Raw genomic sequence first — 72,089 nt, 5'->3', positions numbered from 1 at the left:
GATTGTCGTCGCTAACACTGCCCGTGAAAGGGTTTATTTGTCGTTTCTGTTGTTTGAACTACAACCATTGTTTTGTTGTAAGTTTTGTAAATTCAATGTTATTTGATTTTAACGCGTACGCTACATCGGAAAATGCAGCACAAATGTGATATATACGAACATTTTAGGTGAGTTTTTAGCACTTGCTTAGCTAAGTATGAAGGATAAAGGAGAAAACTAGCCTTTCCAAACTTTCAATTTACCGCATCAATAGTTCTGTAGGCTAGCTACGTCCTGAAAATTTAATGAGAGGCTTTGATAAATATACTCCGAAAACTGCGATGTAAGTCTTTACGTGCGCTTGCTGAAGGTGCGAAAGTTAGATGATTTTCGTGCTTTCTTTTGATTAGAAAAGGTTCTCCATGTTTGTTTAATTTTTTTTTTATTAGGATGACATACCTAGTGCGTAGGGGGGGAATTTGAGGAGATGTATCTACGACGGAAGAAAGCACACACAAAAACAAAACAAAACAAAACAAAAAAACACCGAAGTTCGAAGAAACACCAACTACTTCGTCTTTCTCTTTGGGAACGGTAACCTCTCCAATCTGCTTTGTCTATTGAATTGTGCGACTTGTAAAACGTAACCTCTTGTTTTGCTTCAGAAGTTGAAAGAAGAATCTTTCGTTCTAACTACTTCAGCATATAAGAATATTCCTAATGCTCTTTCAACTTTGTTGGACATTTTTAATTAGAAACCACATAGTTGCAGCGGAAAAGCATTTTCTTTATTTCTTTTTTTTCTCTATCCTGGGGTAGCTGCAGTTTATATTCTAGCTTACAACGTATTTGTCGACTGCATAACTATTATCATTTTCGTTCTCTTCCAATATGCATGCCCGCTTTCACAACCAAGCCCAACACTGATGTGGTTCTATTGAGGACACTAAAAATGACTCACTTTAATAAGACATTAAAGTTAGAGGGACTCTTTAAACGCCATTCTATGCGGCCGCATTTTACTTCCATATTTGTCGCAATCATAAAAATTAAAGAAAGAAGCAGTTTTGTGCTTGTCGCGGTCGACAATGTTCAAACCCAACCCAAAAGCCCTTGATGGTAAAAACTTTAGCCATTCACAAATTTTGGTTCTTTCGTAAGCACAATACCCTACCCCGAGACACACAGGCCCTTTTTTGCTTAAAACGTTAGGAAATAAGTCACTTTTTACTTTAATAGGGTGTAAAATAGTGTCAATGTAATTAATTCAATATAAAAACGTTAGGGCGGTGCCAATATTAATCGTTTTCAACCGATTTATTGGCGTCCTTCAAGAAATTAATCAGAATAGTGTGGAGCTTCATATAATTTAGAAGTAATGCACAATTATTCAAGAACGCAATTACTGGGATTGGCGAAAGCTTCACACTGCGGATACATTAGTACGTTTTGATAAAGTAATTTCATTGCATTCGTTGTGTTTTTACATGCATTCAAATGAATTGGGTTGACGCAGAAGTAGAGAGGCCGGAAGCAAATGTATACACATCTTTATTGACATCAAGTTCTCTGCTACTAATTACTGTAAAATTAATGGAAATGTATGGGAAATAAGTTGTTTGCCAACAGGTATTTATTTGATAAAGAAGCCAGCACGTTGCTTTTGCTGATTCCTCATCCCATTACTAAGGGTTGTAGCGACATGAAAAACGAAACTTAACGCTCTTAAAAAGAAATTGTATGAGGAGGCAGCTAAGCAAAAAAGAGCTTATGGAAAAGTATTGTTCATGTTCGTTTGGTAGAGGTAAAAATGATCGCATTTATATACCTTTAAACAATGACATCCTGAAGGAGAAATATCCCCAATAACAAAATTTGTTGCGTTAAGTTTTGTAGCATCATTGTCTTTGACAAGCCCATGGCTCTATGTTGACCAATTGACCTGTGGAAAATCAGCCCTTGATTAAGGCATTAATAAAACCATTCGTAGGTTGATTGAATAAATTTAGTCATAAAAAAGTTATTTTCTGAATTTAAAGTCAACTCACTTGCTGATCGTGCAAACTGAGCAATTTCCTGCGTGCCGTTAGCTTGTAGGGAGTTATATTACGTTAGCTAAGGTACAGTTACTGAAGGCATTTCTCGCCATCGATATTCCTCCGAGAAAGCAGCCTGACAATTGTCCCGCCATTTCGCATTGAGTCATGTTGACAACGATGCGAAACAACGGGGATGAAGTATTATGGTGTGTAGAAAAAGCGTTGCACTGACTTTCTTTTTTTTTTTTACGCAAACAAAATACGCATTGCTGCATTCTAGCATTTGATTAAGGCTGGGTGGCGCACGCGCGTTTTTTGCTGAACAATTTGGAAGGAGAATGCGACTACGATGTACGCCGACTTCAAATAAATTGCAGAAGTGTAGTAAGTTGGGCGAGTTGGTATGATGACATGATGAACAGAACAGAACGTGTGGTAGAAGCTATGTGGGCCAAACTGGACGGTGCCTAAACGATCGCCTTCTCGAGCATGATCGTTCACTAAAATCTACGGTGGGTGGTCACCTTCCCGTTCACTGCAATTCCTGCACGTGTGCTCCGATTCTAAAAGGCACAACAATAATTGGACACTATCGAGACAAGACGACTCGCGAAATCTTGGAAGCACATTGCATCAACAGCCTGGGGGACTGCTGCGTCAGCCACCCATCAGTGACACTACTAAACACTGAAACCTTGTTTTTAGATCGGACTATGGGGCAAAGACATTGCATTTAGATGGTGTTGTGCCGCGTGTCACAAGCACTGCGTGCCCTGCGTGTCTTTCCGAACGTTTTCTTCTTCTTTCTTTTGTGTTTAAATTCAGTTGCGAGTCAGCGCTTGTGTGTCCTGCATGTTCCTTTTCTCTGTCCTTGTCTTTGTGTGCGCTGTTCTGTTCATCATGACTTCAAATAAACCGATCCCTATGCCGCCGCTGCCGCGATGCACGGATCTTTCTGCGCGTGTGACAGCCTCGCTTCTGCTCTCTGTGGCGCGAGGCAGCACGTGCACTGCCGCTTGCCTCCTGTGGACTAAAATTATGGCGGTGTCACGCATACGTGGAACGCTTGATGAGATCGCTCTATTCGCCTCGTTGAAATTCCTCGTTCAGATGTAGATAACTTCCGTCGTCTTTATTGACCGCGCGAGCAAGAAAAATTATTAAAAAAAAACATAACACAAAAAAATTTACCGTTTAGTTTTAAGTCCTTGACATTGCGAGTGGTGAAAAGATTCGCTGGAATGACTTTACCTAGAAATGACTATGACGTCAGTACTGACAACATACTTTCTCTCCACTGACGACATATTGAATGACGTTGTGGCTGAGCGCAAACTCACATCAAGCCTCCGCTGGATTGCTTCTTCACCGCATCACGTTTTCTTCATATCTGAAAATAGGACCTATAAAGGTATTTATATCACACTAAACTCTACTTTATGGCTCATTTACACAGTTGCGTTTGGCTACGATTGCCCTCGACTGACTCCGTTGCAGAGCTAACGTCCAGTTATGACTGTGAATTACCATGCCAAAGAAACGCTGCGTCACTTAGTCGGCTTGGTTACTGTGGTAGCTCGCAGTCGTATCTCAACGTAAGCTCCATCAACATGTTTTTTTTTCTTCAGATAATAAATAAATAATATATGTAATTGTAAGAGGTTCACTCCGTCATCTTAGCCAGGATATGTATTACGAAGGTTCATGTAAGGCTTGTAAAACTAATATTTGTACTAATATTAGCTAAGTGAACAATATTTAAGCAACGAGGCCCTAAATTAAATACAACCAACTAAATACTTACAAAAGTAGTTATACTAAACTAAAAAAAGGTGAGGCAAACACCGGTAATTCATTCAAAGCATATTTTATTTTCCTTCTCATGAGTGCAGCTGAGAAACAAAAATATCAGTGAAAGTGACTTTGTACTTGCGTTCGTATTTTTAAACTACCCGAATTTTATACAAACGAAAACGCCACAGTTTTGGTTCTGAACATTTGAAACCGTATACATCGTTTCAAAATTTTTGAGTTGACGCCATGCCATCGATCACTCTCCCATTCTGTTTGAGTTTCTACTGAAGCAATTCTTGGTGTCTCGATACTATTCACCAAAGTGCTGAGTTCGCATATACGTATAATTATACGTTCCAATTCAAATGCTTGAGGTGATTTTGGCTGTTTGCTCTCTGTGTACACCACAGATGTAAATTGTCTTATTTGGTAGCAAGTCGTCCACAGTCGTTGTAAAAGTGTATCAAACGCCTGGGGTCTCAGGAAACACTGGAACCTCAACCATCGCAATCTATGGAAAGAGCCTAGGGAGTTATTACGAAGCACATGTACTCTTTATACACGAATTTGTGCTTCCGGGGAAAAGAACAATAAAAAAAATCTAGCCAGAATTCTAGCCAAGCAAATCTTCATCCTTATCATGGCAGCGGAAGTAGCATTTTCGACCGAACACTAATTGGTATCTTTAATGTGGACTAAAATGGGGGGAGTGCGGCAAACACTGTCGACTCGTTCGAACGCTTGATGGGGGCGTGTTACGCACAAAATGACCTTGACGCCCCCTTCCGCGTCTACTCTCAAACAGGCTTTCGCTTGGTGACATCGCATTGGTATGCACGGTGAAGTTTGCTCTTGCTTGTTCAGCACTCAGCGCGTATGTTCCAGATTATCATGCTGTAATGTCATAAAGTTTCTTGATACTTCTTGTACAAGTAACGACAACCAATAAAAATGACAAAGCACGTTCCGCTGGAACAAAATGGCGGCATTCAGTTCAAACCTCTGCTGTGCGCCGCCATTTGCTTTCTAAAACCTGCTCCGTCACGAAGTCAGTCCTTCAAAGATTGTTGCTACTTCTAGGAAGCTCTTACCTATGGACTTTAGTAAAATCATGTTCGGTATCTGCCTATCTGTAAAGTTTCACGTTCGAAAACGGGCCGTCACCACAATGATAAAGAAAAAACCCATATACAAACCCGCAACAGCAAAGCTACGCTTTTTTTCACAAGAGCAGCTTCACAATCTTGCGCAAAAATCTGGGATCCTTCACATCACTCCCTCTTCTGGTACACTCTAGCTAAGAGTCATTCACAAGACATTTTCCGTAGATTGCAATGATTGGATCACGGGTTTCTTTTCAAGAAGGCCTATCCGTGGGCCACTTTCCAAAATGAATAATCTGCGCAAAATTATGCCTGCAATATTGTTGAATCACCTCAGCCGACCTCCTTTTACATAGGCTGCCATGCTAAAAAGGCGACAACTCTAAAGTTAATAATTAAACCTAGGCAAGCGGTTCATGTGAACGTTACTGGTTCACTAACGTCGATAACCTAAATTACCTCAAACATTTTCCCGGTGGCATATTTCTCGTCTCACTGGAATGAGCGAAGGAATTTGATGAAGGGCGCCCCTTAAAGCTCACGGTTGTTGTACTAACTGCGTTGAAACCGTGCGGGCAGTGTCCCCAACCAATGTGGCTTTACAATTATTGCACAAAAGTGTTTACTCTTAGAGGAATACTAGTATGATAATCGTTATTATGTATAGTACAAAAGCCAAACGGAGCACCCAGAGCACCCAAAGCAAATTCGTTGCCTCAGAGCGCGATGAAATCATATGATTACAGTAAAGCGGGTATTGCTGAATCATCGTGATTTTAAGGTTTACGTTTGTATTTTGAGGTTGCTAGTAGCCGTATATGTGATAAATGGAAGCGATTGATTACTCTAAATATAATCAGTAGTGCTTTTCTATCTATTTACTATGTTGTTTCATTCTAGAAAGCAATGGAAATACTTGTTTGCCAAAACAGTGGCCACTATATTTTTGAGTGAAGAGTAGCTTGTCACTTTTAGATTGTCGAGAAGCGGCGTTGATTACATGTTACAAGCTTGTTCAAGAGTTATTTTAGCCAACAAGTTGCGAGAGCGAGGTATAACAACAGGAGCTTCTTTCACTTGCTATTTTAGCGCCCAAGTAGTAATACAATACGAAGTCAGACACCACCTCCAGATGCAACGAGTAGGTTCTTGAATCTTTCCACAGTCGGTGTATTCGTTGATAAAAACCTGAAGCGGGGGCCGCAAATACTGCGCCTCCGTATAATTAGCAAGAACATGTAGCTACAAGTGTATCTCTACAAATTTTGTTTTTACACTGCATATACTATGAACGAGGTCGTCCAGTCACACAGCTCTATGCAGTTGCAGGCGAGTTACTATCAATAAAAAGACACAACTCACGAACACGCAAACATAATCAATATGACGCGACCACTTTCTTATTTAGCACAAAAATTGAATACAAAGTCATAGAAAACTATATAATGTTTAACATTTCGGACATTTCGATGGCTCGGCAATTCGTTAAGCGCTTTTCTCGGAAGCTGTCATCAGCCAATTTTTATGGTTACCGGCAAGTTAAGAGTGCCGAGCATCTTATCTAGTTCTCCCGACTTTAGGGCTAGCGTGCTTTGGTCGATGAAGAATGGGCTGCGGGCGTGTTTGAGCAACACGATTGCTGGTCACGCGCTGAAGATCCATCATCGTATGCGCCGTGTTCCCATTCAAAGTGTGGTACCCGAGAAAATAGCCCTGGATACGCTGTTTCACTATGCGTCTGACTGCTGTCAGAACTATGGGTGATTAAACATTGAGAAAAGAATTTCACGCGACAGCACTTTCTATACAGGCTCACACGTTTTTAGTTGACACCCCCCCCCCCCCCCCCCCCCATGACCGCTGTAAAGACAGCAACAACCGGCTCTAAAATATTTTATGCGTGTGAGGTGCGTGCTTGCACTATCTCGGACCGCTGTCAACCCAGAGCTGAAACAAAGTATCCATATTCATCAACTAAAACACTGGTTAATAAAAAAAAAAAGATTGTTGTTCTCACGCCACTCTGAAGGAATTTTTTCCCCTACGTTTGTCACCCTACTTAGTCAAAAAGAACGAACATAAAACAGGCTAAATATCAAGCCTCCTGCTCTTGCTGAGCAATATTATTGCATTATACTAAGTCTTCTCCACAAAGTAAAAACTTATTGCCAGTGTGAAGAACATTATTGCTCTTAATTGCGTTTTAATATTCTTATTGCTTAATGTCACGTTTGGCTTGTTCACAGTTATAACGTCAAAACACGACTAAAAACCACGCACAAAATGTCTATGCACACCAGTACAGGCTACAATCGAAAGTGGTATTTAGTCCACAGCTGCCATCTCAAAGAAGAACATGTGACATCACTGAACAAAACAGATGACATACACAAATATCTAGCTCAGTAATGTACGTTTAAGCATACATCATTGAGTCGAATGAAGGCTGTATTCATGACGACTGAAATACAGCTTTTATTCGTCATTATCGAGGAACCTAGTTTAAACAGTTTCCAATCTGCTCAATAAGGAGGAGGCTGTCGCCTGAACGTATTACGTTGAAGAGTCAGTGACATAACACATGACAGTCATCACATTAAAAGAAGCACGTAACTTATTTTAATTTTATGTAGCTTTATAATTCGGAAGTCACATTTCATCACCAAGCAATATCGGCAGATTATATATAAAGATAACATAGTATAGTTACGCGCCTCTGCAGCAGCTGTTAAGTCGTAACGTCATGACGATTCGACGACCTTCTCACTTTTTCCTACTGTAGTAATGCAGGTTGCACAGTAATATGTGTATAAAACATATTATTAGTTTTAATTTACTGACTTTTGAACAATATGATAAAAACCTATAGTAAAGCCGCAATGTTACACGCACCCATCGGCGTTCTTCTGGAACCGTGTTTTTGTTTTCTTTCAAGCGTACCATCGACTGATAGATTTCAACAGTTCATTGGCATGTTCGTTTTATCCTTATGCTATACACTTGGTATAAAACAATTTCAGGCATTGTAGAATGTAGGTACCTCCTGTAGAAAGAATATATTCGTAAGATTTGGCGCAAAATCGAGAGCGTGCGCGAGTAGAATTAATTAACACTTCAATGTGTCATGAAGGCACGAAGTGTGAGTAGTGATTTCGAATGATTACGTTAATTAATGTCGCCTTCTTGGGAACGTCCAGAAAGGATTTAATAATAAGGATACAAGCAATACGCGGGAGGTTCTTTGAGGCAGTTTTACAACAAATGATTGTTAGGCACCTTCTATTTTCCTCAAGATGTTAGAATCATTTATTTCGAGCGCGGAAACCTGGCATGCCATGCCAGACATTATGCTGCTCATCAGCACATTATGGAATGGAGGTTCTCCCTTATGCAGAAATAAGCGTTAAGAAAATGGACAATTTTGCCTATAATACATAATGACGCAGTCGAACCAACGGTTTGCAATATTTCATTTCCACAATACATGATCGCTGTATTTTACAGAAGCAAACACGCTCTATAAACTTGTTCTAGTGTAAACAGCAATAGAACCATTGATCCTCTAAACGATACCTGAAGTGCCGGACAAGTTGCCGTTTACTCATTTCACTTCTGAGTATGGAAGGGGATGTTGTCCAGGTTGCACTCTTTGCTCTGACACCGTTGTCGGAATCGTGTCCAGATTTCTTACCACTGCATATTCAGTCTCTTTGCAAGATGTATCCCCATTCCCATAGAAAAAGATTAGAAACAACAACCTAAATGTCGTTTTTATAGCCTTTCTACGCATTAGGCCCGCATATTTTGATTTAGAATACAACAATGTAAACTTTAACGTAAACTCTTTTCCGTGGCATCAGCTTTAGTCAAAGCACCGTGATACTTTTTTTATCAATACACGAGTTTGAATTTGCGTCTCGTAGATCACGCGGTTTGAATTTGCATCTTTTATTCTTCCAAAATATTACCTTACGAGGAAACTGATTTGGTTGTCCAATTTGTTTTTTTTTTTCATAAAACGATGGCCCTCGATACTTGTTTCATTGTATCTGTGCTGGGACTTTTTGTACGAAATCTCAAGGAAACTGGAGGTGTATGAAAGTTTTAACGAGGTTACTGACAAACAGCCAAACCAAAGTTTGCAACCATGGACGCAGACCCTCGGTGTTGGTCATCGTTGCAACACTAGGCGCCGTTGGACCACCGCAAGATGTTTTCACGCGAGCTGGAAGGGATAACAAACAGCCCCCACACACATACCTCGCTGAGATCAGCTACCAACACCAATGAAACGCACACGCATCCTTATTTACAAATGCAATGAAGCCGAAGATTCTGTACACAGGGAACAAATCACGACATAAAAGCCATGCGCGCACTGAGTGCCTCCGAAAAAAAAAATCGATTGTCTCTACTTTGAAGTATACAGTGTGTCTAGCTCTCTGCTTCCAACGAGAAATAGAACGAATCTACGCCATTGCCTCCTCCGCGCTAGATACATTTCCGTCGTGCTGGAAGAATCAACCTCAATATCTACACACAACCCGCGAGCACAAAACTCACCTACAACTCGTTTCTCAACCACACTAATTCTTATGGAACGCGGAGTAAAAAAACAAAAGGGAGGAAACCAAAATACATTTCTACGAGTACCTGTACATTGTATTATTGCTGTGCGAATATGTCGATTGCTTGTTTGCAAGACGACGTTCGTGGGGAGCTGTCTAGCGTCAGAGGCTCCGCATCACCCCCCCCCCCCCCCCCCCTCCTCTCTCCCCCTGCCAGGCTCTCGAGGAACTTCTGCTTTGCCAGGCGAGAAGTCGCCTTCCCTACATCTACGGGCACGCATAAAGGATTGCCTCGGATCTGCCTTCAATGGGGTCTCTTGGAAGCGGAACCTCCGACGCGGTAACATCGAGAGGAGTCTCCTAAAGTCAGATGCAGCATCAGTAACACCCAAAAGTCAACACGGCCGACGTGGTCGTCACTGACGACAGAACCAACCCGGGTCGACACTTTCTCCTGGGCTATTTCGGCTACCGACGGCGAGGACTCTACACGGAACGGCTCGTCTTGGATTGCATAGGAAACTACGTGATGTTCGAAGCGTATTTAGAGTGCCTATTGGCGGTTCGCGTTTTTTTTTTTCTTTTCTTTTTCGAGACAGCAATATATTGAGTAATTTGGCGGATCATTGCTACGCGAAGAGAGGTACGGTAGGGAATGGGTACTTATTGAATTTCGAGGTGCGCCAATGCCGAAGAGCTCGAGTGAACTTCTCGTCCATGTGAATTGCTTTTGGAGTAGAAGTGAAGTGAATGCTTCCTTTGCGGCTTTTGTATGGTTCACTAAGTATTGCATAGTGTTATATGTTCAGCTTAAATTGACTAGAAACAAATTGTAATTAACAATTGATATCTTAGACATTGTCCTTAGTGTCCAATTGTACCCGGTTACGTTTATCTTTGCCTGAAATTGACAAAACAAAAACACAAACAAAAGAGAGCGCCAGGAATACGTATACGCGCCTAACCAACGAGGTGTGTGTTAGTTTGGTTTTGTGTACGATGAACTATAGATGGGTATTATTGAAAAATGTCCTATTTCCGCCACAAGTTCGAGCTGTTTATTTTTTTTTCTACAGTCGTAACTTCTTTCTTTTAGTAGAAACTTGGTTTAGACTTAAGGTTATCCACTAAATAAATTTGGAAAGGCACTGGGGTCATAAATTTATTTACTTTTTTTTTTAATTGGTACTGGTGGCTTTATCCTTCGAGGTAACAAAAAAAATTCTTACATGGGAAGCACAAGCTTTAAAAACGTTAAGTCAAATATGTTGCACCTACTTTGCAGGATGCGTATTTTACTCCACGATGCCTGATTGTCATAACAGTGTAGGCGAAGAAACAGAAGTTTATGTTTTACCTGTCAAACAATCACTTGTGCATTTTCTTTAAAGAATAGTACCTCAATTACCAGATCAATCGGGACTTAAATTCGAAATAAATTTAAATGATGACCTCATCATGCACTGACTACTCTTAATTTGGAGACATGTGTCTTCCTGTCACCGCAAGACGTGTTAAAGTTCGGCTCGAGTGCTATCGTCGGCATTCGCGCGCCTCTTCTATGCATAGGTGTCTACAACAATACGTCACGAGGATTATGTCACCGTAGCGTCACTTCGACGCCCGGCTGATTGTAGTTCATGGAAACGTCAAATCTTGTAACATTCAGGGCTTATTGCTGTACGCAAGTATTTGTTGTTTCTTATTTAGACATAAATATTTCTTTGCTGAAGAACAGCGGTGCAGATATAGTTTTTGTATTTTTATGTTATTTCGTAGTATTCTAGAACAAAAAAATGCGGTAGCCTGTCTTTTTTATTTATTCATTTCCTTGCAAGCATATTATAATTTCCTAATCGTTTATTTTTTTATTATTTTTGGTGATTAAAGAGACGTGCCACTATGATTTGCTGTTGTTATTCTTGATGCGATGAAAAGATGGTTTATACTAAAGAGGTTAAAAAAAAATTACGGCCATTTTTTGCGAAGCCACTCTGAATCAGTATTAATGGCTTTGATTTCGGCACCTTTGTCAAATTAGGGAGTCATGCCAAATCTAAAGGCGATTGTAATAATTTTTAGAACTCAAGGAATATGCGAGTGCATCCTTTATTTAATTTAGAGTGTTTCTTGATAAAAAGATTAATTCGATTGTAAATTAATGTTTGAGTGGAATGCCTAGAAAAGAAACCATCGCTCTCTACATAAAAAGGAAGCTAAACGAATGACAAGGCAAATGATATGCTCACATTTAAAATGAGGAGAATTGTGTATCTCTGTTTCTTTTTTCTTTTTTTTTTACGATCTTACAGTTGCCTAGAATATTATTCATGCAATTCCAAACAAATTATCCTTCAGACAAATCAGTTGCTGAGTTCCCAGCATTGTTAAAACGCAGAGAGTCTAGAAACGCAGAATGGAACTACACATATTTTTTTTTTAACTGCGTGTTTTTCATTACATATTCTTCATTATTGTGTGTTCGCAATGTTGACGTTTTGCAACGTTAAAAGGACGGCGTCGAAATTCATTTTCTAATATATCTGCATCATTTACGTCGTGCAATCTAATTTTTAAGGTTTTTTTTTTCTGTTTTTTTTCCAGTACCGCATTTGCAATTGTTCTTTAAAAAGGCCGACCTTTCTTTGGAGTAACGGTAATTATTTCAATAAACTCAGCGTTCGTTTTAAAACACAGTTTTGAAATTGCATATCAACAGTTTATCAACTCGGGCATTTTATAATTCCAAAACATTAAATATATATTCTCTTCGTCAGACTAGATGAACCTGTCATAATGAAGGAATGATTTCTAATCATTTCATTGGAACACCATCGTTGCTCTCGGATCGAAACTACAATTTCGGCCGCGCTTAAGCGAGGCCAGCAGACACACACCACCGTCACACGTCTCTTTCTGTTTTCTTAACCTTGAGCATTTTCCCCAGCGCAGAATCGTCTCATGCTTGAGAATTTCGAAACAATAATTGTTTTATGTAAACCAATTTGTGCGCGAAGGGTGTACCTATCGGGTTGTGAATTAGGGTTCTGAATTATAGTTGTGTGAAATGTGCAACCTCGAGGCTCAAACGCCGCTCCCTAAAGTCGTTGTTTAAATTCTGCGGGGGGAGAGGGGGGGGCGGATAGTTTACGAACGCAGGGCAGTGAGGACAACGGCAACAGGAGCGAGAGAGGAAAAATTATAGATCTGCAGCACCATAAATTCAATTGCCGATGAACCCATTCAGAGATATCGTGGCTCAGAATGCACGGGGTACTGCGAGGCTGCCACCTTTCTGAATGTTACTCATGATAGATCTCACCGTTCTCCTACTTCTACTTTTTTTTTTTAACGCGCTTCAACACGGATACAGAAAAATGAGAGGGTATGAACCTGAACTTGAGGCTCGCGTTCCAATTGCAGTTGTCAGCAAACAGAAATGTAAAGAACCGGCGATCGCTTGTTTGTGCTGTGCCACTCGCGCTCTGTACGTTGTTGCTACTCGTACTTTAAAAGAAAATAAAACTTGCTACCGCTTTTATGATGCTGCACATTAATTATCCGCTAATCACTGTTTTATGAAGTACCAAAACCTGGGAGAACTTCCAAAATCTTCGCAAGTCGGCCTAGCAAGTTGCTTTTATTCGTTCTGTGATTTTTGATTTTCAGGTTTTGTTGAAGCAAGTTGAAAAATCAACTCTCCAAAACCTGTCTAGATTAGAGAGACCGCCCGAAATAAACATCCTGTTAACATGGCCAATAGCCCTCAATTAGTGCGGCAAATGGACGCCGTTTTGCACCCCTCCCCTCCGTCTACCTTGAAGACAAATATTCATACTAGGTTTTTTTTTAATTTTATGTAGAACATAGCGTGCCGCCCCAAGGTGTTTATGATCATGCTACGATACTATGTACATACATTTGTCACTACATGTTCTATACTGTGAAATATTTCAGTGGTGTCGGTCCCGAGCGCCATAAGAATGAAAAGTGGACCGGCGTCCTCCCAAGGCCGTTTCCCCTTCCACATCTTTCTCGTGTATTCAAAATATATCTCATAATGACGGTCGCGTATCTTACTTACATGATGAACCAGAGTGAGTATTTCTACGAAGTGCCAAAGTATGTAGAGGAAGGAAAGGCAATATTCCTGTTGTGATGTTGGTAGGCCGTTCATTTGGGAAGGATCTTCATTAGATTTCAATAAACACGAACGGGGTTTCAATACCTCGATACTGGGGATTTGGTTATTACAGAGAACTAGCTGGCTTTAGAGTTCATAGTATTAGAGTGAAGTAGTGACGAAGTACCATGCACTGGTTAATTATTATCTAAGGATGGATCTAAAGCATGGGATGGTGTGAACTCGAATTTCTACTGCGACGGGCGAAGAGGTTAAGTTCTAGGGACGGGGAGGTGGAGAGAACGACACCCAACTAACACAAACAAACAAAACTGTCAGCTCTATGGCTTAACGAGCTATTGTTGTACGGACGGATGACTCGTTTGAATAGCTACGCATTTCTATCTTCATCGATTGTCGCTTACAAACACGTACGCAAGGGGAGCAGCGGGGGATATGCCGGCCAACGCTTCAATTTGATTGGAAATTTTCGTGCCGGTGTGAAAGGACACCCATCGGCTAAAACAAAAATCACTGTATGCTCGCCGGCAAAAATATTTAAAGATAAACAGGGAAACCGAACAACAGGCGTAAGCAATGAAATCTGATGACGCCTTCAATTGAATTAAAAAATATTCATAGCTAGGTTTAGCATTCAACTGCGTTTACTGAATGGATGAGAAGCAAAGCGAAGTTGACGAGGTTGCCAAGTTTGAGCGCGATTCGTTTTGACTTCCGGATCCCCATTTATTGGGGTTGTTAGTTAGGACTCCCAAGAACCGAAGACCTGAAAGCGTACTCTCCGTTTCCTGGGATATTCCTTGTAGTCTCTTAATAGCGCAATAAAGTATGGATTTCATAAAGAGGGAAGCTCTAGATGCCACGCACTACCGTTATCGGTCACTTCGTGTAACATATCCAACAATCATAGACAATTTATCTACGTATTAAGCGAGGGATGAATTGGTGTACACGTTTGCATAGGAGCAAAAGTGAATGAAACGCCCGAGCGCGCCGCCTGGTCGTTTTCAAGCACATAGATCCAGAGGTTTGTCGTTGTTCTGTTGAATTGAAACCGGTGGTTGGAAAAGATACATTCTATATTGTCTTTCAACATCTCCTCTCTTAACTATGTGTCCAAATTTATTGACTGATTTTTTTTTTTTTAATTTTGGTCGGAACATTGTTATGAGAATGCATCTGCTTCGCAACGACAGTCACGTTAAATATAATATACGTTAATAAAGCAAAATATAAACTGGCGAATACCCCATTTTGCATTGGTCATCTCAATATTACATGACAAAGTAGTTCACCGTTGCTTAGACAAACTAAGTGTTGTCGATGTTTATATCACAAAAGCGATCTCAACCTTGAATCTTTCTCGCCGAAGCCGTGGCTGCCTTATTCTGACCAGTCTTTGTATCGTGTCTTAGATGAAATTTAAAACCGGCGAACAAATCCCGGCCAACCAAAGGGGGCTAACCAATCCAACACGGGTCATACACCGACCAGACTTTGGGGCAGGAGGCGAAAGTGGGTATGACGGCTGGGCCCTTCGGCGCTCTGGTCTTGTCGGCGCAGGTCATCCGGGGCCAGGCCGATCAAGAACGCAAGGCGAGCACTTGGCAAATCGGCCGCGGCCAGGCACTAAGAGGGCAGAGAGCGGCTGCGGCCGGCCTACGTGGCAACAGCGTGGTGGTGATTGCCCATCACGACGGCAGCCAGAGCTGGTGCTATCAAGTCGCTGGATGCCAGCGACAGCGTGGGCGAAGGCGGCGGTGAGGGCACGGAGCCGTCCTTGAAGCAGGCCGACTCTAGGTGCTTGTTGAGGTACGACTTGAGGGCGAAGGACTTGTGGCACCTGGCGCAGCTGAAGTGCTTGAGCCCCGAGTGTGTCTGCATGTGGGCGCGCAGGTTGGAGCGGTCGGCGAACGCCTTGCCGCAGTGGGCGCAGCCGAACGGCTTCTCGCCGGTGTGCGAGCGCATGTGGCCCTGGAGCAGCCAGGGCCGCGAGAAGGCCTTGCCGCACACGGGGCACTTGTGGCTCAGGTTGTGCGTGAGCACGTGCATGGCCAGCGCCGGCATGGACACGTACACCTTGTCGCAGGTCGGACACTTCTTGGCCAGCTGCGAGTCCGGGCTGCGGTGCGTCTGCTTGTGCCGGGACAGGTTCGACGAGGTGGCGTAGTTCTTGCCGCACTCGCCGCACGTGTAGCGCGGTCGGTCCTCGCTGACCGGGCGTCGCACGGGGCATCCGCTGGAGATGGAGGCCACGGAGGTGCGGCGCCGGGACCGGCCGTCGCTGATGAAAAAGGCGTCGTACGTGTAGCTGACAGTGACGGCAGTGTTGTACTTTGAGGGCCGTGCCGTGCCGCCTGCGCTGTACGAGGTCGACGAGCAGCTGGACGCCGGACTGCTGCTGCGTCGGCCTTCGCTCGAGGGGGAGCTCAGGCTGAGGTCTCCCGTGTGCGAAGGCTGGAGCGAGAGTGCAGGCAGCGACGGCTGCTGCCGGAAAGGCCGCGAGTAGAACTCCGGTCCGCTCAAGTCCAGGACACGCGAAGGCGGCCGCTGCTGGTGCTCGTCCCGGGGGTCCAGGGGCCGTAGCACTGGCAGCGGTGGCTCCAGCAGCGAGCTGTACACACAGCGATCCGGACTCACGAGGCTTTCTGCTCCAATGGCCAGGTGACCCGTGGAGTAGTCGTGGATGAAACCTGCGCCACACAGAACGGCACAACCTCAGCGAACGACCGAGGGGCACCCTCAATGCATGTATAACGAATTCAACAGTCCCTGGGAGCTGGTTGACAGCTCCTGAGAAGCTCCAAGTAGAATATACGCAATGCGGGCTTCACACTGATAATTTAGCCGAGAGAGGAGAAAAGCAGAGCAGACGATTGCAACAAAGATAAGAATTGACTGAGTTTCCCACCATGATTTGGATCCTTGATTCAGCCAGACCAAATGGCTTTGCAAGTAGCATCGCCATATATTTTATTTCCACCTCGGTGTCTTTCCACGGATTGTTCTATCCTATGTTGCCTGCCTATTGCATTGCGTTTGTTTAAGGCGAAAGCCTCATCTGTCCCATTACGCGAAAAGGTGTCAGCGTTGTGCCCAAAAGCTGGCTCTAAAAATACGTCATCAAGCACGCGCCGCTCAAGGTCAAAGCGGACACGCTTCAGAAATAAAACACAAAGAAAAGTACAGCAACGCAGATGCTTCGTCGCGGAAGCCGTCATGAAGACGGCGGGGGCGCCGCGCCTGCACAGTGGGGGAACGTGATGTCACCGCCGGACAGCCGTGCGCACTGAATAAACACACACCGAATACAATACCGGCAGAAACATTCTACATTAATGTAGAAACATTACTCGAAAACTAAAGGTGTGCGAATAGCGATTCGAATCGAATAGCACAGCGTCATCCTTAGCTTCTGCACCGCTGAAAGAACCGGCCGTCTTGGCTTTCCCTTGCATTTTCAAAACTATGAATGACGCAGTGCTATTCGATTCAAACCACTATTCGTAGGACCTTAGCCTCCTCTATACTCACTTACAAAGCCTGGCGGTTCGACGACAGAGTCATGGAGCGCCCTGTCGCAGATTCGGAGTGCGAGGATCTGGTAGCACAGAGCATCAAAAAGCCATTTCTCGGGGAACCTAGACTTCGGCGAACACCTTTTGCAGCGGCGAGAACCCGAAACACACTTGTTTGCTCGGGAGAAGTGTGTTTCGGCGTCTCGCCGCAGCGGGGCACCAGTCACATGGCTCTCCTCTCATTCGTTGTAAACCGCTCTACCTTTTCCATTTCGGCGGCCGCTTTGTAAATATATTGGAGGCTATGGCATGACCCTAAGAAAAACATTTCACCCGCGGGACTATAAGGCTTTCGCATTCCTACACGGTAGCAGTCTTAAGTGTCTTCGCCGTGTTTTTTTTTTTTTTATCTCGTCCATTTAATACTGCGATAAAACGGTCTGCTGCTGAACTTTTGCAAAATTCTAACTTTGCCTGTTTCCACGCCTGACAATTTTCCAAATTGAATTACGTATCTGTGGAGCTGACATGGGTAACGTGCACTGATCTTTTTTTTTCTTTTTTTAAACAAGTCACGTAATTTGATTTCTTGTAAAAATATTAGAATCGTTTCTTACCGTGATTTACTTAGGCAATCCTCCGCAACGCATGGTCCTTCTAAGGGATTTTCCATTTGTTATTTTCTTCACAGTATGCACAAGTATCTATACTTCGTCTCACCCTACGATGGACTAAAAGCGGAAGCTACGAACCGCCACATCCAATCGCGAGCCACTTAGACATTATATTTCGCTTCGGTGCACGTATCGGTGCCCGCGTCTCGGATCACTGATGGGAATGGGCGGACAGTGGTTCGGATCGAGCAATGAGTGACTCAACAATTTTACATTACTGGCTCTTTGCAGTGTCGAAGCTATAAAAGTTACGCAGCGTTTTGGGGTTCGGAGCATTATTCGTCCAAACCTAATTATTGCTAAGCATGTCATAGTATAGCGTGGAACGTGATTGGACCTGGCGGCCCGTGGCTTTGGCCTTTAGTCCATCGTAGGATGAGACGAAGTAGAATTACTAATATTTAAACATGGAAAAAATTCAACTCGGAGCTAAACCGTCATGGTAAAAGTGTAGCCCTCTTTCTCTTTTCTCCGCTTTAAGTTCCTTGTTTTTTTGTTTTTTTTTTCCTTTTTATTGACTCTTGGCTCGCATTACAGAGAAGTATAAGCCTGGATACACTAAGATCCATTTACAGTGACGGTTACACCACATTCGCAAAACGGTTGTGAATGCTGCTGCCGAAAGGTCTGTTTCAGTTCATACAAAGTTGAAGGGCGAAAACGAGGGACTTATCTTTTACCTTTTATAAGATACTGCAGGCCAGTGTATAGGCCTGCGCCTATTTTGATACGGTGTGCAAGCGCAAATCTTTGGTTAAATTAGATCGATACACATTATTTACAGTGTGAAAATTTGGGCATAACAAAACAACCTCTTTCTATGACATCTTGAAACCGTTGCACAAGAGTTCCTTTTCATCATCCTATTTTAAGGTTACAGTTGACAGACACCTAATTACAGATTAGTTGCTTTGTCTTCACCGTTTTCGTTGTTCCCGCTAATATCGTTGAAAAAATTATACCGATTAAAAAATATCTACTGACGTTTACATTTCTCTGTAATGCGAAATTAGAGCGAAGCTCTTGAGGTGTTTTGATTTTCCACTATGCCGTGGCAAAGAAAAGCTACGCAATAGAGGAGGAGAAGGAGGTTAGGTGGGGGGAGGGGGGCCTGTTTGGGGGCGGGGGTTACGCCGAGAGGGTAGGCAAGAGAGGAGGAGGGTACAGTGGGAGGCTCTCTTTGCGGACAGCGAGCGTCTATTCCCGCATTTCCCGCTAAATTTAGCGGGAAAACTGAATGTGTGTAGGTCAAGCGACATCAAGGCGTCTGACATCATTTTCCCAGCGGGGAAACTGAATTTACGTATAAATCACAAAACATCATGTCATGTGGCGTCAATTTTTCCTTTAGCGGGGAAGCTGAATTGGCGTATAGGTAACGTGACATGAAGTCATGTGACACCACTTTCTCGGATAAATTTAGCGAGTAAACTGCTTTGGTGGTGAGGTCACATGACGTCAATCTTTCCGCTAAATTTAGTGGGGAAACTGAATTTTTTTGTATAAGTCACGCGATGCGAAGTCATGTGACGTCAATTTTCACACTAAATTTGGCGGGGAAATTGAATCGATGTTGAGGTCACGTGACGTTCATGTTCTGAATCAATAGATGTTTTGACTTTGTGGATGTTTAGGCTCAGTGTTTTGTTTTGACACGATGGATGCTCCGACTTTTACTTATTGTTTTTTTTTTATTTTTGATTGTTTTATCTTCTTGCATGGTAAGCAAGGACTCACTACATGAGTTCCCCGATGAACCTAAATCAATTAGGAAGAACGAAACATTGATAATTTTATGACAGTTTGTAGGGTATGGAACTATATGAGTTATATTGTTTATCATTGCATCAGTGTCCAGTACACACGTTAGTGACTCTACCCACTCTATCACTGTTGTATCTAATCGGCGCGTATACATCTTGCTTATTACAATGTGGTCTTGGCGCCCTGCTTCGTAAGGAATTCAGGTGGGACACACACACGTACTGGGGATGGCTCCGCAAGGCGGTGTGCGGAGCGGTCGCACGAAAATGATTTCCTGATCTCCCCCTACTCCAATATCTTTTTTTTTTTTACGTTCTTTTTGCCTTGGGGTAGGCATATGATGTATTCGGACCACAAGTTTGCCTGATTTTTCGCAGGGCCTGCGGTGACATCAAGACGCCAAGCTCTGACTGGCTCTATCAAAAGGATGGTGGGTAGACCTCAATTAGCAAGCTCTGATTGGCTCTGCTTGAAGGATAGTGGGGAGACCTCATTGCAATCTGCCTCGAGGTCTATCCACTATCCTTCAATCAGAGCCAATAAGAGCTCAGCGTCTTCCTGACGTCACCAGAACCCGTGCAAAAAAAAAATTGATTAGCTTGCGGAGCCCAAGTTAGTCGGCTTTTTTTCTTCTTCGAATAAATATTGTGAAGAAAAATATTTAAAATTTAATTTGCATGATAGATAGCACGTTGGTTTTGATTAAATTGCTAATATTCCTTGTACAGTAACAAACTATGAAAATATCAATATTTTTCTTCGCAATATTTATTTGAAAAAAGCACTTTAGGAGGAGCAGCAAAGCACGCAATGCGCTCTGCATCTGCGCGAGTGTTTGAGCGAAAATAAGGCCAGAATTCCCCGACGTAAGCCCCTCAAACGATTTAATATCACTTCGCCAGCCACTATGCACTTCTTGAATGACGTATAATAACGAAGTTCTATTAAAATGCTAGCGTGTACTCGGAACAAGACTATGCAACGCCGACTTTTAGCAGCGAGTTTGCTTTTACTAAGATCTTTACCTATACATGGATTTCATTGTGTGCTGCGAGGGCATGCGACGAGTTATCGCGTTCCGATCTTCCAGCGGAGCAATATCTTTAGGTCACACGTAGAAGGCAGGTCAAGTGGCTATGCCTTTGCACATTCCCAGCTTTGTTTCTGTATTCCACTGCCGCAGGTGCTGAAAAGTATCACAAAATAACTATACTATTTTTTTGTTCTAAAATCTAACCACTAAACTAGCCTACATTATTAAATGCGAGCTGAAAATCTCCTGTTGAAAAATGCCAGCTATGAAGACTTAAAATTGTCGGTAGATTTTAGTTACTTAAGCTATACCCGTTTTCACCTCAAGGAAAGGGGAAGTTTTGCTCATTGTTCACACGCCGCGCGAAGTATTACTAACAAGATTTGGTTGTCGGATGAAGAAACAATGCTTTTTTGGCGTTTGAAACGTGCACGTCCTGATAAGATAACACATATGTAATCTAAAATTCACCTACGTGTATCTTCATTCTCTAAATAATGGGAGAAATTGGAAATGCTCCGCGAAAAACCGGACTTTTTTTACGGCTGTTCTTGAGGTGAGAACAGGCATAGTAAGTGTTTTTAGATACTCGGCCCCTGACGCCCGCCAGGGTCAATAAAGCTATCTGAGAGGGCCAATATTCCTTTATTATCAGTGTTTTGTTTTCACAAATTAGTTAAAATCTAAGAATAGATATATAAAATGCTGCATTACTCAATTTATATTAATTTTCTTGACGACTTACTTTTCGCGACCATACCTAATTTTTCTGAACTCCGCGAATTGCCTGCGAATTGCTAAAAATTGGTCCCACGAACGATTCGGTCCAAGTGTCATCACTTCGGAGACAGCAATTGGAAGCTGCGCTTTCTTCAGCATTTTTTTAAGGCATGCCTTGAAATGTTCTCACGTTATCATAGTATATAGGCTCCACCAAATATGTAACTGTTTGAATTGGAATAATAAGATGAGTCGGAAGTCCGTTTTGCGAAATTTAGTAATCGCGATAGACTCCAGAATTTCAGCCTTGACAGAATTTGCGGAATTTCGACCTCGCGAAAAATAAGTATTCTGTAATACGTGTTTTTTTGTGTTTTTTTTTTTTTTTTTTAATTGCAGCGGCACTATTTAAATTTATTCTTACAGCTTTGCAGTTATAACATAGATTGCTATTTAACATGTATCTCAGCAATAGACTTTCGGCTCGATAGATGTTCCGACTCGGATGAATGTTCTGATTCTATGGATGTTTTGACTCCATTGATGTTTTGACATGGATGGATGTTTTGACTCGATGAACGTTTGGACTCGATGGATGTTTTGACTCCGATGGATGCTTTGACATGACGGATGTTCTGACTTTGGTGTCATGTGACATAATCGATGTTTTGACTCGATGCATATTCTGGCCAGATGGAGGTTTTTACCAGAAGCGTTAAGGTCACGTGGCGTCAATTTTCCCGCTAAATCAAGCGGGCTAGAGGCCCGGCTACGCCGACGCCGACGCCGCTATGTGCGGGAACGGGCGCCTAGGAGTTGCGCTCTAAAAATAAGTTATTTATAAATTTTATATATATATGTAAACAGAGTCAATATGAAGAGGATGCGTGCCGGCTACCTGATGCATTTTAAGTTCTCTGCTAGTTTGTTTATTCATTCTATTGCACTTATTTTCTTAGAAAACAATGCAAAACGAAAAAGCCAATATAATCCGAAAAAAAAAAAAATAGGTCTGACATATGTAAAAGAAACAACCCAGACCAAACTCGAAGGTAGGAAGCGGCTTGGTGTGTCTGTGTGTACCGACGAAGGCGCTCAACGAGGGCATCAACTATTGTTTCAGGGACGGGGAATATGGGGCTTGCTGTATTACCTCCGAAGCCACACCCTCTACGGAACCCTCTCAGTTCACGACGAGAAAGAAAACGAAGGCGGCCAACTCCTTCGGATAGAACGGCAGTTTCTTAGTTCCTCCTTCGCCCTCGTCGAGGTTCTTTTGTTCACGACGCGCGGGCCACAGTCCCCGGTTCCCCGCCTCCGTGGCAATAGCAACTCGCTCGCTGGCGAACCTCGCGCGCCGGCTTCGAGGGAGTTGAAGCTCCAGGTCGCGAAATTGGATTGAAGCCAGCCGGGCTTGCTGCGATGCACCACGGCGCCCAAGCCCCGCCGACGGGAAGCCGGCGTGTGACGGGGTGGGCGGTCGCGGCGCGCTGGGTGCCGCACACCTAAATGGCTCGGTTCGGTTTGGTGCCGGGGCTTAGGAGGGCCGCGATCGGGGAAGCTCTAGGCGGCACGGATCCCGAGCTTTTCGCTCTTCGTTTTTCTGCCTGCTGGCTCGACTCTGAGCACTTGCCACCTCGTCTTCTGCCGCTGTCTGTTTCCCCTTCCCCCCTTGCCTCTCCCCAATCCTCGGGAGAACGTAATTAGAGTCGTCGATCGTGGCGGTGCGGAGAGCTATTTCTTTCCGTCTGTCTTTCTTCATCTAATTACACGGGTGATAACGGAGTTCGCGCTTTACCGAGGCTGCAGCGCTCAGCGAAATGAAACTGGACCAGTTTTTTCCTCTTTTTTTTTTAGGTTGGGCATTGCCAATGTGAATGCAGGGAAGGAACTAAGCCGTTAACTTTCTTTTCTTCTTTTTTTTTTCCCCACCTTTGCCTCGGACTTTTGTGGTCGGCTTGGTCCTGCCTCCCAACTTTGAGAGGAAAAAACTTCAATGAGTTTTCTCGTTACTGAGGCCACAGCAGGCGATAAATTCGGTTTCATTGACATTGCTGCGTGTATCAGCCTCAAGTGTCACAGTAATGATTCTGCTTGGTCAGGTATATTTGGTGGTACGGATTTATAGATCTCCTGAATGATAAGGTCGCGTATAATTTTAGGCATCGTACTATTCTTTGTTTCAACTTGAGTCAGAGCGCAGCCGGCGATACTAAAGTCCCTAGATACTGAGAGCTTCCTACAAGTAGCGGCATTCTTTGAAGCGCCGACTGCGTATTTGTGCAGGTTTTAGGAAGCGAATGATAGCGCACAGCAGAGGTTTGAACTGAACGCCGCCATTTGCTTCCAGCGGAATATGCGTTGCCATATGTATTGGTTGTCGTTACTTGTATAAGAAGTATCAAGAAACTTTAGGCGTTACGAGACTGACCTGACACAAATCAAGCAGCGCTGAAAGCGCAGTTTCATGGAGTTCGCGTTTTGCCGTGCGTGCTCAACCTATCACGCTCGGAGAATGCACCCTGACTTTGCGCTTTTAGCATGTCTGTATCCATTTGTGGGTCTGATGGGGTTTGACAACGGTCTAACTTCAGATGAAACGACCTATAACGCGTGTACTCATAAAAAAGTCACCTCAAATATAAAAAAAAAGACCCGCAAGTAATGATATTCTTTTTTCACTTTCGTTCTCCGCTTGGTGACTGCAGTTTTTGTCTTCTGTCTATTAATGTTGATATAAAAAATAAATAGAAAAACAAAAAAAAAAGCTGCATTCACTTTTTACATTTAAGGTCCATAAGTGATAGATGATGGATATCAGAGCAGTGCATAACCGTAACATGCATTTGAAAACAATGTCCTCATATGTTCATATATTCTAGTTCCTCATATTGGAGCTACCAACGCATACAGAAAAACAAAACCAAAAAGAACCAGGACAGTGCACGTGTAAGTGCACTTTCCTGTTCTTGTTTCCGTAGCCATGATGCTGCCAATCATAACCCAAAAACTATTTTTGAGTCTCAATGTCCGCGTGCAGTCAGTAGCTATTGTCCGTATCCTAATAAAAACAATATCAGCCTTAGCACTTTCAGATCTTCATGTTCAGCGTCCCATTTTTATATGTTCAGATAACGACAAGTCAATAAAAAAGATTAACAACTTCCCCACTTGTTTATTTATGTTTTCTTCAATATACTAGTTTAATGTGGCGTATATATGCACTCTAGAAAAAGGGTGTAGCCATTAACCTCTTGCCGCATATACTACACCCCAAAACTTGAGTCCGACGTACAGCGTTTGTTCTTGAGACAAGGCTATGAAAGACACAATTTCCAAACAAGGCCCCGGATGCGGGTAGTTAAGCGAAGCCAGCCTCACAACGCCGCGATCAGGGCCAAGAAAGAGGGCGCTTCCAGCGTCGTCCGCGTGAACGCCACACGAGGGAGCTGCCGAGGGAGCCACAAAGGCGGCGCCTCGGGCAGCGTCCGCGCAGCCTCGACTCGAGCCCATTCAGAGCGATAGGCCCAGCGGGCAAAAATGAATCGACACGTCCGCAGCCCCAGCCGCGTCGGTCCGCCAGCTCCCCGGGCAGCGTTCCCTAGTGAAGCTTCCGTCACCGTCACTAACAAGGTGACCTGCGGCTAATCAGCGGAATCTGCCGACAACAGTGAGGGACAAGAAGAAAAATAAAAGGGAGATTGTTATTTGCTCGTCGTTTGCCGAGGGGGAGGTTGGACGGACGGCGGCGGCGGCAGCAGCAGCAGCAGCACCGGGATATGCGGCATTCCTGGTTTTCAGGGGAGGTGGTGGGGCCTAAGAGCTTTTCCAGGTCTCTCTCGCTCGGTGCCTTTTCGCTGTGCTTTCTGTCTGTTTGGATCTTTAGTTGCGCGTTTATTTGCAGGACTCCGTGTTAGCTCTTCGGGATATATCCCGGGTGCCAATTTGGGGATGGCGAAAGAAGAAAGGATTTGGCTGTGCGTCCGGTGTCAGGGCGGACTATTCCCCTCATGACAAGATTTTCTGCGGGGTCCGCCGGGAACTCGAGCAAAACGCCCTAGTTGTGTGCTCGTCGTGCAACAACGCCTGGTTCTCTGACCGCTTAACTAGACTTGCCCGCCAGTGCGTGCCCGCGCCAGCACCTCTAGCTCAGGAAGCGTGTTTGACTGTTTTTGTAGCTTGGTTGTTTTCATCTCTAGAACATAAAGTTAGGTTACGATGGTAAGCTTTATAAGCAATTTTTGCATTTTTTTTCAGCGAAGTTCTAAATGCCACTTATTATTTGAGGTAGTTTTGGTCTTGACAAAGTAGGGCAGTGGTTCTCAGCCATTGATGTTTCGCGGACCCCTTGTGGATCGGCAGAGATGCTGGAGGACCCCATTCGTGGTGAAAGAAAGAGAGGTTAATTATAATAGTGATTTAATAAATGGATAGAACTAAGTGCTAGTGTGAGGTAGACTTCTCTTATTGACATATACACGAGAAAACTAACCTGAAAATTGGAACGTTTCTTCAACATCTAAGAAAATACACTTTTTATTGCCGGGCTTGACTGATGAGGCCATGGGCTTCGCGGACCCGTAGAATGACTTCGCGGACTCCAAAAGGTCCGCGAACCCCCATTTGAGAACCACTGAAGTAGGGTATAAAAAACATTTATTGAGGTCTTTTTACACAAATGTTTTTTAGTGTTCCCGCAGACCGTTGTGAGGATAACCGCACACTAGTGTTGTTTTGTTGCTTCATTCTAATATAAATTGAGGCTAAGTATGACATTCCATTCAGAAAAAAAAAAAAAAAACATTGGGAAACGTTTGACGTAAACACTGAAATATTCGTTTATCGGTTTGCAATCCTCTGCTCATAATTTGTTATCCTGTTCAGAAATAGCCTTATATTTTTTATAACGTTTTTGCATGTTGTTGGCAGGCTGTCGTTGCTGATTATTTCTCTTTTTAGTTAAACGAGACAATCGTTCTAAGAAACGCTGCAATAATGTGTTGCCCGCATCGAAAAAAAAAAAAAAAAAACGTTGGCGATTTTTTTTTTTTTTTTTTTTTTTTTTTTTAACAAGGATAGTCCTGCTCCTTACTTCTAGTTTGGTCGTTTTGGACTGCGCATAACCGCACAAACTCTCGATGTATTGACAGCGCAGGAATAGAAGATGTATACGGTTCAGATGAGCGCCGAGATCGGCGTACCTAATTTCTCTGCGCTTTCTTCAAGTATGGCGCTCCAAAAGATCATGGAGTGTGTACCATCTCTACCGCAGCACATTTTTCAGAGTTAAAAACAAAAATGTATCGTAGCTGACGCATAGCTACTTCAACGTAAATCATACACGTCACGAATCTTTTATTGAGCTCGAATATCGTCTCGATATCTGCCGTGTAACTCGCGGAGTACTCATAAAATGTGCCTTGAATCTAACTAATGTTTTAGAACGATATCATGACATAACAAACCTGGTAATATCATGATGTGTGCCACGCTTGCTATTATAAAGTTTTGAAAGCAATTTTTTTTGGTAATTAATTTGTATTGTGTCAATTACGCCGTCTACAGTTTTTCACGATTTTTTAAACTTTGCTTTAGAGTAACTTTAAAAAAGTTCGCACAGGTATGCTATAGACCAATGGTTTTCAGCGACTTATGTTTCGCGGACCCCATGTGGATCGGTGGAGATGATGGAGTACCCCGTTCGTGGTGAAGGGAAGGAAAAGTACAGGTTAATTGTGATAGATTCAATGAATGAAAATAACTAAGGCTAGTGTGAAGTAGACTTCTTTTATTGATATATACACAAGAAAACTCATCCGAAAATTGGAATGTTTTTCTTAAATCTGAGAGAATAAAACTTTAATTTCCGGACTCGACTGTTGAGGATGTGCTTCGTTGACCCCTAGATTGCCTTCGCGGACCCCAAAGGGTCCGTGGACTCCCATTTGAGAACCACTGCTATACACCGTTCTATTTAGCGCTCTCAGGGTGGCGCCATTTTGTTCGACCACAGCGCCCTCTCCGCACATCAGGGAAGTTAAGCAGGTTCGGTGGGGTAAAACGAGAGAGAGGGGACGCGCCCGGTTCCTCTAACAGAAGGCGAACCGGCAGGTTGCCGTTCTCCATCTTTGAGCTGTACCGGCGGGCTGCACCGAACATGGAACCCTCGCTCGTAACTGCCATTGTGAAGTGGTTTGCGTTCTTAGAATATTTATGGCTACTCCAAAACCAGCCTATTGCGCTATGTTGTTTTATTTCAGTAAATGATCAACTAGCCTATCTTTGTTCCGTTACTTCAATAGCAGTGGAGTCAGCCGGCACTATACTACGCTCAACCGCAATAGCACAATAGACGCGGTGTCTATTGCGTCAGGGGAGCACGTTTTTATTATTCCAGACTTCTACTCATTGCCGCTCATGGCCTACACCAGTACAAACTTTGTACAGTAAGAAATGCTACAGCAACCGGATTTACTTTTCGCCGGAGATGCCTGCCAGTCTGACAACGTTTCTTTTTTTTTTTTATTTGCACGCAGGTAACAGCGCAATTGGACCCGGTTAGTCTTTTTATCGCGCATAGCATTACACGATAACTTGCGTATCAAAATCCCCCCATCTGCGCTTGAAATTTCGAAAATGACGAAATTTTAAACCGAGTTTGAACGTCAGCGAGATGTTATGTACAGCCCACTCGGCGGAGCAGACGACGCACGGGGTGAGAGGGAAGGGCAGTTGTTCTCTCTCCGCTCTTGCGGTCTGTACCGCCATAGACTTCTCTAAGGTTTGGCGGTTAATTTCTAGCATGACGTAAATACTTGCTCCATGGCTAATTTTAGGTTACTAACTTGACATTAAAGTGATGCTGAACCGCAATTTGGATTTCGCAAAATAAGGCCACAGCATTGTTGAGCTGGAAGCTACAAACTCCAAAACATCAGTGATACACGGATACCTCAAACGAATTTCCGTATGTTTGGAAAAGAAGGGCGCGATCAAGCGAGGTCTACTACGTCATTGTCCCCCGGGAAAATTTGAGAACGAAGGGAAGCGGCCTCGCTTCTCTCTTCCTCGCTTCGGTTCTCCAGCTCGACCGCTCGACGGGACGATGCGAGGAGGAGAGGGAATGAGCGTCGTGACGTGTGTTGTCTCGTCGGCCACGTAGGCCTTGTACAATCGCGCACTTCTTTTTATAAAATACGGTCAACCGTTGGAGATATCGCTGTATGAGTGATGATTTGGGGTTATGTAGCGTCCCGCCTGTCGCTTCACCCTTCTTTTGTGAGCTTCAAATTTCGGTTCAGCATCCCCTGGGCTCATCTCCGAGCACTTCCTAATTTTTGAGTAGTTCAAAGCGCCATCGTATTGAACTACTGTAAACAATCATGCCCAAAATTTAATTCGCTGTGTGTAGTGTATACCGCAAAAATATACGTTTTCCGTCGCAAAAAAAAAAAAGCACATTGCTGAACGCTCTGTTGCTACCCAAATATAGTGTTACTGGTGAAGACCAGACACCAGAGCTTTCAAACTAACCGTCATGTTACTCGAACCTTTTAAATCATTTTCTGAATTTTTCAATGGGAAAATGGTGTTCGTACCCGCAAGCCGATGCAATTTATCCCCTTGTATTCGAGGGTTTCGTCGGCCTCCATTTTATTATCGAAAAATTTAGGAACTCACTCATACACAAACAGCCGCCTTGAAAAGGGCCGGTGGTAGCAGTGGCAAGTTGGATCAAAAGGGCCGTATAGAGCGGGCCGCATACAGCGGCCCGGATACTGCGGACCGGATACAACGGGCCGGATATAACGGTACAGGTATAACGGTACAGGTATAACGGTCCGGATATAACAGTACAGGTATAACGGGCCGGATTTAACGGAGCGTATAAAAGGCCAGTTATACCCGTGACCAGTTGGATCAAATTTGTCGCGGTTATAACCGTGACAAATTAGGTCCGGCTTCAGATTAAGAGTGTATGTAGCTTTTGATTAAGATAACGGTTGGTTCCGAAGCTTTGGCATCTGGTCCTGCTTCTAGCGCTACATTTGGACGGGAACGGAGCGTTCGGCGATGCGTAATTCATTTTTGCGACTGAAAAGCCACCGTAACTTTATTTCGGGGACACGCTCTATCTCGTTAATTACTGGAAGTTTAATGAGTCACACTTTTTGTATCAGAAGTGAGTAATAGTTCCGTTCACTTTTTTTTTTTTTTTTTTTTTTTTTGTCAGAATTAGAACTTAATACTGCCTTATAGTCGCTTTCGAAAGATATTTTATTGAGAACAGATTTTCACCGTGCTATGATTCAGTTCACTGAATAGTCAACAATATCAAGGAAAACGCTCACGTTAACACCGTTTGAGTGAATGAACACAGAGCATAAATTTGAAAGCTGCCTATACTTCGTTTTACCTTGAGTCCAGACGCAGCTGACGCCACGAGCTGAAGGAACCAATCATACAGCATGAAAATCACACCCTCATCGTGTTTGTCGTGTCTCTGCATGTGTTCTATCAATCAATCAATCAATCGTTTTATTTATGGCCTTTAAGCCAACGGAGACCCTAGACAAAAAGCTGCCAGTGGCAGCTTCATGAGGTCTGGGGATCACTTGACGAGATCACTGAAATAATCATAAAGGGAAAAGGTCCAGTGAGTTGCGCTTTTAACCCTGCTTGATTCGTCCCACTAGCTCTTGGTGTCGGCTGCGTCTGGACTTGAGTTGAAACGAAGTATAGGAAGGACAGCTCACAAAAACAGCGAGCTGAAGAGTACGAGGGGGGGATCAGGTGAAGAATAAAGCCTGTCAAAATTATCTCATAGAATGTTTTAATGCCCTCAAAGAATCATATTAGCTGGATCTCAAGATACCGATAAGAGAACTTTGGCTAAGGAACACGAGAAGGTGACTGTAGTTTTGTGCTCGCCACTTAAAAGCTAGATTTTCAAATTTGCGCTTAAATTTTTTGCAGTTTTCAAGGGAGCTAGCCACCATTTCGTGCCAAGAGTCACACAAGCAGCAATGTGAAAGACGGCGCTGCACGACATAGTTCAGAACAAAATGTCGGCGCTTTGGTGGAGAACCCTGAGTAGGGTAGCATAAAGCACCTGACGCTACTGCACAAGCTTTGTCACGGACGGGCACGCTCCACCATAGCGGTTATTTTAAAGACAGCCTTGTGAGAAAAGGGAATGGCATCAGTGTTCCTGGAAGAGGACTAGTTCGTGAAACAAAATAATCTCGCACCGTATTTTAAAAGCATTGCCATTTGTCTTCTCCCCAGACGATGTACAAATAAAAAAAAAAACTGAACAAAAATTGAAGACCCGTATTGCAATTGCGTTACTCTTGGTACGCCGCAGTCAATCTGTGCACAGCATTTTTTTTTTTAGGATTTTGCTTTTAGAAGTTGTGTGAATTACCTCGCGACTAAAAAAAAAATGAACGAAGTGAGTGCGTTTCCGCCTTCCTCTATTCGTTGTACTTCTTTGTATTAGGACATTACCGAAGCTAAACAGCCTTTTTTCTTGTAAAACATTTGCCAAGGAAAAAACAAATACAGACACGCACTACAAAACCGCACAATGCTTGGAAGAAACTTCGCCGAGTCACGTTGCCTACATCCGATGAAAAAAAGATCAAATATTAGGACGTGAGAAGAACGACCACATTTTTGGCCACCTTTCCCAGCAGCATCTCGATTCCCTTTTACTCGTCTCATTTTGTTTTGCTCTAACATTTCTTGTCTTTGTTCGCGCTATGTCTTACTTTTATGTTCCATCCACAATGTTCCGTGTGTCCGTTACTGAAATTTAGCTGAGATATTCAAGGCACATTATTGTCGCCCAGAAATTAAAGCCGCTTTGCCTTTTTATACGCGTTATTTTCATGGGTTTCTATTTTCACCATTCTCTTGACGGAAAATCAGGCGCCAAAATGGAAAAATACGCGCGCAATCTTTTTTTTTTTTTTTTGTGTAATACTTTACTAAACGCGGAACTTATTTCAAATAAGGAAGATAACCGCAACTTCTTTTTTACCTAATTTTGTGCTCAAGTTCCTAAAAGCAAAACGCTAAAGCGGTGAGGCTAATTCAAACGACCGTGTTCCGATGCGCATCTCAAAAGAAAACGACCGTCCTGCGGCAAGAAGTCAGCCAGCGCTCGCCATTCTTTCCAGAGCTTGTTCGGCAATCAGACGTGCAGCTTTGTGAAATATTTATTCTAGCATCGTGATCTGTTTAGGAAAATATTCCCCCCGTTCTTTGTGCCCATTCATTTTTATAAGAAACACGTCGATGCGACTCGAATATTTTAAAGAATCGTTCTCGTCGCGGCGCCTTTTCCATGCCAACAGTCGTCTGACGCGACCCACTGGTGGTTCTTTTTCAAATCGCTCGAATGCAGCAGTTAAAACTTGACTGCAAAAAAAAAAAAAAAAGTATTTTAACGTCACTTTTTTTTTTTTTTTTTTTTTTTCATCGGCGACGTGGGATTTTTGTGCCGTATCAGTAAATTACTTACTAGCTTTTTTCCGAGCATAACTTTTCAAAATTCGTTTCATTGCGCCAACCCCCTGAAAAAAAAGAAAAAGAAAATCGGCTGTCACATTGAGTGTATGCGCATGCATGGGATAGCAAGATACACGTAAGGTTCTCCTCTACTTATCGCGCGCATGTTCGGGTTACGTCACGAGGCGCTCATTGGATGCGGCACAGCCTTCACAACTGCCCTTAAAAGTAGAGGCGCGTTCACAGTGGAAAGTCGCAGCTGTCGCGCGGCGACTTTTGTCGCAAAAGCGACAGTTGCAAGTCGCGAAAGCGACACGTTTGGAGCCGTCGCTTCCAGACCGAACTTCGCGACTTGTCCCCAAGTCGCCCGGTGGCTGAACCAATCAGAGGCGCCTCGGAAGGACGTGGGTGGGCCTCGCGTATTGTTTACATCCGTCATGCCAAACTTGATTATAATGCAATTAAATGGAAAGGTGCAAGCGAGCTGGACAAGAATGATGAAAATATTCCCTGGAGAAGGGGAACAATTTGTCCCTCTTGTTCCCCTTCTCCAGGGAATATTTTCATCATTTTCATCATGCCAAACTTCTGTGGGAGTTGCAACCAACATGTCCGTTCAACGCCTCAGTTCGCGGCAGCGGCCGTGGATACAGATCCACTGAGGTCTCTATGGCGGCTCTGGTCAGCGCTATTAAATGATAAGCATTTCTTCATAAACGCAGCACCAAGATTTGAACGAGCGCTCGAAAAATAACTCGTCGTGGCAGCAAATCCGTGTCACTTCTTGACAGGTATGCACTTCGACACGCGGTAGCTGGAGGGAGGGCGCACTCCTATGTAGAGATTGTGCTTTCTTGTACGGTTCTGAAGGACCCAGGCCAACATAACGAATCTTTTTTTATATGGCAACGACGACGCATGTGTAGTTGTGAGACAACGAAAAATGGAGAAGTAGCGAAACGCGAACCCGAGCTGTGGCGGGGTGCAGTGAATCGACGGCCGCTAAACGGCGGCTCCCGAGAAGTTCCGAGAAGCGACTCGCCGATCGCCCGCAGTGTGAACGTGAGTGGTCGCTTGTGGCATGGTAAATAGTCGCTCTCGCGACTGTCGCTAGCCGCCAGTTTGAACGCGCCTTAAGAAATGAACTGAAAAGGAGATAGGGATGAACAGAACCAGCGACGTGCTGAGTAGACGAAGGAAAGACAGAAATAGACGACGGAGGAGAGAGAGCGAGAGAGTGTGGAGGTTGGGTAGGATTATAGAACCAAGCTTTCATAGAAGACAAGCAATGCTATCTCATTTCAATGTAATCCGCAGCAAAACCCCGAAAAAACACAAACCCGTTTCTTTTAGTTTTTTTTGTTTTTTTTTGAAGTACCAGTGTTTGCATACTACATCCACTTCAGAGCATTATTTACTAAATGATCGGAATGAGCACGGTTTGTAAATTTGTATTCTCATAATGAAGTTCCCTTATAAAAATATGACTTTTTTTAAGATCATCTTTTAGGAACGTGTTAAAAATTTATGTAGAGTGGAAAGAATTCGGCAGATTGGTGTCGTGTCTTTCACGGGATGTCGAATACGTCCAGGGAATGCCATGTCAATGTCAAAGACACTCCTCGAGTCACCGATTCGTGGACACGTGTTTCAGAAACAACTGAGCTGTGGTGATGCGCATATGCTCTGGCAAGTTTTATCGGTTCCGAGCAATTGTTAGAGAAGCCAGCAGTGATATAGCACGAATTTTTAGTCCCCGAACTTGCTAAAATGGTTTATAACTGTGAATAAGCATAACGAGCTGCTCAAATTAGGCGGCTCATTGAAAAGGCAGTGATATTTAAAAGTGTATTTATATTACTATTTTTAACAGGCTTCTTAGATAGTAAATGCCTATAAAAGTTTTGAAAATGATTGCAAAACACAAAAATGAGCCGACGACTGTCTCTTAGTCTTGCCTTTTTTTTTCATAGTATTTCAACACGCTTGTCTAAATGTGCGTACAAACAGCACGTCTAAACATTCAAATTCATATATAATAAAATAAGAATTGCGACATATAAAGTAATACGCTGCGTAGGATAAATTGATTAAAGTCGAAGGAACGCATGCATTAAGTTTTGCTTTCTTGTGTTTGTTTATGGCTACTCATTATCGCAGCTAATCTTAATAAATCCTAACATCTTATCTCTTTATTAACATATATCTGGAAGCACTATATTTCTGTTACTGTATCTCCAAGCTTGATAAGAGTACCTTTGCTATAATATTTTTTGGCAAGGTGCTATTTGGTTGTTTTTCTTCGTGATGTCTTTCCGCACGAGCGTGTTTGCATTGTTGGGTTGAGTAAACGATTTGTTTTGTTAACTTTACAATAGTATTAGAGAATTAGTAATTAAAAAAAAAATACAGTATACACACCTTTCCTCAAAATCAATCGCAACAGTTGAAATAATTTTCCTTTTGATAAAGTCACTGGTTTTTGTCTCAAGAAGACTATACTTTACGATGCAAATAGAATAGTGTAAGCGTGAAAAGAACAAACAAGTAAGACAGGACAGGCGCTACTAACCCAGCAACGTACACTACGATACGGGCCGCTATGAATTTTGCAAGCACGGGGAATCGTCGTACGCGTTTTTGTTGCTGAAACTGTGAGTGTTGAGCAAGTCTTTAGTATCTACAGTCCTCCCGTAACATGTATATTGAGCATTTCATTAGTATAATAGTTACGCTACTCATATGATGTCTGTATCGTGAGGATGTGTAAGAACGCTTTTTCGTCACTCAAGAACGATGTTTGGTGGTTTGAAAAGAAGATTGCGGAACGTTGTTATAATATTTGTTAAAAAAATATATATATATATATCTCAAATGTGAAGGTGGCGATGTTTTGTGCTCTATTTATTATAAAAGGAATACATATGCAAGAGCTCTTCAAAGTATTGCGACTGAATGCCAGCTCTTTTTATATAACAGATGATATGTACTAGCACTTTGTTGTATCTGACACCTTCCAACTCCTTGTTGTTTCGTAGAAAAGAAAGTTAAACGAAGCTAAGGTTCACAAGCACTACGATTCTTAAACTTCGACCTGGCTAATGCCCATGTCACACGGGCAACTCGAATGCCATTTACAACGAATGACATTTGAGTGGACGGTCAATCAGCGCGCGACACTCCGGGCGCAGCGCATTCAACGCGCGAACGATTGCGAGCTGATTCGCCGATCACACAAATGTCATTCGTTGTAAATGGCATTCGAGTTGCCCGTGTGGCACGGGTATTAGTTCAAATTCATGTGCTAGGCGCATCGGTACCGCTATAGCAACTAAGAGTTATATGTTTTTGGCAAATGTCAATAAGAGAACGAAACTGGTTATGTTTATCTTGCAGCAGAAGACATCTTAAAAGGAAGCTGAAGAGGTTGTCGACTTCAAAACGCGGCGTGAATTTGGACGTACACACCTTGTTTTTAATGCTTGTTAGGTTACTTTTCTTTCTTTCTATCCAGAGGAACAATCTAATCGACGCACAAAATTTCTTCGTAGCTACGCCCTCTGGGGCGTGCCGAAGACGGGAGATGAAGGAAGGAAAGATAACTATCACGAACGGCGTCATCTTTGGTTTGAGAGAAGGCCGGCTCGCTTCCAGCAAACAACCCGTCCGAGAATCAGCTGTGATTAGCGTACTTCTTTTATGTTTCTGCACCACATTTTTCTAAGAGTTTATCTGGGGTGAGTATGTAACCTAACGGACACGACGGGCTCATCTTGACAGCGTCTTGCATGGCGTTTGGTTCTACGAACACTAGTGACCGCGACGATCTGGTTTTCAGCACTTCCGAAAAGTAAGAAGCTAGAGTTTAAGTGGGCTGCTGGGCTGTGAAGAGGCATAATTTCGCTTCCACAATCGTGTTTTCTTGAAGTGTTTTCCGTGATAAGGACTAAGACTGAAGTTAGTTGCTTGTGCGGGGACTTGGCATCACTATCGAATCAGCACACCTGAAGTCCGGCATGATACCTTCGATCGACCCTTATAAACTGAGCATGTCGCATTAAGCGAGAGCAGCTTTCTCGGAAAGAAGAAAATGTGATGTAAGCGCAATAATGTACGATTATTTTGTTGGTGCTGCGTTTTATTTTCAAGACTGTATATAACCAGTTACCGCAAAAGAGTCAAAATGACGTGATCACTCTGGCACCTCCAGTCACCACTGCTTCGTCTCTCCACCGATTTGAAGCTTTCGCGAAGACGCCCGCAAGGACCTCACGACACTTGTAATTTACGCTAGCAGCAGTGAGATTCCCGAGCTGCCTCTGAGCAGTTGCTCCACTTTTATCAGTTCAAGTCTGCTTACGTTTACGTTTTATTACAGTATTAGAATAAGGGGGAATATTTCAAGAAGATCGTTTATAGCTAGGGGGCAGGCACGTAGCCAGGAGTGGAGGGGGGGGGGGTGCCATGGGGCCGGTTCTCCCCCCCCCCCCCCCCCGAAATCTTCCATTTTTCTGGGACCTCCTCTCCCCCCTTCCCCTCATACAGCATTTTGTCATGGGCGCCCTCCCCTCCCCCCCCCCCCCCCCCTCCCGAAACAAAATCCTGGCTACGTGCCTGCTAGGGGAGGGGGTACATGCGTATTCCTTTGGATAAAAATATTCGTGATTTAAAACAGCCTAACACGGTATAATTAAACACAATATTACCTACGTTTAGTGATTTTATTGCGTTTTATTTTTTGCTTATTAGTAAAAGAGACTTTCTAAAGCATCGTAGTACTGTAGTATCGCCAGTTTGGGCAGTACAATTAAACGAGCTTCAAAGAAACAGTCTTCACGTATCGTGTCGATCATTGGGTGTTGTAATTTTCAGACGCTCATTGAAGCAGACTAACTTCCTGGTGTATAAACATACACACAAAATTATTATTGTTTAAACTATTGCCTTGTTGCTGTGTTCTCTGTCGCAGTAATTAATTTAGAATTTGATTCCGGCTACTGTCTTCTTCTTTTTCTGAGCGTACATAACATTCTTGAATTCTTTATCCCACTATTAAAGAGTATGTATATTGTGTTTATCAAGATCGTCTATTAGCAGAAAAAATGTATCTCTTGCGTAAATCATCACAATTAACGAATTTTTACACCTGCCTTCTTAAAACCAGCGTTTACGTTTTTACTTTTGTACTATTCCAGTTCTTACGTTTTCGTGTATTTTTTTACCTGATTTTTCTGTTTTATTGTTGTTCTCACGCTCGTGGCGATAATGCGCAGGGATTGGGAAACCTACCGCAACCGTTGTTTTAGTGACGCTCGCATAAATAGATCCGCTAAAAGGAAACAACATCGTTAAACATCGATTTCGTACCACCGGGGGGATGTGAAAAGAGCAAGAAGCTCGAAGATGATTTATGTGCATCTTCATAAATTATAACAAAGACGAATACTGCAAGAAGGGCCACGTACAACAAGGAAACTGAGTGGGACAATTCGACGGGCTCCGGGAGAGCAAAAGTTAGAATCTTCCTTATTGTTTTGATGCTTTCTTTTATTACGCCGTCTTCCTGGACAAAAACAAAATCCAAACATTACGAGAAAAAAATGTCAAAAGCTCCAAAAGGCAAGTCGACATTTCAACGTTTGCGAAAATCAAATTTGGCTTGGCGGCGATTCTGACGATCGTATTGAAGGGGATGCGTCTAGTCAAGGAAGATGCGGACGGCGGCTTCAAAAAATCAGGCAGAGTGGTATAAACGGATTCCAAATGCGTCTCTCTCTGTTGCTTTTGTGTTCTGCGCGTAAAGAAGTTAGCTGGTGTGACGACCCGTCGAGTGAAATTTTGAGTGTCAGTATTTCGACGTAGTGCTCTCCCTTTCGAGCAAGCTACGGCTAACGGACTTGGTCCCCCATTTGTATTGTTTGCCATGGGTTGTTTAGATTGTTTTTATTTGGCTTTTATTTGCTTTTTCATCTTGGCTAACTTGAGCTTTTTTTTTAATCTTTCGTTTAAGGTGTGGCAACCTTTTTTTAAGTGAATTTCCTCAAACCGCTTCACTCCTAGCCAATTGGTAATTGGTTCTCGTAAGTACTTGGATATAAGAATATGGAACCGTGATTGTTGCGAATTGCTTTACCTAGTAGGAAAAAGAACAACAGCAAAGAAAGCCGATAGAGCGTTTGAAATAAAGTAAAAGCTGCATTCCGAAATATTTCCACATAACAAATGGGCAACATAATTTATAGGTCTTAGAAACGTTTGACGTGAATTAGAACTTCTCGGGCTCGTTGTAATTGTGACCGGTAATATGGTATTTCGAAATCAGATAAATTCTACCATACGTAATAAAATAACCTACTATATGTCAAAAATTATCCCTGGAGAAGGGCAACAATGGGAACAAGGGACAAACACAAAATATCTGCGTTTGTCCTGTGTCCCACATGTTCCCCATCTCCTGGGATTATTTTCGTCATTCGTGTCCAGCTCGCTTGTACCTTTGCAATAAGTGCATTATCATCATAACCTACCCTATAACGCATGTGATTACCAAGTCCCCTTTTACAAAGTTATTTTTCATCGAATTCGCAAGAAAATTAATGTACCACCCCAGCAAACAAAGTTTCCGTGGTTTAGGAAAACATCCTAAAATAACAAATTAAACGTTCGAGACAATGAGTTTATGTTCATTAACGTTAAAAAAAATGCATTTATTTTTATTACTAATTCACGTTCCAACAAAAGACAGAGTCCAACAACAAGTTACATACACGTGCAAAAATTAAGGTTCTTCATGAAGTACCATTGCAGGATTATGATTATTACAATTATTACAACCATGCATACTTACCTTCATATTTTTTGTATAAATATTGGCACACAATTTGATAGTCATAGAATCCATAAGTCGTTAAAACAAGTAGGCAGGCGAGTTGGTTAAGGATAGATATAATAACCCTGGAGCTAGAGGACAAAAAGGGACGGACAGCACGAAACGCCAAATTTCATGTCTGTCTGTCCCTTTTTGTCCCTTAGCTCCAGGGTTACTACGTCAATCCATAAGTCGTTTGCAGTAGGTACAAAGTTCTGAGCACGTGGGGATTTTTTTGCGTGTCTACTTTATCTTTTGATACATCTGGCTCTTATCAAAAGCTGATTGCCATAGTTTAGCGCCATCATTTGTATGTTGTATTTCGTTATAATAAAACGTACGCCAGACCGAAGTTCTGACTAAACATGTGTTTATACATGAGTTCACTGCTTACTGAGCAGCTGATCTATCACGCGGCGTGCAGTAAACACCAAGCCATCATTTCGTTTTATATCTGCATCATTGCTAGGTGTTGCAGCTTAGAGGTCGAAAACACTTTGCTTCCACAATTTTTTTAACCAATGAGTTTTCTCTGAAATACGCACTCAGTCAGCCGTCTGCAAGAACGACTACGGCAGTAAAAATATTGCAGTCCCTTTAATTGATTGTTGCTGCAAGCTTCGAAGCTATGGTGCATGCGCTACCTGGTGGCACAGGTAAATTTATTTCACGCAGAAAGTCAACCGAAATATTTTAGAGCGGAATAGTCATTGACTTCTCAACGCTGTCTGAACGATGACTTGACAGTACTGACTTGATTTGCTCATAACTAGTCGTCCTTTAACACATGCTAGACAAATGTCACTCTCATTCGCGACTATAGGTATCTCGTCTCTTATTAATGTGAAAGCATTAACTGTCCCATGGAGCGTACCCGGCGGCGTCTGTTGCAGCGAAAGACGGCACTTAAATTCCCATGTTTTCATTGGCTCAGCAAAACGGCACTTAAAATACTATTGGCTGCGACGCGTCATATCAGATGCTTCGTCACGGAAGCCGGCGAGGCCGCTCGAGGTCAAAGCGGACGCGCCTCAGAAATAAAACACAAAGAAAAGCACAGCAACGCAGATGCATCGTCACGGAAGCCGTGGAGCCGGCGGGGATCGCCGCGCCTGCGCAGTGAGGGAGTATGATGTCACCGCCAGAGCGCCGTGTGCAAAAGGAAGACGTGGCGGAAGGAATGCGCTGCGGGTAGGAATGCTTTCGCATTCCTGCACGTAAGCGGTCTTAAGTGTCCTCCTGTAAGTTTTTACGACATTAGGACTTAGCAACTGTAAAGTTAAAACACGTCGCGAATTGTTGCTATTGATCTCTGAGGCCACTATTAAGCAGGCACTACATGCTCAGGTGGTAAATTTTCTTGCAATTTTGTTTAACAAGTATTGACAACCGACTCAAATGATGAAGCAGACTTTGCGAAAACAAATGAGCGCTTTTTCAGTTCATTATGTGGTTCTGCGTAGCCATTTCCCTCTTATAATCTGTACGCTCACGCAGGCGGATCTTTACAAAAAGTTTGTACTTGTAACAAGCCCTTATAAAAGCAAGGTAAACAACGGATCACCTTGAATAAATCTATCAATGAGGTTAGATCTGGTTCAGCAAACTGCCGTGCTCACCATAATCTCAAAAATGGCGACTGTATTTGTTCTGGTTGCTGCGCTCCCCAAAAATTTTCAAGGGACTCTAGAACGAACGGAAAGGTGCCACGTTCTTTCTTGAAATATGCATGGTAATAGTGTCGGCTGTTACTACTTATAAAAGCCTGTGCTGAGATTCAAGAAACTTAAGCCGGAATTTGCATTTCGACAGCATGACAAAGTAGACATAGTAGAACTTTTTCATATTGCGTTTGTGCGTATTGATCTGCGGTATTTTATACTTTAAAGCTAGTGCAGTTTTGAGTGAGTTTTGTTTTTGTTTTGTTTTCAGACTAAGTTGCACGATGCATGTTTCGGGTAGTCCGGTGTTTTCGCCCGGGCCCAGGCTACGCCCGTTTCAATTTGCAAATCACGCGCGAACCGCGGGAGTCTGCGGAAGCCAAATTTATGCGCCCACGGACGTGCGAATCTGAACCGAGGCTTCTGACTGCGCAGCTTCGAACCATGCTCGCGAACTAATTAGACGACAATCAGCGTTACTACCTAAGGCGGCATTAAGTTTTCAGCTCGCAAAATTAGCAGGCTCCATAGAACAGCAAAGACGTTAATTTTTCTTAACGGGGAACTGGGGATGGGGAGGGGACTGGGTGCAGTATTATAAAAATCCACGCTATAATACTCCCTTTCTTTATTTTTCGCGCCTTTAGACTTTTTTTCTTTCGACTGCCGCATTCACGCCCCTACAAAAAAGAAAAAAAAAGAGGATAAATGAACGCAAGTACTGCACGTAGCGAGCTCGTTATGATTTCTCTCTCTTTATTTCGATGTGCAGATTTCAATCGTGAATAATTCATCACCTGTTACCTGGCCATATCCTTGCTCGCGGCTCGCTGCCCATCTCGGGAGACGGCCCCCGCACATGCTTCGAATGACCATTTTAAAGGGCAGCACTTTATCGTGAAAAAAAAAAAAAAGCGTGTTCCTCGCCCTCCCTTGGTAGTTGTATAGATCGATTACGTTGATCAGCAGAGGTGCGTCGTCCGTCGATTTGACCGCCCTTTTTTATTTTATTTTCATCCCCCGTAAACATTACTCCGGTTTTCTTTTTGTTTTTTTCGCGGGTCCCGTAGTATGCGAAGTCTCGCGGACCGCCGGCGTGGGGCCGCCAAATATCATTGCGATAAAATCTCATTAGGCCGAAAGGGTTTCGGACTTGACCAGCGCACCGGCGCTGGTGACGCCAGTGAAGCGTGATCAAGTTTTTGACTTTGAATATAAATTGGGATCACGTTTCGGGGATCGAACCCCGGGGCCCTGACAGAGTAGGCGGCGGGACCAGTGTTGCGCGTCCCGCGCTCGCGTCCGGGGCTCGGCGTCCGCTTTCCTTTTAGTGGCTGTTAATGAATATGCAATGAGTGTACTGTAATAAAATCGAGTTTTCGTTCAATTACAAGGGCGCCGGCACAGGGCTGAACAGACGATTACCCAAATTGTTCCCCGCGTTCGTGCTGAGCCGAGTGCGCCAATTAATTTGACCGCGCGCGCGTTCCGCTTGGAACGCGCGAAAGATTTAGTGTCGCGTATTACCGGACCCCGTGTGCGTGCACGCCAACTCCTGTTACGCGGGACCGGTATTCGGCCGCTTTTGTCTCTTCTACGGCCTGTTCCTCGTGACGACCTATACCGTTCTTAATTAGTATCCCCTGGAGCCACGCTACGGGAGCCATTTCGGCAGATCGGTGCCCGAGCAAACTGCATCTCGGGTACGGTGAGCCACCGTGTTTGTCACCGCCGGCTGTTAGTTACACGCGACTGCAAAGATCAAGCAAGTAGGTAGCAGCCTTTCGATGAATCTAAACGGTTCAAACCTATTCGCGAGGCACCGAAGCGCCATGGGCCCAAACTTTTTTTACCATTTACGGTTGACTATAGACATTTCTAAAAAAACAAAAAAAAAAACAACAGAACTCCTCGTCGGTTTCATTTTCAGTGTGTGCGCGTATATTCTGCGTGATTTGCTCGCCTCCCGAAGCAACGAACATGCCCGTTCTGGGCTGAGGAGATCGCACGCTGGGTCGAGGAGTTCTAAATATTGGATTGGCGCATAGTTACTGAAAGGGTGAGGACAACAGGGAGGTCTTTCAGGTGTCCTGCCTCTAGCGCGAGCTTCCTACTTTAGAGAATACTTGGGTTTCTGGCAGGCACGTAGGCAGGGGGGGGGGGCATGGGGCCAGCCCCCCCCCCCCCCCCAAATCTTCAATTTTGCTGGGACATCCTCTCCCCCCTCCCCCTCATACAGCATTTTGTCATTGTCGCCCCCCCCCCCCCCCCCCCCCCCCCCGAAGAAAAATCCTAGCTACGTGCCTGGTGTCTGGGGAGCTTGGACCGTACGCGTTCAGCCCAAGCGCGGCGGAAGAGAACGAGTGCGGAGGATGGGCATCTGAAAGAGACTAATTTCATCCTGCCACTGACCACAGACTATTTCAGAAAAGGGCTTCTGGCCGGTGCCGTTTTCAGCGTTCGTTCGTATACAGTCTCAGAAAAAAGGGTGTATTCTTACACCCTTTGTGGCCATATAATACACCCCAAAACTTCAGTTCGACGTACAGCGCACTGACGTCGACCTGAAGGTACTAATCTTCACGAGAGGCTTTATAGCCGTGTGATGCCATTGATGGAAATAAAATGCATTATTATTATTATACAACTTAATAAAATTGCTAATGTACGTTTTACCGACTACCAAAAAAAAATAATAATCGGGGTTTTCTCGGCCCAACTGCAAAACCTCAGTGTTTTCTTTCTGTGGTCTTTGATACGTACTTTAGCCATGTAGCAAGTTATATCGCACCGTTACCAAGCCCCTCGTAAACTTTTGGGCCGTCTGTTCGACTATAGGGCGCTGTACGTCGAACTGAAGTTTTGGGGTGCATTATATGGGACAAAAGGGTGTAAGGTTATACCCTACTTTTTTTTTTTTTTCTTGAGTGTAGCGCGTGCTTTTTTCGTTTTCCGCAGCCACGAACGTGCGCGTGCTGCGTTGAAAAGATCGCAGGCTGAGCTCTGATTGTGTAAACGTTGCAATCGTGTATAATCGAAGGCCGGTGCAGCGATTTCGTGCTCTAAGCGATTATCGCTTAGAATTAATTTCTGACGTTAATAACCTATAAAACAAGTGTTCGTTTGTTTTTTTTTCTTCCCGCGGAATGATCGTCGCAGAAAGAAAACAAAAACAAAACGAGCAGCGTTCCAGTCTTCCACTGGCAGCCAGAGCAAGCGTACAGGTGATTTGGAAACGATTACGTGCCGCCAGTGTTCATCGTAGCCACGTCCTGGGGTTCGCAGAGCGAAGAACAGGCGCTCAGTTTCAGACGTTGTTAGGGTACGGCTGTTGTTGTCATTGCTGCGCTTGGACACGAGCCACTGCCTGAATGCTCGTCGAGCTATTAGGGAGTTTTAGTGAGTCGTTTCGAGCCAAACTGTTCGTCACCGGCCGATTCGCTGACACAGCTGCGCATGTACGTACAAATTACGCAAGAACTCGCAAGCGGTATGACCAGAGCCTCCCATAAAATCTTTTCGAAGCATGTCAAATGGAAGCACGCGCCATAGGAAGGGGCCGAGCAAGAAGGGCTTGAAGTTTTCGTGTGGTGGCACTAACGAAGAGGCTATGCGGTGAATACCTTGCTCAATTTCGCAAGAAGCAAAGTCAAGGCCGTAAAAGCATTATAGAACATGAAGCACGTACGAGCGGCAATATATAAATGTATTATTTCCAGTCTGTGTTAAAATTATAATGTTGATCTGTTATTATTATTATTATATGCGGTAGTAAGGACTGTAACAAACAGGGTAATACCTCAGGAAAAAAAATGCACAGACTCGCAAGTGAGTTACATTAGCAAGCTGCCTATCGTTCTGGTGTGAAGTAGTTACATCGTTAGGCGCATATTGGATTGTATTGGAGGAATGTTTATTGATTCTTTGAGCAAGCAGTTGCGCCTCCTTGTGACTTGCAGCAGAGTCTTCTAGAGGTTGACGTCAAGTCCGGTAAGCTTGAGATATCTGAGGAGGAATTCCACTACCCTATGTCTTCGTTCAGAATCACGCGATGGCTTGATCCACTAGTCGTGGTCTTGAGGGCGTTCTTCGTGATCCATACTTTGTAAGTCCTGATTGCAATGTATTTTGTGAGTTTTCCTTGTCTACTTAAGGTGGTGAAGTGAAGGTGGAAATATTTCTTTGCAATGTGGTCATTGTGGCAAGTAGGGTTTTGCTTCAACTTCTTGGCGTCTTCCCATTGCTGGAACGTGTTGCTGGAACATGCTGCATCACGGTAAGTGTGTACCAATCAACGACGACGTGAGCAATGGCGGTGCCGAGACGATAGCAGACGGCAGATGCACGATTCGGCGAAACCGAAACTACCCGTTGACAGTCTTCTGCTCACAGAGTGCACCTGAACCGCTAGGGGGGCTGCTTTTTTGCATATTGTTCATTGACCGCAGAAGTTACACCGTGACAGTGCGCTTTTAATATGGCGCTATGTCTTTGCGCCTATTTAAGCCTTTGACTGCGCTCTGACTCAAGTTGAAACCAAGCATATATTTGGGAGCGAAGCAGGCGGCCCTACCGTTGACGTACGAGTGCGAAACAGCAAGAAATGGAGATATGAAGTATGCGCGCCAGAGAAGAAGGGAGAAAATGACGCTAACTTTCTGATTCAGGCGCACTACGCTAGCAAAACCGGGGCTCATAAAATAGCCCAACTCCACCCACTGACGTCACGCCAGTGTGGTGGCACTGCTGTCCGTACTGCGCATGTGTAGACGCTTCACTCCTCTCTAATTTGGTTTCTGCGCATGCGCAGTGCTCACACCTGGTTTGGGCAAAGCGGGCTTCTTTGGAAACACTGTGTTGGTGCATATAAGGCTGATCGCTTCCCAGTACTTCAATACTCTGAATTGGATCTGCGAGATCCGGGAGCGTCTATAGATACGGGCTAGTGTACGGGCGTGCTAGCCGAACGCTTGGCAACGGAACCGGATACCGAGGACAACTTCCACAGCTCCTCCACTGCCATGGTGCAAGCTACCGCCCGATACAAAGGGCTGAACGAATACCATTCATCCACCCATTCAGCACCCCCACATGTCTAAAGCGCTGGATGTATTTGATTAAGTTTCAAAGTGCCGCCAAGCTGGTGCATGCTGGCACACTCTTGAGCCAAAATGGTGGAGCGTCGCCGCCAATGGAGTTTCGCGGCATCGCAGCACCGATGTCTACTGTAGACCGATATGAGCATGCTCGCTTTCTGTGGCGCGTCGCCGGTAGTCACAGCAGACCCATGGAAGCGTGGGCGTCTGAATGTGGGATACGCCGTGAGCGAAAAATAGCGACGCGTCGGCGGCATCCAATAGGAGCGCCCGCTGCACGATCAAACGATGGCGGTACTTACAGAAGTCAGGATATCCAGCGCTTTATCCGGATACCCGTGCGTTAACCGGCAGCTTTCAATTCGGACGCTGGTATCCGCTGCGAAAGTCTCCCGTCAACTGGCGAGCACCTCCTGTACTCACTGCACAGCAGAGCGAGATCGCTGCGGTCTTCAAACGCGACGGTATCCGATGCTAAAGGGGTACTCACACGAGGAAGGAATCCCGGGGATTTCTCCCTCGTGTGAATACCCCTTAAAGGCCGGTTCAGACACTTGCGTTTGAGTGCGTTTGACTGCGTTGCGCCGAGAACCGAAAGCCAGTCACCGGCGCATCTGTGCTTCGTATGAAGCGTGGAATCCAATTCAAGGAATCATCTCGGCACGCGATATAACCAGCAGGAATGTCCTGGTTTCTCGCAGCCGCAACGCAGTTAAACGCAGTCAAACGCAGCTGTCTGAACCAGGCCTTATGGCTGAACTCCGTGGGACAAATATGGTGCGAATAACTGACGAATTTTGCCCGGCGGCTTTTGCTCTGCGCTTGGAATCAACACAGTGGCTGCTACGTCGCGCGCAAAGCGAGCGTGTCGTCGGGCGGCGTTCGCCAGTTATTCGTCACGTAATTCGTTGAATGGAGTTCAGCCTTTAGCCTCTCGGCCATATCGACTTCTTTCTCTTTCAACCCAACAGCGGAACTGGCTGAATTCACGTGAACGGTACTAAGGCAAGCGCTCCTACCGCTCCCGCTTCGAGAGTTCTTGTACGGACGCTTTAAACGGGTATGCGGAAACGAAATGACGTGAGCGCGAGCTCTTTACCTCTCGCTTCAAAGTCGGCCAGCCTGAAGCGCAATGCGTATCGCGCTAGTGACGTCAATAGTTCCCGCACATTAAAGAGTACCGTAGTTACTAGCCTTGCCGCTTGGTGGCGTCAAGGCGTGACAATCTCGCCGGGTAGTAATATTCGCGGACTGTACGCGCTATGGCCTATAGACAATTGCAAGCTGGGCGACTGGCCGCCGCCATATCTCTGCTCGAGCAGGTACGCCCGTGCGATTACGAGCTTGCCAAAGCTACGCTCACCCGCGCGTTGCACGGGTGAGCGCCATGCTTGCAATTGTCTATAGACAATTGCAAGCATGGCGCCACAAGTGGTGCCCCATACGTGCAAGCGCGTGCAACGCGCGGGTGAGCGTAGCTTTGGCAAGCTCGTAATCGCACGGGCGTACGTGCTCGAGCAGAGACATGGCGGCGGCCAGTCGCCCAGCTTGCAATCGTCTATAGGGAGTATTCACTGGCGACCATAGCCGTGTGCGCGACTGCTGAGCGCGTGCTCATGGCGAGCTTCCACAGTTCTTTTGCAACGTGCATTCCACACCAACAAGATTGCCGGTCTTAGCAACCTAGAAATGTGAGTTCGCTCTGAGCATGCGCTCTAAATAGCACCCACAAATATGGCGTCCAGTGAATACTCCTTATACGTAGCTTGCCCGTTAGATCGTTTGCGGTCATGCCAGTATTTTATGTGCCACGAGCGTTCGCGTCACCGTGTTAATTTCAAGCCGCAGAAGTAGTGGCTCGAGAGAACCAGTAAGCAGAAAATAGACGTCAGTACCCAGCAATGGCACATGGTTGGCCTGACAGAGGTCCCCATATCCTCAAATCAAACTCCTACCTAACGTCTGCGAAGAACGGCAGTCTCTATGGTTAGAAATGCACGTTGCAGAATCACTGTGGAGCTGAGACTGAAGCCAATGCCACAACCATGAGAGCTCGAGGTTGCTGCTTTTAAACGTTGTTCCGCAGAGCGATCAAGCTCTCGCACTAGCAATGCATGTCTAAAAAAAAAAGGAGCGCAGGATAGTTCGTACTTCTAGCTTTGTCTGCAGTTACAGCTTATGTAAGTTCTCCGCCAAGTCACATTCAGGACTAAGTTACTCCACGAGAGAGCCATACTGACGCGAACTAGCGCTGCTTCTTAGGAACTCATGACGAAACGGCATTCCAACGGAGCTTCACATACCGCCACCAGATGAAATTGTGAAATCTGTTCATTCGTTTTAAAATTAGTTTTCTCGACTTCTCTGGCTGCAGCCCAGAAACAGTCTAGGCTAGTGTTTGTGGGCGGCCAGCGCAACATGTACCACGTCTAAACAAAGAAATAAGAGTGCAAACATTTCGTTTCCGTACCTCTTTAAGCACGCGCCAGATTGAGCCGCCATTGCCGACCTCCTCTTGTCTTACCGAGATGCCAAGCTACTGAAGAGGGCGTTGAGGAGCCTCCCACAAAGGCCTAAGTTGGAGAGAAGAGCACAGTAGCACCTAAAGTGGCAATAACCTGTCCTGCTGTGGTAACGATGAAGGGAAGCGAAGAAATTGGGGGGGGGGGGGGGGGGGGGGGGGTTGTGTGTATGTTTATACAGCCTAGAACTTGGTCTGCCTCACAGGGGCGACGAGTCTCCCAGCTGTAGATGAGCAATTTAGCCAGTGCAGTGCAACCGCTAGCCTGGGGTCTTTAACGTGCACCACGCAGTAGTGATACACGACCGCACGCCGGTACGATGCTCATCCAGATCGAAACGGGCAGGGGTGGGGCTCGAACCCAGGATCCCTGGGTTCTGCAGCGCGAGCTTTCGCTCCACGCGCGTCGAGCTGAAGGTCAGCTATGGCGGCGCCAATGCACAGCTGCCTGAAAGCGTCTATAAGGAGTATTCACTGGGCGCCATATTTGTGGGTGCTGTGTAGAGCGCATGCTCAGAACGAGCCCCCATTAATAGGCTGCTAAGACCGGCCATTTTGACGGTGTGGAAGGCACGTTCCAAAAGAATCCTGGAAGCTAGCCATCAGCACGCCCTCAGCAGTCGCGCACACAGCTATGGCCGCCAGTGAATACTTCCTATAGGAAAAGAGACGCGCAAGTCAGGCTCCCTACGGGAGCCTGACTTGCGCGTCTCTTTTCCACGTGCGGCCGCGCCGCTATTCGCCGTGATCCTATCACGTGTGGAGCAAAATCCAAGTGCCGTGCCGGAAACTAGCCGACACGGCGCTTCGCCGGCGTTGCACGCGCCTCGGCGTATGTTCCCCGTTGCACGCGCCTTGGCGTATGTTCTTCTGATTTTGCCTCCTCCTTCTTTCTAGTTTTCCAGGAAAAGAGAAGGAGCGCGCTGCGCGCTGCCGATGCGCGGCGCCGCTATTCGCCGAGTTCAGTCACGTGACGAGCAGAATTCCGGGCCGTGCAGGAAAGCTGGCGTTACGTGGATAAACCAACGAGGTTGAGGGGCTTAGAGCGATAAACTGGCAGCTGAAAGTGACCCCCATTGCCCGCCACCATATTGCACATTTTTGACCACTATACTTCGTTTCAGCATCGGTCCGAGCGCGGCCGATGTTATGAGCCAAAGGGCCAATCCAACAGCGTTGATAGGACTAGCCGGGAATTGCCGTCTCTCTGTACGTGCTCCTCCACCGGCTAGTCCTATCAAGCGCAGAGAGCACGCCATGACGTTGCGCTTTTTGCGCTGTTTTATTGGTCCTTTGGCTCATAACATCGGCCGCGCTCGGACGCAAGGTGAAACGAAGTATAGACATATGACCTTATAGTTTCACGTCTAGATTTTAACGAAGTACCGTGCACATATAATTCATTATTGACTTTAAGTATCAGTACGGGCGAGATAATTGTTTTGTTTTGTTTGTTTTAAGTTTAAAATGGGCTTTTACGACAAAAAGTCGGGCTACTTCGCAATGCCGCCGCTAGATACCGTTAGCCGCGGTGCTGTATTTTTGGGTTTTTATCGGAGCTAAACACTGATCTCTGGGGCTAACAGTATTTAAAAAAAAAAATAGTTTATCGTGTTTTTTTACAGCGATCGCAATACAAATATCGGGTCAGTTTTGCGTAAAAACCTCAGGATTCGGTACGGTCTCATTTATAGTGGTCCAAATTGCACAACATGGCGGCAGCCAAGTGGGTGTCACTTTTGCCTGGTGAACGGGATTCCAGTTTATCGTTCTAAGCCCGTCTACCTCATTGGAATGAATATGCAATTTTTGCTCCCTCAGGGAGCCTATACAGAAACGCTATCCACTTCGGAGTCAGACCGCCTCACTGCGCTACTAGTCAGAGGACGGCGCGATCCGAAAATCTGAGAGCGCTTTGAAGGAACCACCTGAATATACTTAGAGCGCCCAACTTCGACATGCCGAATGGGCACCGGCTTTTCAGAGCGCTCCAAAACGCTGGAAAGCTGCCAGCCGAATTAAATAAACATGATAGTTTCTTCCCCGAATATTTTCCGCCATAAAATGGCGGCCCACGGAACCCGCGATTACGTGAAGATGAATATGGCGTCTGTAGCCGGTACGGACCCCAGATTTTAATGCGAAAGCTTTAACTATCCAATGGAGCAAAGCCGGCGGCGTCTGTAACCGCAAAAAAAAAAAAAAAAAACGCGAAATAAATGTTTTCTTCCCCATTGGCTGAGCAAAACGGCTCCAAGATAGCCATTGGCGGCTGCTTCACGAGAGCGCGCGCTCGGCCACCGCACTCGTGTCAGGCGTTGCCATATTAAGGGGCGGGGGGGGGGGGGGTGGGGGGGGGGGGGGGGGGCGGGTGGCCGCTTCTGCTCCTCTCGGCGCCGAGGAACATGGTGGCGCCTGAGGCATCTATATATCGCCAGCGGCCGCAACCTCGGCAGTAGCGAAACGGGGCCGTCCAAACCAGTATACCGCTGACGAACTAAGGGAGGGGAAGAACGACCGTTCATGCTTCCGTATTGACAACTGATAAGAAGTGCTTAGGTATCCCGGTAATTTTTTTTTTTTTTCAGTGCAATTTTTGCTTAAAGCGCCTATACCTGTTCGAATCCGATAACCCCAACTTTTACCAACTTTAAATATGGTCCCGACATCTAACACCACATTCTGTCTGAGTGTGGACATTCGGCGATGCGTAGTTTAGTTTTGCAATACACACCAACAAATAGCACTGCGGGCGTATGTCATCACGACTTCGCGCAGCACCCAATAGATAGATTACTGGGTGCGCAGAGCCGTGTATGTAGAGAGTTTGTCTATTCGTTGGGAAGTATAGGAGACAAATGAGGAGGCGCCATTGGCCGAAAGCGGGCTGGGCGTGTTTCAGGGCGTCTTCAGGAATTCGAATCTGACCAAGCAGAAGCCGGAAATAATACCCTGGCGGTGGTTGCGAGCCTGATAACTGCATCAGAGTAACTCTCAGTGACTGGAATTAAGGTACACGTGAGGTTTCAATCACGCTCATCCAAAACGGTGGTGGAAGAGTGTGACTAGCGCAACGATTTACATAATCCGTACGCCAAGCGCCGAGGGCCGGGAATCTGCCGTCCGAGCGGTCACACTCTGTCCGAGCGAAACAGAGTTGAGCGGCGCATTCATTTCTTACATCTTTCTGCATGATCATTAACAAAACAACGCATGCACCATATTTTCAATCATGAAGAGCTACTATACTTCATTCTCACACGCTTATTAAAACCATATACGAACACATACCTTTGATCAGAACTGTTTCTGGCTACCACCGCTAGGGGATTTTTTTCGGCTTCTGGTTGGTCAAGAGAGCATGCCAAGCCTTCTTTCCGAGACTGACGCACGCCCTGGCGCTGCCCGCACTTCCCATTGACCAAACTCTCTCTATATACACGGCTCTGCGGGTGCGGTAAACCTCGTCCTCTCGCAATTACTTCTGTTACCACAAGGAGTTCGCCGTCCAAGTGCACTACCAGGACTCAAGGCGCTACACGCATCTTAGGAAGAAGCAGAACCCAAGTACTGTACTGGGAGAATATATTTTACTCCGCTCATTCGTATTAGCGCTTCTACAGCGCCAAATCCTCTCCGTGCGGTTTGGAAACCCCGCGTCCGAGAGGACGGACGCGCATCGAGCTGGTCACGTTCTCGCGCTTCCGCGCTGCGCCGAGGGAAATGGCTGTCATCGAAGGACCGAGATACCGGATTCGCCGAGACAGCAGAGACGGCTCTCTCTGCTGTCTCAAAGAGTTTTCATGATGATAGATGGCGGAACACCCCCCCCCCCCCCCCCCCCCCAATTCAAGTGGGAAAAGCCCGAGGCTGCGCACGACCAGCTGTTCCAACTACGCAAAGCCAGTCGTCGCCAAGAACATTAAATTATTGCGGAGTCGGATTTATTTCATAGTAAAGCATCTGTTAAAGCTGCACGCGCACTTTCCTTCTCTCCTCGGCCTCGAAAATGCCCCAGAAAGTGGCTCCCGACTATATAATAATTGAGTTCACAATTAGTGTCGGCAAGGAATTTCTCTATCTTGATATACCGAGTGTTAGGCATTTCGAATTTGTTTCTATGGGCTCTCGGGTTAGGAAAAGCACGGCCCCGTCAAAGATTACGAGAGAAAGGGCTTATTTCGAACTGAGTTCTGTTTTACCATTTTATCATACACTGAACATGAAACATACGCCTACAATGCAGTAAATCCAATTGACACAAATGTGAGATGCCACGGCGATGAGCGTGGCATTATCTGCCAATTAGGGTAGGGGTCGATTAAAACTTTTTATCCGATTAATCGCCACACTTTAATCCATCAATTATTCGATTAAACTGTCCCGTTCATTTCCATTTTTTTATTTTTTTGGCTTTGCTGCATATGTGATAAACGGCGCAGTATACAATTTCGATTATAAATCAACCTTGATATATAGTTGAGTACAGTTCAAAGACACTCACACTGCATGTGGCACCGGGGTTCGTTGATATTCTCCGGCAAGAGTTACCCCCTTTGATTGTTCACAATAGTCTCTGTAGCGCTAAACGAACACTCGCGCAGCTTTGAAGTGGTCAGGACACTCGTAACCCTTTGCGCTTGTCTGGAGTACAAATGGCGTGCCTACAGCTTATTTTAGGTTAAAATTTAACCTAAAGTCTGCCAATTATACGGGTACACCCGTCCACGTCTGCCTGGCAAAAACGTTTAATTTTAACTTTTTTTTTTGTTTTTCTTTGTCAAACTTTTTCTCACAAACTCGTTAAAAAAATTAATCGTCATTAAAGCATTCATCGAATTATCGGTAGGTTAATCGATCAATTGCCCAGCGCCAATGCCAGTGCGTTCATATATAGATATATTTTATTGCGCCGTAGGGCAAATTGCACCGGCACCTTTGGACCCAAGCTTTCATCGCGATTTGAAAGAGTGAGATTTGCATAACCGTTTGTAATATATGTTGTCGCAGTGCAAAAGAAGCACGTCAAATGATGTAGCCTTAAGGCCCGTTCACACTCTTGCAACCGAGTACGACCGAGAGAGACGAGACTTGTTAAAACCTCTTAAAATTTCTTAGGACGAGGGAACACACTGGCATTCTGGCGCCATCTATGTGGTGACCCTGGAACTGAATTTCACAAAAGCGAAGGTTTTGCGGGATTTCCGAGGTCAAATGTGTATAATACCTATAAGAAAGGCTCGTTTATAACGTTGACAAAAGTTTTTTGAGCCAAGAAAGAAAGGATAATTCGCGAGATAAATAGAAAATATGTCGGACCTCCAAGTTTACACTGCTACACAATATATGGTACCAGTGTGTCCTCTTGTAAGAGGTTTCAAGCCACCAAGTTTTAAGAAGTCGCAAGAGTGCGAACGAGCCTTTACGCTCCGGTTATGAAGGCTATGAATAGACCCATTTCGAAAGTCACGTGCCGTTTATTCGAAGGTCGGAACCACTGCACGATGGCGGAAAAACTGATATCGTAGAACGTGCTAGTCATTCCATAAGATGGCGAACGTGGGAGCGCGGCCAACGATAGAAGCCGACGAGCCAATCAAACAGCGTCGAATGTGCGACGTCATTGCGCTCTTTACCTTTTTTTTTTTTGTATGTGTGCTCTTGCCTTTTAAAGCAAGCGTATAAAGTGTTCCGTGACGTTTCGGTTTTAGTCTAACACTGTGCAGGGATACCACAGCTACTAGCAGAGGGCATTCTTTCGAAAGGGGTCTACAGCAAAGTGCTTTTCGAAACGGAAAACTTTCTCGAACTGATTTAGAATTAAAAGTTAATTATATCTCACGTACCGAAGGCTTCGTATCAATCCTCAATTGAAAAAAAAAATAAAAGAACATGATGTAGAGTTTTTTTGTTTTTTTTTTCAGCGCTTATCACCCAGGCGAAAAATGCCGAATCACTGGGCTGTGGAAACATGCCGGATGTCTTATAGACCTTTCCAGTGCTTGTCAGCCGGGCGAAAAAGGCTGAGTCGCTGAGCTGTGGACAGATGCTGAGCACCTGATGTACTGCAGAAGAGAGCAACAGCGCATGCTCAGAAGGTGTTCCACAGCCCAGCACACAAAGATGGCAGCGCGCAGAAGGCGCTTTTTGCAAAGGTCTATAGGCAACCTGCAATCCTGTTTGGTTTGGCGCTGTCTAGCGACTCAAGCAAGAAACATTGGGTATGCCTGGGAGTGGCGGCTGCATTCTTCAAATGGGAGCTATTACTCTGGTGGCGCCGCTTAGCCTAGCGTCTGAAGCAAGAAATACTGGGCAGGCCAGGAAGCCGTGATCAGGTGACATGCTACTACGGCGGAAGCTTTGGCCCTGGTGGGCCAATCCTAACTGAACCTCGTATCACCCTAGTGCGCTTTTACTGCGAAGCAGTATGAGGCTTTTTGCTGCGTCATGATTTAATATATATGTGTTGCGCTCGTATACGTAGCGCATATCGGAAGCCTTCGGCACGCGATGTAGGGCTTATCGTTCACCCTTTGCCATGTTACAACGAGACAGTGTATAACCGTGAACTCTCACTCTGCGGGAGCCGCCTGGCTGTTGCCGGCTGGCTATAACAAGTCATGTAGTTGGGCTAGTTGGTGGTGCATACTTTTTTGTTGGGAACAGCACTAAAAGACGTAGGACCAGGGGCACTACTCTGGACATTTAGCGAAAAAGTCGGCGGCCATGATTTGCCGGCGCTGCGCTTGACCTTGGCACAGGCCAATCACGATGGTCAAGTTCCTCGCCAACTTTTTTGCCAAGTGTCCAGATTAGATCCCCAGGACGAGAAAACACGCAGACAGGGCGCTGACTTAACAACTGAAAGTTTATTGCTGTGCAAAAACGAAATGAAACACGGAAAAGGGAAAGGAAAAAGAAGAAGAAAAAGCAAAGCAATCACAACCGCCTACATACAGTCAAACGAACCTGCCTCAGTTTTTAATAAAATCTACCTCGTCACCTACAAGGACAACAGAAGGAGCGCTCACACACGAGTCCGCTCCATGTGTCGTCATAAAAATAGGGTTCGTCTATCTCTCTCGCAGTCTGGTTTTTGTGTCGAGACAAAATCTTATATTTCGCGGGAGAGAGTGACTGTGTATGGCTCAGAACAGGCTTCGCAACCATAGTAGGGGAATACGACAGCGCAGAGAACACGATTATTGGAATAGTTTATAAACCTTTCTGTTTCTCCACCGGGGAGTCGCCATTGCGAATCCTGAAACTTCCGTCATGAGAGAAAACAATCGTTTGTATCTCGCCACGCTAATTCTTTTTTTATTTTGCTTCTTTTATATTCTTTGCATATACCAGGTTTAAGATCTTTCTTTTTTTTATTTCTCTTCTTTTTGTTCCTCTTACCGGATATGCGAACTACGTGGCTGGAGACGAGGGTAAACGAAAACGGTCCATACTCGTTGAGCACTCGAACCGAGCCAAGTGACATGTGAAAGGACGGCCGACTACAAGATATGCCTGGAAAGGATGCGAATTAGTATAGCTGACAATCGTTACAACGACCATTCTGACATCGTATAATATAGGGTATCCCAAGTCACCAGGCTCGATCTAAAATGGACCGTAGAATTCGACCCCTGCATGTAGCTATCTAAACTTTTCGTCAAAGATGTATTTCAGTGGTCGGTTTTTTCTAATAAAATTACAAAGTGTAGCTCCGTTCCTGTAAATAATAGGGCAAACAAACTTGCCAGGGTCAACGGCGGGCGGCGACGCAGACCACCAAGTCGAGCTGCAGGACGCGTTTGGCGTGCGTATTGATAGATGGCGTCGTTAGTAGCGCGCCGGAAGGTTTAGCCGACACACTGATCTCTGTCTATTTGTTGGATCGCGCATGACTAGCTCCGCCTGTGGGCGGAAATGCGGCCACGGTCAGCCATATTTTTGGTAGAGTTATATTGCCTCTAGCCATCATAGTAATATGGCGGACAGCGCTGTGGCGGCAGGCTGTCATAAAAATAGCCGTGGGTCTAGTACACCGTACCGTGGGTGATATTTCGTGCTTGGTTGAAATTCTTCGTCGAAGCAGATCCTTGAAACCCGTCGTGAAAGGTAGCCCCATCTTTGAGGACCACGCAAACGTTTAACGAAACCGCAGCACCGGGGGAAAGCAGCGCAACTCGCATTGAAAGCAGACGCCGTACCGGGAATGGGCCCCTCCGCGGTTCGGCATGGTTGACAGGTGGGGGTGTGATTTCGTTGGTGGTTAAGTCGTGTCCTCCCGAACGCTTGGATACGGATCAAGAGACGCTGTGAATGTGCTCGCGATCATTTGAGAAATTCTCGCGAGTGTATATATTCACCGGGGTCTCTCCACAAACTTGTTTGCCGATGTGCCCGTGAGTGATTTATATATTTTGTACCATATATTCGCCTGCGACGTCCTAAATAAAAAGCATTTAAACGAAGTGAATTGATGCCAGCAGATGTTCAAGGCCTATCGATGACGGGGGGCCCCTTTGCTGACGGCGCACTGCTTTAAGACATAAGAGGAGCCGGAGATAGGCAAAAGCGTGTGCGCTCCCCGCCAACGACCAAATCCGTTTTCAACGCGAGCTGTGCTGCTTTTCCCCGGTGCTCCGATTTCGTAAAACTTTCGCCGGCTCCTCAAAGATCGGGATACCGTTCACGCCGGGTTTGAACAATATGTTTCATCGAACAATTTCAATCAAGCACGAAATATCACCCACGGCTATTTTTATGGCAGCCTTCCACCACAACTGCCACGACGCTGTCTGCCATGGATGGAAGATTGTGGCTGCACCACTGCACCCTATCTAACGGGCGGTAGATTGCGCCACCATACTACTATGGTGTGGCTAGAGGTAATATAACCCTACCAAAAAGATGGCCGCCAGTGGCCGCATTCGCGCACCGGGCCAACGTGATCCAGCAAATAGACACAGAGATCAGTGAGCCGACCAGCGAAAGAAAGCAGACGACACGCAGACGAAATCTTTTGGCAGCAAAAGCGCCGTCGTTATGCAAACGCGTTTTTTTAACTTATTGTCCACATTTATTTTTAACCTAAGGTACATTACAAAAAGATTATGTTCATTTTAATAAGCCACAAGGAGGTAGGGCCATCTATCAATACGAGCGCCAAACGCGCCCCGCAACTCGACTAGATCGTCTGCGTCGCAGCCCGCCGTTGACCCTGACAAGTTTCTTGGTTCTATCTTTTACAAAAAAGGAGCTACGCTTTCTAATGTTATCAGAAAAAACCAACCTGTGAAATACACCTTTGACGAAAAGTTTTATTTGATAGGCGCAGGCGTCGATTTTTACGGTACGTTTGAGATTGAACCTGGTGACTTGGGACACCCTATATTTTGTGGGACGGCGCCCGTGGTGGCATATTCGTATTCAACAATTGGCGTTTGGGATGCGTTTGAAACAGCCCTGTGGGCGCTTTTGTATGCACGTGAAATTTCTCGACCGCGATGTGGACGTCGCTCGCCTGTCAGCTCAAAATTCAAATATGCGTCATATTGAACCGCACCAGAGAGGCCATTCTTCTTAAGAATATCAGTCGCGTCATAGACAAGCCATCTCGAATTCCGGCTGATAGCGTTCAGGTATGTTTCGAAATCTTATTGCTTTGCTTTAAAACGAAGGCACGAGTTTCCGAGTAGGAAGGAATCGATTTCACACTTCCAGCTTCTAATCAGTGTCCGCGAGTTGATTGCACTTTGCAGGAGCATATCCAAAGTTAAGGCGCAATAGCTCTTACCAATGGTCAGATTGTTCTTACCGACGGCCAGACTGCATTTTTCCAGCAGCCTCGAGGAGAGGCTGCATATCGCAAGACCTATTCCGAATCGTGAAACCAGCCTCGGCTTATCACTACTTAATTTGATCTTATAACCTAGGCAACATAAATGTACAAACCAATAAACAGCTAACACAGAGCGGAGAACTGATTTAACTAGTTACTATTTTTTAAACCTTAATCCCTTCGGAAACGTGAATTCATTGCTTTCCTGCTAAGGCCCCGATCTTCCACAGTGCACGTTTTGCATTGAGAATTACATCAGCGATGACATTTAAGTTTGACTTAGCCGGTCATTAGTCAGATGTTAAAATACAAATTCGCCACTTTCCTATATTATTGCGGGCAAGACATCGGTAACATGAATTGTACTGTGCGTTTCTTCCCTGCGATGTTGCGGAGATAAACTTGGCACGCGTTTTGTGCTTGGACGGCGTGAACATCGTTGTCTAAAGCGTCTCTGAAAGACAACCCGGCCGAGTCTAGCGCTCCGGCAAGAGTGGAACGCAAAGTTCGCGTCTCTTGATGTCGCACACCCCAGCTTTCACTCCGCGATTTCACGTCTCCGTTTTCTTTCGAAGCGCGTGCTTGTTCTTTGCCCCCTCGCCTCCTGCACACTCTCCCACAACATGTACGAGCGCGTTAGCTCAACAGCACGTATACATAACAAGGCCGCAGTGCTGGATTTCTAGTGGAAGCCAAAGGCAAGGCGCCGATTGAACAGGAGGGCCACGTCACCGTTCGGCTGAGACTCGTGCTCAATCCGTGAGGGAGCGAGTCACCCACATAACGCATTACACCCGTATTCACCAGACGTGGGTAGCGCCTGTTTAACCACTGACTTGCGACGTCATCGACTGACATGATCACGTGGCGAGCGATTGTCGCCGCTAAGTGAGCGCTTTGTATTCACAGGTCGTTTTAGGGCCTAGTCGGCCAGCACGACTAGGAAGTCGACTAACAAATCTTAGTCATGGGGTAGGGCTAGTTTAGCCGGTGTTTAGTGGGTGACAAGCGGCTCAGCGCCATGCCCGACTCGTATCACCGCTGACCGCCAGCGCTAACGAAGCACTTAGAGTCTCGGAACGCTGGAGGACACATCTAGAAAGAATTAGAGGAGCAAATATTGTGTAAATAGCCATCTTCAACGGTCAGAGATACCACTAAAGAGATCTCAGCAGGGCGCTGGACGACGAGAAAAAACGAATTTACGGGCGCTATCATATTTGTTTATGTCGCTGGCAACGCGGCTGCCGTGTTTCTCCCGTACGTTATTTAAACTTTTTTCTTTGTAAAACTCTCTCTCGGGCAATTGGTCTCTCACTTTAACTTTTTTTTCTGGATAAACATTCAAATATTAGTTTTTGTACGATAAAATACACAATTCCGCAGCGGCGTTTAAGTACGCGTATGCGTGGCCTATCTTTTTATGTCACTTCCGCTTGTTAGCTCTGACAAGATAGTCACCCGCTCGCATCGCGCTCGTGAACACCGCCGAACTAGTCGACCCATAGTTGCTGATTTTTTCTCTTAGCTCGCGACTACTTAGACGCGATACTAACTTTAAAACAGCGCTAGTTCGTCACGACTGGTCAATACGGCTGTATGTGTTCAAAAGTCTTTTCTGTCCCTTCCTTTCAGGCAGCGATCCATCACAAGTGCACGGACCTCAAGCCTAGATTTTTTTTTTTCCTCCATAAGCGAGCTGTAGATTTTGCGACCGTAACCGCCATTTTCTTTGGTAGTAGGTAATCGGCTTACAGGGTATCGAGAAAAGCGTTCTCTTGTGTCGTCCTGCATTATCCACGTTAAGCAGCGGGGGCACCTCTCATGCATCGCTGATTGTTTCTCTTTCGCAGCGACGGAATTAGTGGACGAATGGGACCACTCTCATATGTTATTCGTCTGAATAATTAAAACATAAAAATCTAAGCTACTCAAAAATCACAGCGCGATGAAGGGATTTAGCCTTCATAAATGTAATCGACTATATGCCGTTCAAACTGGCGTAAACAAACGCACTTTATGAAATAATAAACAAAAATGTTTTTTTTGTGTGTGTGTTAAATGTCGTAATATATTTTATAGTTAATAAATAATAAATAGGTAAAAAAACCCGCAAAGGGCGCCTGAAGAAAACATGCTGAAATTTCCGGTCACTACTTCTCAAAGTTTGAGTTTACCTAGAGTAAGGTAGAACCCGAATTCTGGGAACCTTTGTAGGTGTTGCAAACAGCCCGTTGTATAAAAATGTAGTAAAAAAAAAAAACAAAAAAACGAGACTGGTAACAAAAAAGGACGGACAAACACGTGTGTTTGTCTGTCCTTTCTTCTTCCCAGTCTCGGGGTGTTTTTACAACGTTTAACTACCACCAGCTTGTTTTCCCCTACCTTTCTCTTCAGGTGCATATTATATATTTACACTTACAATGAAACGTTAACCGCACAATGTATGCTCTAGTTGAGAAACTTTGATCTCGGTTGGTTAACAGCCCGGTTTTCAGGGCTTTTTTAAAAGGTGCATCGATTACGAATATTTTCGGAAGCATATACATACCGAAACAAATAGCTATCTGATTGAAACGCTTCAAGCTATTCCTTTAATACTATAGCTTAATTGTAACGTACGTTTATATCATAACATTTACCAGTCTAACATTGAATGAAATAGAAGAGCGGGAAAAGAAGAGGGGTTAGTGTATTAGAAAAATCACGTCCGGTTGCATTTGTGATTCGACGCTCAGAAGCAGATTCATTCTATTTAACTTAAGAAAGGTTTCCCAGAGCTCGCCTGCACGACACATTATTGAAAGAAATGAAATAATGCAGGAAAGATTGGTTAGGTGTCTTCATTTTGTTTAATATAGCGCCTCATTTTGCTCGCTACAATGCAAAGGCTGTTGTACTTAGCTCGTCAAACAAGAATTCTTATTTCAAAATCAATTTAGACTTCTAAAATGTTTTCTATCGACGTGACCCTATTTTTGGGAAATGATCTACGTAATATACATTAAAACACCTTAATACGTACAGTACATGTGATTTTTTTTATTAATAATATTATCCGAACGAATCTTCATTAATTCATTCTTCGCGAATGCCTGGACTCGTAAACTCTCCTACAAATTTTAGTAGATGAACCATTTTGCCAACTTAATGAAAAGACGTCTGATCTGAGGTTCCTTTTTTTCCGCTCATTCTACGAACGACAGCTAAATTCTCGCACGACTATCCAGAAGGCGATCTCACGGCCTATTAAACTGTACCACAAAACTGACCCCGACCAAGAGTAAACTATTTGACTACTCGACAGTCCTAACAAAGCACGAGGATAGTAGAAGTTGAAAAGTAGAGCTATTAGACCGGAGAAGAGCGAAGAAACAGCGAAATGTGAGCTGCGAGTATAAAAATGCAGGAGGCTACATTTCTAGTTTATTTCTCGCTGTTGTTTTAAACATTGATAATCATAAAATCTACCTCACGTAGACATGATTTTTAGGCTTTGTGGAACCAATATACGTAGATTGTATCTTCTATAGTTAAATTGTGTCTTTGATACAAAATGTCGTGATATGGATGTTAATGTACAGTCAGCACGGAATGAAACCCGAACGCCGGAACGCGTGGCCATCGATACAGGCTGCTCCACCTGGAGGGCCCCTGAGAACTAATGAAAATGCATCTGGGTGTGAGGGTGCGAGTCCTACTAAAATGTCCTCAACCCTCGCGCGGGGCGTCTGGGACTTCCGCGTTTCGCCAGTAGGCGCGCTGTAAGCGCCGTCCCTCGGGGTGCTTTTCTGTCGCCGCACTGTTGCCCGGACGACCCCGGGTACCCGCTTAACCTGGCTATAGCTCTTTGCGATAGGCCCTGCTCAGACAAGGTGATGCATTTATTCCGTTCCGGAATTGATACGCCTGGCATATCGGTGGTTACCAAAGAGAGCGTCAGCAAGCAATTCCTCCCTTTTTAAGAATCGACTGATAACCTCGCATTAAAACATGCGCATTACTCCTAAAAACCGAGGCATCCGCGTCGGTCTATTGCAGCATTTTTTTGTTCATAAAGAGTATGGTCGCGCGAATAAACGAATTTTATTTCGCGTCCATGATGTTTCACTATTTCTCAGAAACCGCGTGGCACGTTGTTCACCAGAGCCCCAGTGTGGTTCCGGTGACACATCATCAAGGACTACGGGTCGATACACAAAGCGATAATGAATGACAGCGCTGAAGAGATATCGCTGGGATTCCGATACACAAAGCGAGTGACAGTGTTTTTTGTATCGGATGTGACGGTGCTTACAGCGCGCCAGCGGCGAAACGCGGAACTCCCAGACGGGCCGCGCGATGGTCGAGCTCATCTTAGTAGGACCCGCACCCTCCAACCCGGCGCATTTTCATTAGTTCTCAGGGGCCCTCCAGGTGGAGCAGCCTGTACCAACGGCCACGCGTTCCGGCGTTCGCGTTTCATTTCGTGCTGACTGTACGCTGTAATATTACAAAAGACAAACCCTGAGCGCCTTGAAGCACGCTTTAAAGGGTCTTTCATTTTGTTTGACTCAACTCTACTGTGTACGGCGAAAAAGTTCTAATCGCGTTTTACAAATTACATGATTTGAATGTACATGTTGACAACATGTTTAAGCCATATCTAGGTGCAAATTCTGCTAGTGATTTTCGAACTTCATACTTGGAAATTACTTGTTTTCCCTAGCTATTAGTTCATGTTCTTTAGCCATTCCAAACAGCTGTTATGAATTGCTTTTATAAGCTTACTTCTGTTTTTTTTTTTTTTTTTGCTGATCTGACGCTTTGTTTCTATCGTTGCAGTGAACTCTACACAAGTTTGTTTGTGTTACCATTCTAATGCTGTGATTCAAAGGTAGTGCTTCTGTTTCTTTAGTTTAAAATGTATGTATTATATAATTATTACAGAATTTATATTATGCTACGAAGGGAACTGACATCGGTAACTGATATCTGTAACCAAGGTGTCATAATATCTCAAGCATGCTTCAGTTTCGAGAGAAATGTAGCTCCTGAACGAATTAAATATATTTTTTATTCATTTTACTTATTTAGTTATGTATTTATTTGTTTAGGCAAAGTAATTGGGAGTGTAAGGCAAATGCTGGCAAAAATAAATTTACGAGGATCCAATTGCCCTTTCCAGTGCTACAACAGTTGCAAGAGTAACGTATAAAACCACATATATAGTGGCTGCGTGAATGTACGTTTTTGTGTAATCACACTGAACACAATAGTATACAGAACTAATCTAGCACAACATGAAATGATACTTGTCACTAACCAGTCATAGCACGAACTGTTATCGAAAAAATTGGGAGAGATAGAATTTGGCTAGAATATTTATTCTTGCAGCATTGAATGTACTACTTGATTTCTACTTGATTTTTTTTTTTGTCTATACCTATGCAGATATAAATATCTACTAATAAACTAATCCACTTCCCGAAGATTTTTTTTTTTTCAGAAAGTACAAAGCGCAGTTTTTTGCGATATTTTGCTTTAAATTATAATTCATACCGTAAATGTATGTTGTAGTTTTCTGCAGGTACGTATCTAAAGCTAATAACCGGTAATGTTTAAAACTTGCAAATGACTATAACTAGTATTAAGATAGAAATTGTTGACTTGTAAGAGCTCAGTTTTTTGTTTGAAGAGCGGTGTAGGCACAATAATGTTGGTCACTGTACCGGATCGCTTTCTTTTGTAACGTCAGTGACATGCCAAAATTAGTTTTTTTTTTTTATCTTGGTTTTCTAAATTAGTAGACAAAATTTTAGGTATGAGTGAAACAACACGTGAAAAATCGACACTCTAACCGGCATGAAAGGTCTACGTAATGTAATCAGGGATTGGAAAATCTGAAAATTGGTTGTTTATTCACATGGTGAGGACTAGTCAAATTTTAATCAAACCTAACGCTAGATATATGTCACCTAACTTTCTAAAGAAGCAAATGTTTGAAAGGGAATGTTCGCTGCATATTTATGGAATCTAGTTTTAGGTTTCAAATAATATATTCGTTCTTACACATGTGTTCAGCTGCAATTTTCCTAACTATAGTTGGAGTTATATATTATTTTTCTATTCGTTTAAAATAGTTTCTAATTTGGCTAGGTTTGGATTAATACAAGCTAGATTTGTGTCATTTGAGTATGAAATATTTACTGGTATTTTTTTTCAATATATATATATATATATATATATATATATATATATATATATATATATTAATCAAGAACATATAATTTTATTGCACCGCAAGCAGTATTTCAAGTTGAGACCAATTTAAAACTGTATATAGATTTAGTAACTTCAAATAAGTTCTAATCCCAGACCTCGTATTCCTTAAATCTGCAATATCTTTAAAAAATGACTCCCAAAGGAGTCGAATGCCTTCATGGACTGAGAAGATTTTGCATTTAGAATTTCATTTCCTATCGATAATTTAATATATTTTACATGCAAAAAATTAATTTGGACTGATTTGTTTTGACCCATTCTTTTTTTTTCGTAATCACATTATCTGCGAAAAAAAAAAAGTATTGGTTTGTATTTACGGGCCTCTAAGATTTTTGAGAAGAAAGGTTAAACTGATCTTAGTCGACAGTTATTTAGTGTCTGGCGCTCCACGCTTGTTATGCAAACAGTAGCAATGCAAACCCTAGCAATGATCATCCTCTTTAAAAATGTATTTGATATACAGAGTAACTAAAATATAAGTGTACGCAACAAAACTTAAACGAGAAACGTTTTTTGATTGACTCGTCTTTCAGCTCATCCTCCGCAACTGCGGTACTATATTAATCGAAGCGTTGACATATTAAGTATTGTAGTTTTGCTTAAATGTAAAAAGAAAAAGTGTACGATACATTCGTATCTAGCTGTAGAATACTGCGAGGAAGGCAGTATAAATATACAGCGCAGTATCGATATTTCTGTTATATATTCTAGCTGACCTTATACTATGCTCATTGCTTGCGACTTTACAATGAATAAAAGGCATGCAATTTTTCGCACAAAGTTATTATTTGAGCAGAGCGTAAGGGAACAAGTGAGCTGGTGTATGTCAAACACTTTAGCGAAAAACCCGAGATTGAGGTATTGACAGACGACGACAAGGAAGAGAAGGAGAACGTCTCCTTCTCTTTCTTGTCGTCGTCTGTCAATACCTCAGTCTCGGGTTTTTCACGAAAATATTATTTGGGTTAAGGCATAACTTGGTTATTTGTTACACACTTTGTTCCGTTTTTAGTATCTCCGGTATAAATGTAGCTTTAGGTGTTTAGTGAATGTCAATATATGCAGCTACAAAATTGATAACCCCATCTTTGTACTTGACCTTAAAATGGGTGACTTAAATTTGAATAAAGATGTCGATTCTTGCTAGAAGCAAGCGCGGAAACCTTTGTCGTCTCAGTGCTGTTGACCAGCCGGTATGCATTGCTTTTGGCCCTCAAATTTAATTGATAATTCCAATTATAACTGGGTAACGAGAATAATCGCTGTAGAAGGCGAACAAGGGGGACGATGTCATTCTTGTCCAGCTTGGTTATAACTTTGCAATTATTGCATTATCATTATAACTGGGTGTTTTCGAACCTCTAGATGTTCCTTAAACTCTCGGTGTATTTGCATTGAAAAGCTGACTGAAGCCTCATCCTTAAGGCCGACACGTCCAAAAGCAGTTGCGGTGAGAACAGCCTTTAATGGAAGAACAGTAACAATTTGTGAATACGTGTAAAACGTAAATTTGTATTCAAATTTGGAAGCCTTAGATCGTGTACAATAATTTATAAGTAGGCAGTATACATTTGCCTCGTGAATATTTCGTTACGACGTTGTTCGTCCTTTTAAGGTGCAATGTGCCTACTGGAGAAATAAAACCATTTGAATTCACATGTAGTGGTCGTGCAGACCAAGCTCCGAATCCTTTTGTACAGTTGATGAGAACATAAGAAACTCAGGATGCAGCGAGTCCCGAGCACGTTATTATATAACTCCGCAGCCCGTCACATGACGGCGAATCACGAAGCAACAAGCGTGACGACGGTGATAAGCCACAGTCTAAGTATCTCTTGCTCTCTTTGATTGTAGATTGTGTGCCCTAGACTGCGACTAATAATTTACTGTACGCGTATAATTACTGACAACTCAAGAAATGCAGGGGGCGGATTATTATCTTCTTGCCTCGTTTTTTGTTTAGGTGCTTATTGGCCAATGCCTTGATCTCATAGGCGGCGAAGCGGTAGTAAGGTGAGGGGCACTCGTCAGTCTCTGTATTTCTTAGGCTGTTATTAATTTGGTACATTTTTTTACAGTGCGACACAAGACGCGTGAGTGCAATGATTTACGATTGTTTCTAAACCGTTTTCATCAGTATTTATGTTGCAGAAGAATTCAAAGAATGGGGGTCGGCAAACCTCCCTGTGTTTCTCAGTCTTGGAACGTCGGGCAACAATCAGTAGCGCGTGACTAGGCGGTGCACACCTTAGGCGCGCACTTTGACACCGATGAAAGTAGCACCCCGAAGACGCTCCCCAAATGCACACGTTGTAATACACAAATATATTTGCTCTAGCATTATTCGAAACTGCTGTCACTGTCTTTGGCGGCGTATTTGTGCTGAAAGGTTCAGCTGAGATTTTCTGTCTGGCTTTCCTGCCTGAAGGATATTGAAAAATATCCTTCAGGCAGAACATGTCATACTCTCGCGGCGCGAATCCCGGATTTATGACTGGTCACGTGTGGGCTCAGACTCCCCTGTATCGCACGTTTCGTGCCCCTTTTCGGCGTGACGCGGAAGAGCGCGCCGTGACAGAAGGCTCGACTTGGTGCGCCTCGACGGCACTGACAGCACTCGAAAGCTACGTGAAGGCTCACCCATAGGGCTGACGCGTCCAAAGGCAGTCGAGGTGACGACGGCCGGCTGTTGGTCGGCGGCGTGGTGGTCCTGGCCGGGCTCGTGGTCGGTCGCGTAGGTCTGTGCCGGTGGGCTGGGAGCCGTTTCGGCCTCGGTCGGGCTGAGTGGTTCTCGGTAGGGCCAGCGTCCCGACGAGGCCGGTCCCGCGGGGTGCTTGGTGGCCGCCTTCTTGACGAGGTAGCAGCGCGGCATACTGCTGCTTCCTCGCGGGACGGCTCTCCGCCGGCCGTCGGCTCAGCTGCGCCGTGTAGCCCTGTGCATGCCGTCTGAGCAGCGTCCGCTGTCGATAGCCCTCCGCTCGCTTCTGGGGGTTGGGGTCCCGTGGGCGTCCGTCGATGTGTGTGTGTGTGTTTGTGAGGTGTGTGTGGAAAACGGGGAAAAAAAGAGGAAAGAAACGGTGCGCTCGGTTTTGTCAAACTGGAAAACCTGAGTTTACACCTCGGGCTTAGTTTTATAGCGAGCCCTCACCGCCGCCTCCTCCGCTCCGACTCCTCCTCGCCGTCGATCTTGGGAGAACGCATGCGCACTGCGCCCCTCTTCTCCGTCCTTCTCTCCGAATCCCTTTTTTCTCTTTCCCTCCCCCGGTGCCCGCTGGCGCGGAAGCGCGCCGGGGAGGAGAGCGCTCTCGGGAAAGGAGAGGAGGACACGCAACTAGGGAGCTCTAGGGAGAGAGTTGCGAGGGACGGCCCGCCCGCCTCTTTCAGCTCTTTCCCTAGCCTTGGCCATCATCATCGTCATCATCCCGTGCCGATAGAGCGGACGACTAAGCGACGCACGAAAGCTCCCGCTTCAGGATAGCCATTAGAGAGGCTCCAACTCCAGCGACAAAATAACAAGCTTGGACTGAGCGGAATTTCTGACGCGTTCTTGGCCACAAGGAGCAGTCCGAACAAACTTTTGCTTCGTTTCCTTATGAAACGTTGTTCCTCCGGGATGGAATGCCAGATTCTTGTGAGCGATGCGTCTAACAGAAATCTTCGCTCAGACAGAGCAATATGTTTAAAGGGACCGTTTTAGAAACTTATACCGTCGTTATTTCTGACGACGAAATTATTATAACGTAGCACAGTTTTTTTAGCATGTTATTTTGTAATTAGAATCTTTTAGGCGCATTCATTGTCCACTAACTTACTCTCGTTTTATTTACTCTTCTTTGCTGTTACTAAAACATCGCACAATATTTAATGCGGCTCATATGCTATATTTATTCAAGTTTCAGCTCTTGACGATAAACATACCAGGAGGTCTCGTAAGTCAGGACAATAAACTTTTGTGTGGCTAACTTCTTCAAATATCACCTTCCGGGCACGCTTCTAGTAACACAAACGGGTGCGCGCTAAGCTATTTCTTAATCACAAATAGATTGCTGACGAATTAAGAAACAAGAAGTAATTATAGCCCCTGCCGATCAAACTCAAAGCGTTGCGTGCAGTTAATAAATAGACGCTCGGTGATCTCAACCGAATCGTCGTTTCCAATATCCTCTTTCATGAGCTCAAGTGTAAAATAAAACAAATACAGAGAAAGAGAGACGGGTACGCACGCACACAAATTACCTCTTCTGCTCAGCCAAGTGTTTCTTTTCCCTTAGTGTTTGCTCTCAAAACATGGTTACACCGATCTCGAAGAACCATTGTCAGAGGAGAACATATTTCGAGGCTCGTGTCTCTCCCCTCACCGTCGCATCTGCCCGAGTTCATCCAGTTCGCTGCGTCTCCTGGAAAGTTTGCTTTTTCACGCGGTTAGTCTTGAAGAGGAGAAGCCCTCTTGGCGTAAACGTTTCAAGAGGCCTTTAATTGATTCGGAGAATGCTTGAGAGCCACCAGTGCTCCACTTTCATCCGCCTTCTTATTCCATTTGTTTATATAGCATATTGGAGTTTTTAAGTTACAAAAGATTGGATGTAATTTACTGGATGAAACACGCGAAATACATGTGATATAGTCTAACAGTTCGAACTAAGAAAACATTCTCGTTTTTCTTTTTCTCTTTAAGCCGGAAAATGGCTAATAAAAATATAGGCTTTATTAAAGGGGAGGGAGCTCCGGCAAAATATTCATGGTCCTTGATTTTCATAAAACTTTTAACATGTACTAAATAAATATCCACCCGTGAGTATGTCTATAAAATATTTATTCAAATATTTATTTTCTTTGGAGAAAATTAATTTTGAAGTTTACGCGTACACCACCAAATCACTTACTGTTGTTCTACTGGCAACAACGAGCGGGAGCACTCGGGACGTCAGATGCATCCGGGAGCAGACGATGCTCCCCACTCCACGGCGTTGTGCGTTGTAGTGATCTCAAGCGTCTGCGGTTTTGCCAGTTGCGTCTGGTCTAGGCTCTTCGCGGCATGCGATGCGGAGTGGGGGGAATTGGTGATTGGCTGTGGGTACAATAACACTACGAAGAAATGCAGCAGAGTGGCATCTTATTGGTTTTTGATTTAGACATCTCTGCGACGGAAGGGGGTCCGAGCAGTCCGATGCGAACGCTGGCTCCTAGCGTTTGTGTCATGCTAGAAAACAGTTCACTTTGCTAGCAAACAAAACATTTCATGCCATTTTGTTTCGAAGCGGCATCTGGGTCCTCAAATCGGCGGATCGCGAATGCAGCGCCCACGGGAGATCCCATCGGAAGCGATGCCGGTGGCTCGAATGCAAACGACGAATCGTCTGAAATTTCGGGCTGAAAATCTTAGAACATTTACTGGTCATTGCTTAACTAAGATGAGCTCTATGAATCGTAGTTCATTATTTCCTACGGACGACCGCGACGCCCTTCTGTTTACTTCTGACACTGGGGGAAACAGGCTCAAACTGTTCATGTGCTGATGTTTATACAACATCTGACGTCGCAACAAGATGGATTACCAGTAAAGTTGCAGGTTAGTTTTGGTTTCGGTTATATCGTATTTCTACGATTAAAAATTGAGTAAAAAGATTGCTAAAATTTACTTGCTGCTTTAGGCTCAGTTTATTGTGGTCTTTCATAAAATATGTTTAGTTGAAAACGTTCGAATTGACGCCGGTGTACTTAATGCCTTTAATTATTCCTACATGTGCTTCCTAATAATATTGTCCGGGATTCCACATCTGAAATATTTGGTGCTTGCTATAATTAGTCTAATTTTTATAATCAAGTGGATTTGGCACATCAATTAAAGTATGGTGTTCCTAATCAAGTTGTTGATTGTTTTCTTCCGTTTGAAATAAAGCTCTATACTCTGCTCTCTCGTTGTGTTTTTATGGGCTCCATTCCGCATGTCTTTTCAAAGCACGTTCCCGTAGTTATTTTGACGTAGAACTACCACTTTCTCCGCTTTTTTAGGAGTTGCAAAGTTGGGAAGTCGATGTCACGGAAACTTGGTCACGGAATGTCACGAAAACTTCGTCACGGAAGTAACGTCACGCATGTCAAATAAATTTGAAAGGAGGCGCAAAGTTGGGAAGGCGGTGTCACGAAAACTTGGTCCAGGATGTTACGTCACGCATTTAAAAATAAATAAAGTTATTTTGAATGAGAAAAAAAGAAGAAAAAGTAAAAAAAAAACTGTGAACTCTTATGCGTGACGTCGCACCCCTCGCACCGTGGAACACCAATGACGCGGCGAACATGATATCGCGTTCACCACGGAGGCGCGTCGGCTCCTTTCATCCGTGTATGCTTCTTCCCGAAAAAAAGTTCGTATAGTGTGTTTGAAATGACCCAACAGCGCACCCAGGTTTTCTCCGTCGACTTACAGGGCACGGAGTTCCGCATGTACGACTCCCAGATGACAGTGCAGGGACTGAAAAATTGCCTCTACGGGACTCCGAGCCACAGGCATTCACTTCTTGCGCACCCGCCATCGTCATGCGGCATGGGACGTATCTCCAGCTGCCACAAACAGCACATATGGGACGAGTGGACAAGTCATGGCCCCTCTTATATCACCCCCTTCAGTTCTTGTGCCACCCACTCGTAGTTCTACGGAAATTTATGCAGCATAATACACCTATGCAAGGACCAATTTTTTTTTATCACAACTCTTGTCTTGTTTATTCTTGAAAAACTGACCTAAATCAAATTGGTATGCCTATCTTTACGTAATTAAGGTCGATTGCAGATGTCCACGTATCGTGTTGTTTTCTCGCCTCCGCAAAGAATCGAATTCCTAAGAACTATTTTATTATTATTCGAATAATACATTCATGTTATTATTCACATGTAAAAAAATATATCGGTTTACAATATTTCTGGTCAAGTTCGTCATCTGCTTCACTCATCGTCTTTACCGTCCTTTCCATAGAAAATTTTAAATTTAACATTTTTACACATTTCATCAAAGCTGCGACGTGCGACGCAGTTGCAAGATGTGCTACTTTGAGGATGGTCTACTCTAAACATACCGCGGAGCCTACATGCACACACTATCCTGGCTAACGTAATCTCCAAGTGACGAAATTCACACATGCTGCGCTTAGAGGAGATTTCGATAAAACCTCTTTGCGAAGCTCAGCTAAAAAAAAAGAAAAAAAAAACACTGTCACGATTGATACTTCTTGTACCTTATTAACTATGTGGTCTCTTCTCCGATAGGTTTGAGTTAAGACCAAATGGAGGGCATTCGTATCGAAGAGATTATAATTATGTAATAAATAGTGCAGAGAAGGCAAACTCTCATGTTCAAAATACAACAAGTCGCAGAAATCAAAACAAAAAAACACGTGAGCAGCGTGGTATCCAGACATGTTGCATCTTTTAGCGTCAGATAATAATTTGGGACGCACTCCTCCTTAGTTCCAAAACAACTAAAACCTCTCGTGTTTTTTTTTTTTTTCTTTTTAATAAAGAAGGTTTATTTTGGAGCGTTCAGCACTGCCAAGTTGTTCCAGAAGCGCTCGCCAATAATGGCGCGCTGTGTCTTTTGCTCGCTTGTCACTTTCTGGGGGTTTTATTTCCTGACGACCCTACGTATCACAGCCTTCTCTATATTCATTCAGAAACTTAGCAAGTACCTAGTATCGGTATGAAGTAGGAAAAACAGGCAGCGTGTGTACTCACACCGACACAAGTTTGCAAAACTTATATTTGTTGTACTAATAATTACACAATGGGAAGCTGCCCTGCCTTCACATAGCGTTTGATGTCACAGCTGTAGAAGGTGACATACTGTTTATTTTCTCCATTTTTTTTTCTGAAAATTGGGGAGTGCCGAGGCAGAGGGGGAGGGGGGGGGGGAGAAGAGGAGACGGTAGGAACCTGTAGGTTTGATTTTTTAAATGCATAATGAGGCGACAAGCAAACCCAAACTTCCGGTAGGCCC

At 44.4% G+C, this 72,089-nt stretch overlaps 1 protein-coding gene across 1 annotated transcript; it reads right to left on the bottom strand.

Moving 5' to 3' along the window:
• Positions 1 to 12,535: 12,535 nt before the first annotated feature.
• Positions 12,536 to 66,971, bottom strand: LOC8037113 (transcriptional repressor scratch 2). Its single transcript, XM_042287403.1, has 4 exons — positions 66,740 to 66,971; positions 61,663 to 61,665; positions 15,398 to 16,320; positions 12,536 to 12,601 (listed from the first exon to the last, which is right to left on the bottom strand). The coding sequence occupies exons 1-4, from the start codon at positions 66,969 to 66,971 to the stop codon at positions 12,536 to 12,538; spliced, it is 1,224 nt and encodes a 407-aa protein (XP_042143337.1).
• Positions 66,972 to 72,089: the final 5,118 nt, after the last annotated feature.

Source organism: Ixodes scapularis, unplaced genomic scaffold (assembly GCF_016920785.2).
Source record: "Ixodes scapularis isolate PalLabHiFi unplaced genomic scaffold, ASM1692078v2 PGA_scaffold9__187_contigs__length_104089568, whole genome shotgun sequence".
NCBI lineage: Eukaryota > Metazoa > Arthropoda > Arachnida > Ixodida > Ixodidae > Ixodes > Ixodes scapularis.
The sequence above is the reverse complement of the archived record's forward strand: the minus strand, read 5'-3'. Positions and strand labels throughout refer to the sequence as shown.

Excerpts from the sequence above, each read along its gene's own strand:
- LOC8037113 (XM_042287403.1), bottom strand. The coding sequence starts at position 66,971 with ATGCCGCGCTGCTACCTCGTCAAGAAGGCGGCCACCAAGCACCCCGCG. Across the intron at positions 12,602-15,397 it reads CCTGCTTCAAGGACGGCTCC|AATTTAAACAACGACTTTAG; the intron begins GTGCCCTCACCG and ends CTCCCCCCGCAG.